The sequence below is a fragment of the Zootoca vivipara genome, chromosome 3 (genome assembly GCF_963506605.1).
Source record: "Zootoca vivipara chromosome 3, rZooViv1.1, whole genome shotgun sequence".
Classification (NCBI taxonomy): Eukaryota; Metazoa; Chordata; class Lepidosauria; order Squamata; family Lacertidae; genus Zootoca; species Zootoca vivipara.
The window spans coordinates 65,270,546-65,342,009 of NC_083278.1; the positions used below are offsets into that span (position 1 = coordinate 65,270,546).

Sequence of the window (71,464 nt, forward strand, 5' to 3'; positions counted from 1 at the left end):
ACTTCTTGGGGGCTTGCAAGTGGCAGATTGAAGTGCTTTCATGGTATGTATACATTGCTTGCTGCTTTATAATGAACCCTTCAATCTTCTCACTCCCCTGTGTATTTTGTATCACTTCTGAATCTCATTTTAAAAGAATCACCTTGAATTTGGCAAGACAAAGTCTGAGCGGTTTTGTCTTTGCCCTGCCACTCTCCCCCTGGAAAACCCAGTTAAATTGGAAGAAATAGAAATCCCCGGAAAACCCAATTGCCATTTGTTCTAATTCAGTGCCAAACCACAGGTTTCCCTAGGGGAAAGCGGTGAGGAAAACAGAAGCGTGAATGCGCCCCTGTAAGTGCATTTGGCTGATGTTTGCACTTAAAACGTTCCTTGAAATTGAGAACCCCCAATAAGGCAGGTTTGCTGATTGCAAGGATGCCTTCATGTGCTTGCAAGCCTTCTTTAGGCCTTCCAGCTCAATGGGTGAAGGTTTGGGACTAGTTGCCATACCCAGGGGCGGAGCTAGCTGCCCTATCACCCAGTGTGGTGCTGGGGAGGCGCTAACCGCCCCATTGGGGTGGGGCTAGTCGCCTGCATGGCGAGTGTCCTAGCCGCCTGCCGCATGCACAGCGAGCGTGAGGGGCCCTTGCTTGCCGCCCGCGCAGTGAGCTTCCCTAGCTGCCTGCCACCCGCACGGCGAGCATCGGGAGGGGCACCTCTAGCCACCCGTGGCAGCATCGTTCCTAGTGGTCCACCGCCCGCGCAGCGAGCATCCGGGGGCACCACCCGCACAGCAAGTAGGAGGGGGTGTGGCGCGACAATGTCACCCGCCCTCAAAGCTTACATCCGGTGCACACTGCACCCCCCGTACCCGCCTTCCTCCGCCAGTGGCCATACTTGCTGCCTGCCTGCTGCCCTCAGTTTAAGTCTCCATGCATTCTGTAGAACACTTGAATATAGTCAGAGCCCAGACTGGGGTGTGCTATGGGCAGTAAAGGCAGGTGAAGCTATATTGATCTTCCCACATCATCCTGCTTCACCACGGCAAGAGCTAATTATGCCTAATTTTAAAATAAATAAATGACTCCTACATTGTCATCATATATGTTGCAAGGAACCTGTATATATTGTTGTATGTGAGTTATTATGATTCTGTTGCGGGCCTTGGATACATACCGATTTCAGTTATAAACCTTTCTCCTCAGCAGAAGGAAATAATATCTAGGTCAGAGATCTCATTATTTTCTTCAGCTGAGACCCTGCGACTGTTTTGTGTGGCGATGTTATGTTTTATTTTTGTATTTTAACTTGTGGCACCATTTGCCGAAGGGCAAAATATAAATCATTTAAATAAATAAATAGGGAGCATGAAGCAGTGGAAAAGCAAGAGTATAATGGCTGAGAACAGGCACGGATTTCCAATAATAATAATAATAATAATAATAATAATAATAATAATAACAACCTGCCCTGACTCTAAGGAAATGTTAATTGAAAACAAACTGGGTTATTTTTAAATAATAATTAAAAAAACAGCATATGGTGGACTGGCATTGTATGCAGCAGAGTAATATTTCCAAGATGTATGTCTAGTTTGATTTCCCGTTACTTACTTATTAGGCAGGTCACTCCTGGGACGAGCAGGTTTATTTACAAGAACACATTGTAAAGTTTACCAAAATCCCATGGTTCTAGTAAGACTGAACCGGAATGTTGATTTTATTTTTGTTTTATGCAATTAATAAGCAGCAATGGCGCAAGTTCAAGAACTGCAGCTGCTATGGCTCAGCTTCTTCATGGCAAGACTACCAACAGCACCAGGACTAGCTGTTCATAATAGGAGAAAGGCCAGAGGCTGGTCTGAGGGGGCACTCAGTAAAGCAGTGTCCCCTATTAATGGTCCTGGTGGGTTTACCTGGCTGCTTCAACAGTGGCTGTAACAGCGGTGGGTGTCTGGATTCAATTTCTCACTGTGCCCAAAAGAATTTCACACTGGCATCAAATTTTAGCCTCACACAGGGTGCCATATTATGAAAGATTACCAAAGTCTGCCCCTCCCAAGAGCGACATTAGATCCTGTACTGGATCCAGTTGCTTGGCACTACTTGGCCAGGCTAGGAAATAACAGGAGGCAGGGTTGGTATCAGCAGGGCTTACATTGGCCCTGTATAAGCTAAGAAGAAATCTCCTGTCCTTTCCTTCCAACATAACTGGATCTCTGCTATCAGAAGTGCCTCTGCAATGCAGTGGTGGTAGCTTTTCCCCAGTGTCAATTCCTATCGTTATCACCTCAGTGCCTAATACTATATCACACATTAAGTCACATCTGCACTATACATTTATGGTACCACACCTCAGGGGCGTCCCCAGGATCAAAACTGGGGGGGGGGGGGCAAGAGAGAGACAAAATGCCTTTGTCTTGAGAACCCATGACTATTAATCATTTTGGGTTTGCAGGATCAAATATGAATCTGGATCCAGCTTTATGCGGTTGCTTTCCATCTCCCCCTTTTTAAAACCTCGAGGAACAAAGCAGAGAGATAAAGACATTCAGGTCTGACCTTTAATGCTGTGAGCCTTGGCATATGGTTCATTTAAAGTAAGAGTGGTGGTATCTAAAAAGTCAGCCCTGGGTAGACCAGGCCGTCTGCCAGTGGCTTTTAGGCAAATCAATTATCAAAAAGAGAAAAATACGCAGCAGAGTGCTTTACTTCCACTCGTAGTGCTCCGCTTTTATCTTCTATGTTTTCAGCTTATGGTTGAGTGGAGAGGAGGCATTTTCCACACTCATGCAATGGCCTTGAGATCTAATTAACTTGCTGGCAATAATAACCAGCAGTCTGTTCTCCCCCACCCCACCCCGCTGCTGCCTGACAACATGATTCAGTTGCATCAATTTGCTCCCAACAATTTTCAAGGCCATGAATCTCAGTTGATATCGACTGCAGCCAGATTGAACTCTCCGCTGAGTTTGTTATGTTCAACAGATAGTGATTGGAAAAACAAGCATACCCCCTTCATGGCTCACCTTGGGATGGGCCACCTACTTCCACCTTGCCATAACACACGTGTTTGTGTGTGTGTGTGTGTGTGTGTGTGTGTGTGTGTGTGTGTGTGTCCCTGGGTTTTGTACAGCTGGAACTCACTGGCACTCAGTTCCAGCACCTCTCAAGTGGGCACCACTGCCATTCTAAGAGAACAAGGGATGTGTTCATGGTGAGTTCTGGCACCTCTTTTCCTTGAAAAATAGCACTGTCAGTGTATCACAGTCATCTCCCATCTTTATAGAATAATGACCAGAGATAATGGAAGTTGGCATCCATCAACATCTGGAGGGCTACAGGCTCCCCATACCTGATTTAAGAGCATTGTTTGTTTGTTTGTTTGTTTGTTTGTTTGTTTGTTCTACATTTGTATCCCACCTTTCCTCCAAGAAGCTCAAGGTTGCATACATAGTTCTCCTCCTCATCTTATCCTCACAACAACCCTAAGAGATAGATTAGGCAGAGAGGTGGTGACTGGCTCAAGGTGTTTGAACCCTTGTTTCTCAGGTCTTATTCCAACACTCTTTAACCACAGCACCACTGGACATTTTAAGAGTTGAAAGCATATGGGCACGAGAGCTTTGGCAGAGGAATGTGAAAACAGCACACGAGAAACAGAAAAGATTATATAAAGTGGAATAGCAGGTTGTCATGGACCGGCTTTCTGCATGTGTAAGATGGCAAGTTGCTAGATAAATTATGCCAGCAGGTGAGAGCTCATTACAGGCAGGTAGGCTCTGCAGCATGGCATATGGCTGATCAATTTCATAGCATCCATCACTTTAGTAGAACAAATGCTACTTACATGGCTTCAGCATAATGGTCCATGAGAATGCACTCCACAAGAAATGAAGACATTTCAGTGAATTGCGGTTTATTGGTTCTCTCCCAAATTTAAATGAGAACCATGACATACCGTGGGAACCCCTTACCCTGGCATTCCTGGAGAGGGGGCAGGAAGGGCACAGCTGAAGTCAACTTAAATTAGTCATCTTGACCCTTGTCATGCACAATAGACTACCCAAATGGATTACCAGATGCTTCCAGCTCCTGAATTTATTTTATTTTTATGCCATTTTATATCCTGTCTTTCTGGTGCCTATGCTGACAGCAATTAAAACCAACCATAAACTATTGTGCAGTTACAAAAAGGCAATATAATAAAAACAAGGGCAGTGCAGCCTAATAAAACAAAAAAAGCATCAGATAAAAAACCTATATAACCCATAAAATAAGTGTCTGGGTACAGAGAACGTATTAACCTCACAGCAAAACACCATAAGAGAGATGGGCACCTTAGCATCATATGGTGTAGAGGGACAGACACAGAGAAGGCCCTTTCTTCAGCGTTTATCAGTCAAATCATAGATGGAACGTACAGAAGGGTCCTTCAGATATTAGGGTATAGCTAGAAGACTCCTGGAAAAGACCCTGATGCTGGGAAAGATTGAGGGCATAAGGAGAAGGGGACGACAGAGGACAAGATGGTTGGACAGTGTTCTCGAAGCTACCAACATGAGTTTGACCAAACTGCGGGAGGCAGTGCAAGACAGGAGTGCCTGGCGTGCTCTGGTCAATGTGGTGACGAAGAGTCGGACACGACTAAACGACTAAACAGCAGCAGCAGCAGCAGCAGCAGCAGCATGATATCCTGATCCTTGTTGTAATAGGAAAAACCCTTGAATTAACACCCATTGTATTGAGTAGAAAAATACACTAAGGGGTTAGTAGGCCAGGGAGCGGGGCCGGGCGGCTTTCCTGTGTTGCAGCTTTGTAACATGCAATGGTTGATAGTCTTGAGTCAAGGAACCTGTTAAAACCTTACAGCTGTGCCTGACCCACTACCACCTTAGAATAAGACAAGAACCCACTCTGCATCAGGCTATGGGCCCAGGCACACCAGGAATCTCCAGGACAGGGTACCCCAAACTAAGGCCTGGGGGCCGGATGCGGCCCAATTGCCTTCTAAATCCGGCCCGCGGACGGTCCGGGAATCAGCATGTTTTTACATGAGTAGAATGTGTCCTTTTATTTAAAATGCATCTCTGGGTTATTTGTGGGGCATAGGAATTCATTCATATATTTTTTCAAAATATAGTCCAGCTCCCCACAAGGTCTGAGGGACAGTGGACCGCCCCCCTGCTGAAAAAGTTTGCTGACCCCTGCTCCAGGAGATCCCAGAATGACCTTGTAAGGACTTGTAGCTGCCTGAAAAGAGGGGAGATTATGACGAAATTTCCAGATAGCCCTGCTGACTGAGAGGAGATATGATGACAATCTTAAAATATCTCAAGAGTTGTCACATGGAAGAGGGAACAAGCTTGTTTTCTCCTGCTCCGGAGGGTAGGCCTCAAACCAATGGCTTCAAGTTACAAGAAAGGAGATTCTGACAAAACATCAGGGGAAAAGTTTCTGGCAATAAGAGCTGTTCAGCAGTGGAACTGTCTCCCTTGGGAGGTTGTGGGCTCTCCTTCCTTGGAGGCTTGTAAGCAGAGGTTGGATGGCCATCTGTCATCGATGCTTTAGCTGAGATTCCTGCATTACAGGGGGTTGGACTAGATGACCCTTGGGATCCCTTCCAACTCTACAATTCTATGGTTCTATGACTGCAATTAAGCTAAACCAGAATTCCCAAAGTCTTTCTCAAAAGAGAACAGAGTGAAGAATGAGGAGAAGGAGAAAGCATGACCAGCAGCTCACAAATCAAGTTTTCAGTAGGCAAGATGAATAATGTGAATTTTCAATTGTGGAAATTTAAAGTTGAAATACTGTTTTTCCAAAGATCCCTACAAATGGGACAAGAAAGATAGACAAGCAAAGGCAACAGTAAGCTTGCTAATGGAAGCTAGTCAAGTATTCCACATAAGAAATAAGGCCACAGGTTAGTATATCTGGGAAAGAGGCTGAGTGGCTTTCTTCATTTCCCCTTTGCCTTCCTTCTTTGCTTCTGTCTGTAACATCTAATGGCTAATCCTCTTGAGTAAAGCAACCTTTTTAAACCTTACAGCTGTGCTGCCTTCCTTGGACTAAGATGCTTTGCAGCACACCTTAGCTTTAAAGTAAATAGGACTATACTATTCTCTTGGGAAATAGGTCCAAAGCAGAAATGTAGGATGAAATAAATCAGGCTGCTCATACTGTTCTTGGATCACACCTGCTGTACTTTCACCAAACAATTATTAATAAAATATACAGAACGTACCACCACGATAAATGAGAAAAGTGTGTTCTAACTTCTAAACTTGTTCTTGCTGCTAGATAGACAGGCAAAGTCTACTTCTGGCAGCATTAGCTGAGTTTGGAATTGGCCTCTCTCTCTGGCCTCCTAGCAGATGAACAGCATGACCCATGCACAGGACTCGGAGAAGCATTTATGGATTGTCACTTGTGAAATTGTTGCAGTCTGATCTGCTTCATGGTGTTGGCAGGGGTGAAAGGAAGGTCAACCTTGATTGCCCACTCAAGTTGGCACAAAGGCAGGCAGGAACACGGGGTGGGGTAGGGGAGCTTGGGGTGAAACAAAAGGACAAACTTGCACATTTTCTGTCAACTAACCCGTAACTTCCCAACTTCCCGTATCAAGAATCTTGACCATTACCAGATGCAGATTTAGGGCAGCACTACCAGTTCACCACACTGGGAGCCAAGCCTAAGGGGTGCCACATGGTGTCGCAACTATGAAGTAGTGCATGTGCCAAGCAGAAGGCTGAAATTTGAAAGACCCAAGCCCACTCCTGACAGTTAGGCACACAAAAAAAATGACAAGGACCTTCAGACTATATATGCCACTCAAGATGGGGCGGGGGTGGGGGGAAGCAGCATAAATTTGGCTAGGATTGTATAAAGACATTGCCAGCTTTGAGTATCAATACATCAAAGCAGGGACCCAGGTGGCGCTGTGGGTTAAACCACAGAGTCTATGGCTTGCTGATCAGAAGGTCGGCGGTTCGAATCCCTGCAACGGGGTGAGCTCCCGCTCCTCGGTCCCAGCTCCTGCCCACCTAGCAGTTCGAAATCACATCAAAGTGCAAGTAGATAAATAGGGACCGCTCCGGCGGGAAGGTAAACGGCGTTTCCGTACGCTGCTCTGGTTCGCCAGAAGCAGCTTTGTCATGCTGGCCACATGACCTGGAAGCTGTCTGTGGACAAACGCCGGCTCCCTCGGCCTATAGAGCGAGATGAGCACTGCAACCCCAGAGTCAGACACGACTTGACCTGATGGTCAGGGGGCCCTTTACCTTTACCTTACATCACAGCAACCCGCTCTTAATCCATGTCTTGTGAAGGGCAACTTAGATTTCTCAGGTGAAGGAACTAGCACGAAAAGAGCAATTTTTTAGAAGTTCTGAAGGTGCAGAGCTTTGAGCTTACCTTGTCAATGCAAGGCGGTTGAGGGTGGTGTGTGTTTTGTTCTTGCCACTGGCACTCTGCAACCTCTTGGCTGGGCTGGCAGCTGGCCATGCTTCCTGGTGGGTAAGGGCCCCACAGGAGGTCATGATGGGCTTTAAGTGAAGTGTGGGCACCCAGGAAGGCCAGTGGTGAGATGATTTGTAGAGTGAAAGGAAGGGCACCTAGAAATACCCCATAGCCACTTCAGAAGTAAGATTAATGCAACCCCATATCTCCTCTTTTTCCTGTCCCCTTTAACAATTATTCACCTGCAATTTCTTTTCTCATTAATTGTTGGAGAATGGTAGGAAAAAATGCAGCAACCATAACACCATAACACAACTAATCTCTGGCTAGTCATTTTTCACAAATCTAGCATCTGGTCTACCAAAAAAAACAACAACACAAAAAACATCACAACCCTGACAGCATTAACCTTAATTTACCCAGTTTGTCCATCCACCTCTATGTGCTCTGCAAAGAATGTCTTCCTTTCTCACATTTCATTGGATGACCCATATTCTAGTGGCTTGGTCTCCCGAAGCCTTTCTGCCATTGTACAGGTCTCTAAGATCTGACCATCTTAACCAACGGCAGTAAAGGACCCCTGGCTTACCCTACTCCTCTGTGACTGTAATGCAATTCATCTAGTCACTGCCAGATGTTTAATCACCACAAACTCTCCTACTGCATTGCTATGTATCTATTTATAGATTTGTCATGGATACAGACACACACATACATACAGCTACACACATCAACATAACAAATGCAGGTTTGCATTAATAACATGGCAGCTGAAGGCAGATTCACACATGACATTTCTGAATTTGAAAACTCTCCCCGCTCCACACACACACACACACACACACACACACACACACAAACACAGAGTCAACATACCTCAGCATGACACACTACAACATTACTATGTGGATGTGATTTCACAAGAGCCTGGTTGCTTAATAAAAAAATGGCAGTGTAGACTCCAATCAGCTTTACCATGATACAAATATTCCATTTATTTACATCTACAGCATACATTTCTCAACTGCCAGTAATAGTTAGTGCTTGAGGATTGCTTCAGATGGACCATTTCTTGGTAATCCATCCTTAGAGCACCCAAAATGAGGTGAGCATTTTAAATATAATCTGAGCTCCAGATGCATGTTGAGTATCTTCTTCCATAGAAGAGACATCTGAAAGAAATGATGATCCCTTTATTGTCCTAAGGATTTGCTCACATAACATGATGGATTTTCACATGGAATAAAACAGGGAGGGGAGGATTCAGACTGAGGTATCTTATTTCAAGAATTCCCAAGAAAACAGCGCAGCCAACTATGTGCTGACTGACACAATGTAGCTCATTATAATCAGAGTTACATCTAAATCAGTGTAACTAATTATGAAAATTATCTGCATGGATTTTCCCCCTGATTAAACCCACACAGTGTTTCTCCTTCTCTGAACATATTTTGCCACATGCCTTCACTTCAAATCTGCTGTGGTAATGTCACAGTCTGATTTTTTAAATGCAAAACTGAACTCCCAAACAGGACTCCTGAGCATATGCACAGTGTGATTTTCCACTACCAACAAAAATAATCACAATCAGTAGTCATTCATTGTAAGAAATCAGAAACTATGTGTGATATCCAGTGTTAATCAATCATAGAGTAGACCCACTGAAAGCAGACTTTATTTCAGTGGGTCTCGTTTGGGTATGAATTAGTTGGATATCACTCTACCTATGACATCAAGATACTCTTGAGTCACTGTGATACTACATCCCAATTATACACATCCTGAAAGGGTGTCTGGGTTTTTGAGGTGAGGTGTGGGTGGGTGGAGGGGAGAGAATGATAGAAGAAAACGCCAAAGAGAACACAGTCATTCTAATGCTATCAGGTCTCTGTCTATCCCTCCTTTCAAGCTGCTGTCTTTGTTTTAATACAATTGAAGCTGTGAAACATGATGTTGTGCATGTTTATTCAAAAGTCTTCACACATTCAATGAGGCTTTTCCCCAAGTTAGGTGATGTCAGCCGTGAGGAATTCTCTCCCTCCCCTGATGGCACCAAGAAGCAGGGAGGAAACAAGAAAGTTCTTACTTATGATTTATTTCAGTATCACGGTGAAAAACAAGTAATCCTGTCATTCCTCATTGATGGTGTTGCTCGCACTGAGCTCCTCCCCCTTCCCTCTTAGCAACAACACCTTCCTCTATGGCTTCCATCCATGGTCAACGGCCTCTGTTTTGCACTTGTAATGAACACCACATTTTGGGAGAAGGGGGGTCAGTTATGCTGTCCAGTGACGTGTCAGCTAGCTGCTCTGCCTCCCCTACTCCTTCTCCTAACACCTCATAACACTGCTGTTCACCTGTCTCTGAGCTATTATCTTCCTCAAAGCTCTGCTGTAATTCGAGACTGCCTCCCTCTTCTCTGAGAGTTACAGGAGATGGGGGGGGGGTGACCTCCACCATTCCTCCTCCTCTTCAGTCCAGTTCCTGACAGGTGAATAGCTAATAATTTATATCCTACTTTTCTATTACCTGGATAATTTTAAAAGAGGTTTAGACAAATTCATGGAAGATAAGGCAATCAATGGGTACTGTTAGTTGTACTGGAATCTCTACAAGGCAACATGATTCAAAGTGCAGAACCCTGAATCACGTAGTGGCAACTTAGTCATCCAGATATTTTGAAAAATGCTGTAGTCATTTTTGAAAGCAAAAGCAATGTCTCTAAGCTTTCCATAACACCAGGGTGGGCTAATGGAGAGAACAGGAGAGCAAATACAGAGTGGGGAGAGGACATAGAGGAATAAGTCTGTTGTCTTGTAATCAGAGGGATTGGCCAGTGTTCTACAATTCCAGTAGTTATTGTGGGGAGCAGCACTGCAAGGTTAAATTTTATGTCTCTAAGCTGAAGGAAGATGTCAGAATGGGGAAAGGTGAAGAAGCATTCATGCACAACTGATTGATCTCACTTTTAAAGAGCAGGAATGATTACTCAGAAAGTGAATGTTCTTTCCACTTACCAAAATCAACTTTAAAAGTGTCTTGCACCAAAGCCCCTGAACAATTGCCTGCAATGTAGTGGGCTTCTTACTCAGGGGCACAACTATCATGTCTACAGGTTTCAGTTCACTTGCTCACAAACTCATAGAGATTAATTCCTTTTTTTTGGCTCACCCTGAAACTATAATGGCCAGACTTGCAGGAAAACTGCCACAGGAGTCCTTCTGAAATTTGGCAGCATTCATGCCCTAAGAGGGATGGCCTTGCCTACAAATTTCACCCAGTTCTGCAAAAGAGAGAGAGAGAGAGAGAGAGAGAGAGAGAGAGAGATGGTTCCCTTCTGCAGGGGAAGAGTAGTGATTACATTTTAGAGTTGTTCAGCACAAAAGTCCCTAGAATTATTTACTTGTAATTTGCACAAATCTGGAGGGGCTATCATGCTTGCAAATTTTATCCACTTCTGTCAAATGAAAAAAAGTTATAAGCATTTTAAAACTTCCCAATATTGGATGTGGGTGGGGGAAACAAAGTGGATTTGAACCATCAAGTCCATTGGTCTGATCAGGCAAGGAGCTTTTAATGTTCTTATATACAATAATAATTTAAAGCAGATGTGGGGGGATACAGCAATATAAAAGAAGAATTCAAACAAAGGGGAAATACTAAGAAAATAAGAATTTAAAACAGCATTCCCCAGATGAGTGCAGCCAGAATAGCAGTCTTTGTCTTAGAAACTCATTCAGTGCACAGTGTTTATTAAACATACTGTACTGCTTTGTATTTCCATTTTTAAAAGTGTTTTCCCCCTCTTCCTTACCACTTGTAGGGTGCAATGAGTACTAAAGAGAGACTGAAGATTCTTCTTCCTGTTCTTGACCATTTTAAACAATGTACCGGTAGTACCTGAGCACTCAGCACCACCTCTGGACAATAACAGAAAATGCAAGGGAGAACCAAGCTGAAAACATGCTTTAAATGCAAAGCACATAGGAGAGATTAATCTACCAAACAGATTCATAAGCAACAGAACAAAGGCACCACATCCTTTGTAGAATATGACAGAGCTGATAGGTGACAAGGAGAAGAGCAGGCTTCTATCTAATGTGAAAATCTAATCAACAACCTAAAGTGCTTTCTCTCACAGTGTAGAATAACTGCATGTTACACATTGCAAAGTGGGCTTCTTCTTTGTTTCCAACATCAAAGAAATATTAAGAACTAGATCAATGTTTTTGTCCTTTTGTAAGGCATTAATTTTGGTCAGGACTTCTTCACACTCCCAAGACTCAGAAGTTGTGTTCTCTGAATGGTTACCCATTATGACATCTACCTAGAGTGGTTCAGAGGTTGCATTCAAACACCATTTCTGCAAGGTTTCCTAACTTCATATCTGCATTACATTTGAGCTTTCACACAACGTAAAAACCAATTCCAGAAAGCTAGTGGGATCTAGTGGAAACTTAGTACTCATTTCTGTGTTAATTGCTTCCAGCGCAAAACATCAATTTGCAGCCCCATTAACCCAGAAAATCACTGGAGTAAAGTGACAAAATGTGGAGTGGTATACCAGCCTACAGTTCTTTCTTGCCATTTTCATGGGTGAATCATGGAGGAACAGAGAAGCACACATATCCAGCAAGGTGTGGTGTTTGTTGTGTCACACCATGCCCATGGGTGTGAATGCAATGTAGTGCAACATGCTGGTTTATCTGTCAAAAAGCCACAGTTCCACAACACAGTAGTTACTGCAGTGTGAAAAGAACGTTAGAAAATGTGACAGAAGCCCTACCATCATAATCAAGATTTTGAAACCTGGAGATAAAACAATTCAGGGGAAAAAGCCTACAGTAAAATTAATGCAGTGAGCTCACCTTCAGCCCTCACAAAGTTTACAAAAGAGATACAAAAGTGGTCTCTACTTAATCATAGGCCTGTTTTAAAGGGAAGGTGGAGACCAAGTGTGAAAATCTGAGTGTCCTATTGCCCGTTATAGAAACAGATACACATGAATGGACGATGGAAGTAACTTGGGATAAAACAGCCTATTGACTTTAACAATGCCAAAGCTAATGCCTCCTTTGTGCCTTGTATGCAAAAACGTGCATGCCTCCAGCAAAAGTAATGGAACATTAATTGGCAATGCATCAGCAAAAAAAAACACACTAAAAAATATTGTGTCTTGGACATTATTTGAATCTGGTTACATCCTCTTGGGTAATCGGCAACTGTTTATTGTAAAAATCCTAATGTAGGCACTAAGCATGCAGCTGGTATCTCATCTGGCAGATCCCATAAAGCTTTCTTATAAAGATGAACTTGAATTAAAAGCTCATAATGCTTCTACGCATCCAGATAAGTGACAAATAATGTAATCCTGCAGTCCGCTATGCCTGGTTAAGCCTACTGAGTTCATTGGGACTAAGTGAGTAACTGAGTCCAGGACTGCAGCCAAAACCTTTATCTAAGGCGAAACTGACACAGCTTCTGTAAGCCAGTAATGCCTTTTAAAGTAGAGTTTGCCAAATGCAAAATACCAAGAAAACAGCTGTCCCAGAGTTGCAGTCTCTGGAAAAAGAAGAGAAGCTACTATGTCCAACCAGGAACCATAATATTTTGAAATAAAGAACAGTCCTACAAAAATAGAGGCTGTGATGGGTCCATAAATTCCTTTTGGAATGTGTGGGTATTCGGGTGATGACTTTTTTACAACCTCATTTCCCTGTATCATAATTTGATGAGCTTTCATTAAAGATTAGATAAAATCTTACTTTCAAAGAGATTTGATAAAGAGAACCTAACACACAAAATGATTTTAAAAATTTTATTTATCAGTTTTTTGACCATTTTTGAAGTCACTGTAAGCAGATATAAAATTGAACCCAAGCTTTAGAGTCACATATATACAACATTATATAGGGTCATCAAACACAGAAGGAAGCTTTTTTTAGCTGCAGTAACAGTATAGACGCCGCTAGAGGACGATGTTTTGCTACCTCTCCTGTAGGTTCTTTTTCCAGCATGCCCAGCAGGGTCTGCTGGCTGAGTTTTGAGGTCCCAAAAAGGGGCTTTTACCTTGCGCAGGTGTGACATTTGTATACCCTATGTTGCTAAGAATTGTGGAATGTGGTGTTGTGTCCAAATTTGATACGAAATATATATAGAATTGTTAATACAATTTTATGAAATGGTAAAACGGCATACAAAAAAAATAAAAACGGTTTGTGCATAGCCTTTTTAAATATTTCAATGGAATATACCTCATTTTAGTCATTAATAGGCAAAAGTTCATCCATTTGTGCTACAGGAAATCATTTTTGAGGGGAAAATGAAAAAGTCTTCACCCTAGTGGGTATCATTCACACATGCATACAATAACATATTCTTGCACAACATAAATTTAGCAGGCAGTTGAAGATACTCTGGAGCAATGAGAGGCAGTTCTGCAGTAGGCCATGGCCAGAATTGTCAATGACAGGGAATGATACTCTGTGTGGATAAGACTGGGAGGTTTCCAATTCATGCTTCTTTTCCCATTGCATCCCAGGAATAATTAGAAAAGTGATAAGTCGAACGCTGATCCTGCTGTAACCCAGAAGAGACAGACTTCTTGAACATGGAAGGCACAGTGTGGGTCATTTCTGAGCCAGTCTCTCCCAACCTGTTGCCCTCCAGATGCTGTTGGAACTCCCATAATTCCCTGACCATTGGCCAAGATGGAAAGAGGTGATGGGAGAGTCTAAACACCTAAAGGACATCCAGCTGGTCTAAATGCACAGCTTAGACCGCCACATGGAGTTATTTCTGGACCGTGCTACTTCAGACTTATCAGGTGGAGAAGCCCCATTTGTTAATGCCCTCTACAAACATCCCTGCCATGGAGAAAACAAGAATATTAGAAATAGGATTTTTGAAAGGAGCTCTCAACCCTGCTTCTGTTTCATGCAAAGGGGGTCCAAGAAGGCCTAAACCACACAGCAGAATTGTTCCTTAAAATGAGCACGCCTTTTTTGTACCAGAATGAAGCAGCTCCAAGTGTTTAGCAACAGAAGAGCTAAAATGTCTGTAGTGTTGCTAAAGTATAACTCTTAAAAGTTATCTCCTTAAAATAGAATTCTAATGACTTCATTTGACCTCTTTCATTTCCCAAGCTGTTTAATTAAAGTGGTTCGGGTGGTAAGCCCTCCAGGTACAGAAATGAAGATTTTGAAACAATGATTGCCGCAGCCTGTTTTGAACCCCTGTGAAAGAGAAGCCTGCGAATAGAAATAAATAAATAAATCACACAACAGCGTCACCGGGTATCCAGAGGGGGCGCGGGAGGAGAAAACTGCATTCATTCAAAGAACATGTCACCCACAGCCTAAAAATAATTGTGTGGAACAGGCTCCAGGAAGCCTGCAGGAGGTGTGGCACTGGAGAGGAGATAAACCCTAAATAGAAAGACAGGGGTAACAGTCTAGGAGAGATTTTCTTTTCTTCAGAAAGGAAAATTAAGGGTGATAAAAAGCTTCCATTTTTTCCTGCAAATTGCTGCAAAAATGTGGAGAACTGAATTTAAGGCTGGAAAAATGAGAAACCGGGAGAAACGAAGTTGGCAGATCCTTTGATTCCTAGGTGGGTGAGAACTTACCAGACCCAAGTTCTTTCTTGGAGATCAATGGGTTTCCACAGCTCTGGAAAAAATGAAATGTTTAGTTTGCCCCTTACATGCTGTACATAGGAACAAGCATAGGTGCATAGTTTTATACTGAGTCAGGCAATTGGTCCACATAGCTCAGTATTGTTTTCACTGATGGACAGTGGCTCTCCAGGGTTTCAAAGAGGTTTCTCTCCCATATCTGCCTGGAGATGCTGGGCATTGACCCTGGGACCTTCTGCATGCAAAGCAGATGTTGTGTCATGAGTTACTGCCGTTCCTCAAAGAGTTGTCCTTTCCTCCAGTTGCAACACCAAGTGTTAAACAGCTCTCTTTTTGAGACTCTGAGGTTCCTCCCTGGGCAAGAAGGTATCAAACTCCCTTCTGTTGCAGTATTCAACTTTTCCACTTTGACACTGAAGGGAACCCTTTCCTCTCCCCCACCTCAATTTGCTATTCCAGTTTGGCTTGCAACAAAAAGTTGAATTCTAGCTGTCTGGCCACACTGAAAGAGACACAGCATGTTCCCTTAAGTGCTGCAGATCCGTCCACTGGGTAGAGAGTTAAGTCAAGAAATAGTGGTATAATTTTAGTGAATCTGGTTAAGTTTTAATTATGTTCCACAGGGGGAGATGTGTTATCCGTTTAGTGATGGATGTTGCTCAATGAAGTGGGGTAGAGGGAGAAAGACTGTGGCAGCTGCAACCATTCCAGAAGGTAGCCACTAACATTGCCAACCTCTATAAAGTGTGAATACCTGTCACCAGAGTTTCAAGGTAGAAGTCCATATTGGCTACCAGTGTGACATAATGAGGATGTGTCAGCTTGTGTTGAAAAGCACAGAAGAACTATTTGCTAGAGGTCTGCATGGTTCTAAATCTCATAAGGAGCCTTCAGAAGTAGAGGAGTCTCCCTGCTTCAGACTTTTACCCTCCAACTCTTGGGGAGGGAATGGAAATAATGATGCGGGCAGGGGTATAGAGCTTAGCTTGTTAAATCACACTTGGGTATTGCTTTTACATGCAACATCATTTTGCCCTCTCTCAGGTCTCAGCTGGAAGAACATCACCTTCACCAAGCTTTGACAGGTATCTCTTCCTTCAAACCTGAGAGAGAACCCCAGCTACCAAGAAATCATCTCCTGTCAATAGCTCCCATTGATGAAACATCAACCAATTACCCTTGGACTATTAATGAGTCATCAGCCTGAAAGAAGAAACCAATTTAGGCACAATCCACTGCAAAAAAATTCTGCTCTTTGGAATGAATGGGAATATCTTTATATACGTGTGTGTGGTAGATTGTGCCCTTTCACACCAATTAAAAACTGTGTCATTTTTTGGTAACTTTGATCTGGCTTATGTGGGAATATTGTGTTACTAAATGTGGGAACTGTCAAGAGGGAAAGTAATAAAGAAAGTTGGAAATTTTGTTATGTTCTTCTTAGTTTCTATATAGAGATTTCAGTCCACACTTTAGCCAGAAAAATAACACATGCAAGAAAATGTGACATATTATGAATTTCTTCCTCTGTTATGCAAGTCAGTCACAAATAGGAGGAGGGTCAGGCACTATATTTTCAATTATGATTTGGTGGTGGTGTTGACTGAAAGTTTCCATTTGGGTCATGTACTCACATTATAGAGGATTTTTGTTCCATGTTGAAGAAAGTTGATGTAGGCATGGATGGCTAAACTACCACCCTCCAAAGGTTGCTGCTGGACTATAGACCATTGGCCATGCTGGTTAAGGCCCCTTGGAGGTGAAGGACAGCAGCATCTGGAGGACCAGAGGTTAGCCAGCCCGACATGCAAGTATGTCCTCTCATTCTACATTTCAGGGATCACGCCAAGGTGGTCACCTACACATCACTCAAGAAGAGCAAATGCATCCTTACAAGAGAGGACAAAACAGTGCACAGATCTGCATGCAATTAGCATGTGCTTATTTGCAGTTATAGATGCACATTCAGAAATTATTACAATAATTTAAACTGAAATAAAGACAACTCACCCTCCGGGGAAATGTCCAAGTGCCCTGCTGGCCTACTTAGGGTTCTGTCCAGTTGTTAACAGTTGATGGGTGACTTCAGTGCCCATCTCTTCCTTCTTATAGTTCTTTATGTTTAATTTGGAACTGGACTGGACCAGGAGGGGCTGGTAAGGATCGGTTGCACCACACCCCTGACCTCCCAACAGCGGAGTCACTATCATATACTAAGGGGTGTGAGGCAGCAGGGAGATTCAACTGTATGGGTGCTTTGGCAGAGGCAAAGAAGAAGAAGAAGAAGAAGAAGAAGAAGAAGAAGAAGAAGAAGAAGAAGAAGAAGAAGAAGAATAGTTTGTATTTGATATCCCGCTTTATCACTACCCGAAGGAGTCTCAAAGCAGCTAACATTCTCCTTTCCCTTCCTCTCCCACAACAAACACTCTGTGAGGTGAGTGGGGCTGAGAGACTTCAAAGAAGTGTAACTAGCCCAAGGTCACCCAGCAGCTGCATGTGGAGGAGCGGAGATGTGAACCCGGTTCACCAGATTATGAGTCTACCGCTCTTAACCACTACACCACACTGGCTCTCCTGCTGATGCGCCCACACAGCACCAGCTTCCCTGCTCCCTCACCTTCTCCCTCCCAGTAAGTGGCAGTGACTCCACTGCCAGGAGGTCAAGTGTACAGCTCCTCACTTACTACCTTCAAATAAAAGAAAATTTAAAACAGAGGACTAACTGTTGTCTGTAAAGGAGACATGCCTTTCCTTAGGATATAAGAATAAACAAAAGAGAGGCAACATTAATTAAGGATGCTGTCTGTTGTGACAGGTATTTGCAGTGGACATAACAGAGGCAAGAATAAGTCTTATCTGTTGTCCAGCATATGGACAAGAAGTTCTTTGTAATATATAACTAAAAGAAGTAGACGTGTTTGTTGCTGTCCATGTTGGCATTCACAGTAAGACAGCATCAGTAAATGGCTAAGCAATTCTTTTTATTCATCTAGCTCCTCAACCATCTCAGCCTATGGAAACAGATTATTGGTTAGATTACCAGTAGTACTGTCAGGACTGGTGGTCTCATCCTGAGGGGTTTAGAACAGATAAATGGATCTTGGCTTGTGCATGGAACTGGCTTTATCTATTAGGGAAGGAAAAGCACTCTGTAAGTCAAAAACTCATTTAGTAAATATGATTGGCTGTGTTTATCAGGAATTACGGACAGGTTGATAAGGACTGGGACTTCAGTGTGTACTCTGGGCCTCACCTTGAGTGCTTTATTTCAGGCATCCCCAAACTGCGGCCCTCCAGATGTTTTGGCCTACAACTCCCATGATCCCTAGCTAACAGGACCAGTGGTTGGGGAAGATGGGAATTGTAGTCCAAAACATCTGGAGGGCCGAAGTTTGGGGATGCCTGCTTTATTTTCTGAGTTTCTTATAAAGGACTGCGTACTACTAAAACCAGGGCCTTCTCAACACTGGCCCCAACCTGGTGGAACGCTCTGTCTCCTGAGACCAAGGCCCTGTGGGACCTGATTTCTTTCCACAGGGCCTGTAGGACAGAGTTGTTCCGCCTGGCATTTGGCCTGGAGCCAACCTGATTCCCTCCCCCATTTTCCCTTTCTTTTTCCCTTTTGTATGAGGCTGCATTTTTAATTTTTTAATTTTTAATTTAATTTTGATGTATTTAGTCTCGTCGTTGAGTTGTATTTTAACCAGTTGTTTTATATTTGGTGTTAGCCGCTCTGAGCCCGGCTTTGGCTGGGGAGGGTGGGGTATAAATAAAATTTATTGTTGTTGTTGTTGTTGTTGTTGTTGTTGTTGTTGTTAAAAGATTCTATCTTCAGTCTTAAAGTCACTCAAACATTTCTTATCCACTGAGAAAAGCAACATTGGTTATGTCCTCTATGTGGCCTTGATATAGCATAGAAAGTATTCACATCTTGTTTTGAACTGCCACTTCTTCCCCCCTCAGTGTCACTTCCCATTCACTTTGCTGAAACCTCTGCCCTTGTTAAAAATTACCACTTCCCCCCTCTCACTTCTCCTCCATCCCTGGTCTACTCAAACGTCTGCTGTTGTTAAAAACTGCCACTGTGGTGAAGCACCACAAATACGCCAATGGGGACTGCGTAATGATAGCCCTTTTTTCTGATCAGAAAAGTAAATTAGGCTTTGATCCTATACACTCTTACCTTGAGAGTAATAACCATTCAGTTCAGAGGAGCTGGTATTTACTTCTGAGTAGACATGCATAGGATTGTGCTGTTATCTAATTCCTAAGCCTTTTAATATTTCTATTCACATAATTTTTGCCCAGAAATTTCAAATCACTACAGGAAAAACATCCCCTGCTCTCAGGTTTACAAACTAAAACTACATGACACAAATGGAAAGTGGTTTAGAAGGAATGAGGAAATAAGCAAACTTGGGTTCAGGTCCTTCGTTACAAGTTCTAGTTATTGTGCACCTACTATACTAGTGACTTGAGATGGTATCTTGTTAGACTTCTTGAGCTTTTGTTCTGGCTCCCAAAGTCTACATTCTGGCCACAAGGCTTCTCCTTGGACCACGGATCTATCTTCAAATATCTGCCCTGCACTGCTGAGGCTTTATAAAGTCTTTATTGTTATTTCAGAACATACTTTTACTGAGTTTAAATTAAACTATTTTATTTCTCCTATATATATATTGTATATCTGTATACCTGAAGGAGCGTCTCCACCCCCATCGTTCTGCCTGGACACTGAGGTCCAGCACCGAGGGCCTTCTGGCGGGTCTCTCGTTGCGAGAAGCAAAACTACAGGGAACCAGGCAGAGGGCCTTCTCGGTAGTGGCACCCACCCTGTGGAACACCCTCCCATCAGACGTCAGAGAGATAAACAACTACCTGACATTTAGAAAATACCTAAAGGCAGCCCTGTTTAGGGAAGTTTTTAATCTATGATATTTTAATGTATTTTAATGTGTGTTGCAAGCTGCCCAGAGTGGCGGGGGGGGGAGAGACCCGGCCAGATGGGCGGGGTATAAATAATATATTGTTGTTGTTGTTGTTGTTGTTGTTTAGTCGTTTAGTCGTGTCCGACTCTTCGTGACCCCATGGACCATACCACGCCAGGCACTCCTGTCTTGCACTGCCTCCCGCAGTTTGGTCAAACTCATGTTCGTAGCTTCGAGAACACTGTCCAACCATCTTGTCCTCTGTCGTCCCCTTCTCCTAGTGCCCTCAATCTTTCCCAACATCAGGGTCTTTTCCAAGGATTCTTCTCTTCTCATGAGGTGGCCAAAGTATTGGAGCCTCAGCTTCACAATCTGTCCTTCCAGGGAGCACTCAGGGCTGATTTCCTTAAGAATGGATAGGTTTGATCTTCTAGCAGTCCATGGGACTCTCAAGAGTCTCCTCCAGCACCATTATTATTATTATTATTATTATTATTATTATTATTATTATTGGATACAATTTGGATTTGAACCACCTGAAACATGTGGCGAGTCACAGAATAGTTTGAGCTGTTTCCTTTGGTCAAGTTTTGATTGCTTCAAATAATTTTTATTTATTTATTTAAAGCAAACTTTATGAATTAGTATTTCTTTGATACACAAATTAAGCTAAGAATGGAATGGTAAAAGCAGTGGTTTAAAATATCTTGTTTGTTTTCTAGGAAGTAGTAAAGATATAAAGACTAGCACTGGCTGACTGTTGCCTACACCTCTATAATCTAGTCGTATGTTTGAAAATAAAAAAAAGATATTTAAAATATGCAAAATGTGTGCAGCACTCTCTGCTTCAAAGGAAGTAACCACAAAGGTGCTCTCTATGGAGCACTCAAGGAAGTGGTGAGGCATTAAACACCGTACAAATATAGTGTAACAGGTCCATTGGATAAAACATATCCAAGTAAATATGGATGCACCTAAGAACAAGTGAAAGTCAATGGAATATCAATGCTGGTATTGATATAAATGGCTGATGCAAAGTGCTGTAAGCAGGCTGCCATGCATCTTCACACCTAAAATTGCCCTATGCTTTTGGTTGTTAATATTACTATTTTTTTCATTATCTGCTCATCTATTGATTACAATCCTCTGTGCAGCTGCACACTTTTAAAACCAAGTGTTTTTGGCTGATGGATACAGTGTCCTGAACAAATACAAATACATAGTTACTATGATCTGTCAGAAGGCACGAGTCAATTATTTGCAATAATATTGAGACTGCATGCTGTACTCAATTTCTGCACCAATATTACCGTATATCATTGCATACCAAGCTTGCAACAGAGTGCATCACGTATCAACGATCACTTGCAGACAAGGTACACCTTTCCCCTTCTTCTTTTTTGCTACAGGATGCCTAAAATATACAGTGTCGAAGCATTTTTTATTTTTTTTAAAAAAAAATAGCGACTAGTGGTTTCAATATCAACAGGATTAGTTCCACAAATCAGAGCAGTGGCTGGGGAAGGAGGGCTATCTGATTGAAAGCATGTTTTTGTTCTGAAAAAAGACTCCCAATATCTAAGCATTCTAAAATTAATTTAATTTTTAATATGCTCTTGAAACCTCTGCTAATGAATCATGATTGCTATGTGAGTGAATCAAATTATTATAAGTGATGATTCACTCCAGGTGTTCAAAAGTGACACAACCCCACCTCCCATTTCTCCTCATTTATTGTGTCATTTGATTTGGAAACGAGGGTGTTAAGGAGCCTTGTGGCACATCTTTTAACAAACCATAACGTTTCTGAAAAAGATGGAGATACCCAAATCACTTGCTTCTTCCTTTACTTTGGCAGCATCAGCTCATCATTCCGTGTCATCTTGGTACCAACAAGCTGTTGCTAGGATGTGGCTGTTTCCATGGCAACAAGCAAACCACTTAGCCGAGCTAACAAACAGAACTCTCTCTTTTGCTCTCAACTCCCTCCCGCACCTTACCATGCTTGCTCAAGGCATATAGGTGTATTCACTATTATTAGGGCCAAACAAAGCTGAGAACACAGCATGGCGGATTGCATCCTTTCTTGTGTAGAACACAGCTGCAAATTCGATTATTCCAGTGAAAGTTTTTGATTAGTTGGTGGGGGGGGAGACTTAATTTACCTCTTGGGAGTAATGTGTAGCTGTCTGATATGGAGCCTGACTTCCAATGGATAACCCAAAGTTATCTCAAGAGTCAGAAGGAACATCCAGTTTCTCTTAAATGAATGTGGATTGCAGGATGACCTAGGTGCTCTCTTGTTCTTTCTAGATGACTTAAGGATGCCTGATAGCTTCCTGTAGCACACTCTGCAAGCATGAAGAGACTGTGTGTGATTGCCACCTGTTGGGTCTGAAACTGTGCCTACAGTGTTGTGAGCTGCGCTGGGCAAATAATATGACTTGATGGAGTGGTTGCCCATATTGCTCCAAATACCTACTGTATTTCCAGCTTCAGAGGTTCTGTGCACACATTAAGATTATGCTGTTTTAATGGAAAATACTACCAACTTTTCCTACATTCTTCAAGGTGTCTATATTTTAGATGAGTCATCTGATGGCATGTCTTCAATGTAAACAAGTAGCTTGGGAACCTTTGTTGCCATTCATTGCCACTCTGTTTCCGTAGAAGAGAGGTGCTAAGTAGAACATAGGAAGTGCTGTTATTGTCAGTTTGCATTTCTTTCCTATTCTGCTTAGTTCAAGAGGGTTCTGGAAGCTTGTCTGTAAGAAAGAAGGTTTCTGATGTTTGGGTTATTCCTTCTGGGAAGCTGAGTGCAGCTGGTTTAAACTGGTTCTGTTATCCTTTCTGTTGAGGTCATTCTGACTATAATAGCCAGGCCAGGAGGAGCCTGGGTTTCACACTTTCTCTTTCTATCTCTTTGTTCTGGTGTGGTGTTCTATATGCAGTGCTCAGGTTTGGTCTCAGGGGCATCTTAGCCATAGAGGCTACTGGCACAAGGTGCCACGGCGGCAAGTTCTGGAGGGCGCTGGAGGGCGCCTCCGCCATGCTGCACTGCGCCCAGAGCCTCCTCCCTGCCGGAGGAGCCGCCTCAATCCCCCGCCGGCAGCACTGCCCTTGCCCGCCTCTTCTCGGGCTGCGGGCGCCATTGCGGGGAAGCTGGCCACGAGCCTACCATCGGAGCGGCAGCAAAGGCTCCCTGGATGGCAGCGCTGCACAGCTGCTTCTGCCGAGCAGGCGGAGATGGAGGCAGAGCACAGTTGGCAGCATCCCTGCCCATCCGGCCGCCCCCTCTAGCTGCCCACCGTGCTTGGCCCTGCCCAGTGGAGCATGAGTCCGTCTTCGCCGTTGTCGGTCCTGCCCACGGCAGGCAAGAAGCAGAAGGCGCGCCATGGCGGCAAGGTGAGCTGCAGAGGGGCCCGAGGGAGAGGTGCTGCCCGCCTGGAGGGAAACATGGGGGTGGGGGCGCCTGAGGGATCCCTGTACCACGGCGCCAGATAACCTTAAGACATCCCTGTTTGGTCTTATTATAAATTCTTGTTAGTTTAAGTTAAGTCTGCTGCAACTGGATTTCTTATGGACTGTGCCAATCCTGAATGTATTGGATTTGTGACCATTATGCTTATTTGCCTCCAGTAGCAGTAAAGCTCTGCTGGATGAAGTACAATTGCCTCTGGTCTATTTTTTAGGAACTCTGCAATATGTTTAAGTTTTGCTCCACACACAACAGTTATGCCAGGTCAGGCCATTTGTCCCTCTAGAGTGGTGTCCACTCTGACTGGCTGCAGATCTCAAACAGAGTTCTTTCCCATCACTTGCTGCCTCATCCATGCATCTCTAGAGACTTAAATCCGGGACCTTCTTGTCATGGACTGGCTAGACGCAGAGGAGTGGTGGGAGGCACCAGCTAGGGAACCCCCAAGGAAACCCCCAGGGGAAGATGGCTCAGAGCCAGGGGATTGGTGGTGGGACAATGATGCGAGGTCAGGGGGAGAAGAGGGAGCAGACGTAGAGGAGGAGGTGTCAGAAGCTGAGGCAGGAAGAGGCTGGGGCAGAGAGGAGTCCAGGCTCAGAGGCTGAAGAGGAGGCTGGAGAGGAGAGAGCCAAGAGACAGCAATGAGGCAGGCTATTTAAGATTCCAGGGAGTCTCTCCCTCCTGCTGCAACCAGCTCCCTTCTACCCCCCACCCCGCAGAGGAGAGATTGGTCACGCACAAAAGCAGTCTAAGACTGCTTGGGGAAAAACCACGGAGAGGAAGGGACTTAGGCAGCTGTGGAAGTGGGGGGGCGGGACCTTCAGTCCTCACAACTGCCTCATTGAGGCAAGACCCCCGGAGTAGAGTTGCTGTAATTACTAGGCCTGCATTGTTTTGAATAAAGATTGAATTTCACTGACACCGTGCTTTTTATTGCTGACCTACGCCTGACTCCGGCTCCTGCATGGAAAGCACTTGCTCTCCTACCAGTGGTGGCTGGTGCCCATTCGCACTGGTGGGGCAGAAGGCAGAGTCCAACAATAGGGGGATCCAGAGCAAATGGTTGGTGGAACCAACTAATTCTAATTTGACCTTCTTCCTCCCTACTGAGTTTTACCAGGCCAATACTGAGACTAAGGAGGAAGGACAGGCACGGCAACCCTGCCCTAGACTGGTTGTAAGTATGACAGCAGAGGAAGCTAAGGAGGTTCAATGAAGACTGGGTTTAGTGGAGCAGTGCCCCAATGGTCCAGCTTCCACTACTGAACTATACTTCTGCCCCATAATTGTGTGTAACTTTCCCCGATAATAACTTGTCCATCTTAAACTGGTTGTTTTCCCTCATGAAAGGCTGAGTCGCAGAATGGAAAGAGCAAAAAGCCAAGCAAGTTTCTTTTGTTGCGCAAAGTATTTCAAGAGTTAATGCTCTGAGTCTTCCACTGTAATTTCTGGCAATTCCCTTAACAGCCAGGCAGAAATTCAACAGGAGCATGGATGGGTGCAGCAATGAAGAAATCTTCACCTGCAAAGTTTCTGCCTGACACGCCGACAAAAGGGTGGCAATTTTTTAGCCCCATCCAAATATTATAATGTAAATCATAGAATGCTTCCATATGTCACAAGATGCTGCTTCACTTAGCTAATAAACAGAAAATGCTATAGATAATGGACCAGAAGAAAAGAGGGGGATTTGTTCCTGTGCCTTTCGCAGCAGCAGCACCTGCCAAAAACAGCAGCTGAAACATTTTGTAGCATGGATATAAGCCCACTGTTCTTTGAAGAACAAGGTTTGTTAAAGGCATCGGAGTAGGAGGCAGTTTAAAACAACAACCTGGCAATAGGAAATAGCTCATTAAACAAGTTTCTACCTATTTAGATCTCTCATTGCTATTTTGGTGCAGGGGTAATTTGACTCTAGTGTCAATCTTGCCAATTTTTTCTGAACTAGCAGTAAAAAGAACTTGTACGGTCCTTTGGGCCTATGTGAATCATGGGTGGATGATGAACATCAGCATGATTAAGAGTACCAATTCTCCACAAACCCATTCACATGGAAACTATTTAGCGACAGGCAGAGAGCATGGAGTGATCAAGTCCCAATGTGCATGAAATGCTTCAGTGGCTAAAGAAAAACAGGATGAGCAGAAATGCTAATACGTAGGTATAGGGAGGGGGGGAAATGGTTCATTTCACATTTAAATTCACAGTTTCCAAAACTATACACAAACTGAAAGACAGCAATCCTTCAGAAACTGCACTTCTCCAAATTTTGCTATGCAGTTCCCCAGCCAAGTGATGTATAGAAAAATGCATATATTAGTGAGTATAACATACAAAAATGCATTGTATTAGGTTAAATTGTTTTTAAAAAATGTGTGCATTACACAAAATTACATACAAACCTGTATATAATTGTTGTTGTTTTTATTTTGACTATGTATTTTGTGGTTTTATATTTTGATTTTATTCTATGAACTGCCCTGAGATCTCTGGGTACAGGGTGATCAAGATTATATATATGGAGAAATAATTTGTGTTAAAATGCTAATTAGTTTTCAGGCGGACTTTAAAAAAAAACATCATCGTCATCATAAACTGGTGTGGGGTCTAGAGGATTAAACTGCAGCTTAAGAAACAGAGAAACAAAAAATGGCAGATCCGGTCATCCCTAGGAAAAGGGATTATGAATCATAGAATCATAGAGTTGGAAGAGACCACAAGGGCCATCCAGTCCAACCCCCTGCCAAGCAGGAAACACCATCAAAGCATTCCTGACAGATGGCTGACAAGCCTCTGCTTAAAGACCTCCAAAGAAGGAGACTCCACCACACTCCTTGGCAGCGAGTTCCACTGTCGAACAGCTCTTACTGTCAGGAAGTTCTTCCTAATGTTTAGGTGGAATCTTCTTTCTTGTAGCTTGAATCCATTGCTCTGTGTCCACTTCTCTGGAGCAGCAGAAAACAACCTTTCTCCCTCTTCTATATGACATCCTTTAATATATTAAAGGATTGAATGGTAAGGAGAGGATGGTGGTTCCCTTTTGGTATACCGCAATTGTTTCTTCTGAAAGACAAAACCTGTTTTTTTGTGCCTTGCTTTCCTAAAAGAAGACCATGAGAAAAGCCCTGCTGGTTCAGACCAGGGGGGCATCTAGTCCAGCATCCTGTTCTCACACTGGTCAACCAGATGCCTGTGGGAAACTTGCAAGCAGGATTTGAGCTCAAGAGCATTCTCCCCTCCTGTGGTTTTCACCAACTGGAATGATGATGAAAGAAGAGCTGTGGGGTGGTTGTGTTTCCCTGGGCTAATGATATGCACAACATATTTTTAGGAGCTGTGTCTAAATATTTCCAGCATGCTGTGCACAATATGGTTGTTTGTACCTTCCTCCAATATGTGATAACATTTGTTTAATGATTTCTCAGGCACCGACCCAAGCTTGACGGTATCTGCTGTTAAGTTCTAATGAAACCGGGGGAGGGGTTGCTTATTAAAACTGGAGCAATGTATTCAGCAGCTCCCCCTCCAACTTTCCTTTGAAACCCAACTGCAACATGTTGCTTTGGGAGGAAATAGCATTCATTGCAAGAGAACTTCATTCCTTCTTTATATGCATGCTTATTGTTTCATCTTTAAGTTTCCCTCTTTGATGCTTTTTCTTCTTCTAGTCTTAGGATCACTTGCACTGCTAAGATTTTAAAGCTCAGGGATACACCTGCAAACCAGTTCTGTGTCAGGAGAAAGCATAATACACATTGTCAATAATGAGGAAGAAATGCACAGGCACTCTAAGAATATAGGATAAGTTTATCATTCCTTTTTATTTAAGGAATTATTAACAGATGCCCCACAAATGAATTCAAAGTGGCGTACAATAGAAATATAAAAGAACAATAAATAGAGTAAAGAAAGGTATCTACATTACAATTTTGCAAAAGATCTGATAAGCATTTAATTATACAAGTTCTTTATAGTATACAATATAAAATAGGCGAGGGAAAGCCCTCTCTGAAAGAGGAACTTCCAACAGCAAAAAACTAAAAGCAAAAAGACCGAGTTTGATTGGAAGCTGATCCCACAGAGCTGGAGATGCCACACTAACAGCTGATGCCTGGGCCATCCCCCCATTACAGGAAGACCACTGCTGGGCAGAAACATATCGGCAAGGAGGTCAGATAAACTGGCCTCAAGTTGTACACAGCTTTAAATGCTAAAAGCAAAACCTTGAATTGAATGCAGAAGCATATGGCAGCTCTGCAATCTTAGCTGAGGTGGTATATGCTGTTGGGAGGATATCCCAGTCAACAGCCAAATGCAGTGGTCTTTCCAGCTATAGCTTCCAGAATATGTGCAAAGGAAGCCTTACCTACACATGTTGCAGTAATCCAGCCTTGAGCTTACGAATGCATGGACAACAGTAGTCAAGCTGTCCCAGGAATGACCACTGAGGCTAACTGTGCCTCTAGTGACAAAGGTGGATCTAGGAGCACCCCCAGACTTGGGGTTGCCCAGCAGACAAAAAGCTTCTAAACTCTGCTCCTTGCCTGTGGGGGGCAAGGTCTGCTCAGTGACCGAGCTCTGGGATTTTCTTGCAAGTTCTCATGGGGCAATTTGAGTTCCTGTAAGACCTTAGGCTTCCAGAGGTGGTGTGCCATGAGGGATTTGTCTGGCAAGCAAGGCTGAGAGTTTAAAAGTTCTTTTCACACTGGGTCCTCTTGGGCTACACATCTCAGAAAGAGCTTTCAAGGTCTCCACCTTGCTTGCTGGGCAAGACCAACTGGCTCGGGGAATGCTAGGGAGATGTTCTTTCTCCATTACACTTTTCATGGATATGTAGAATCCTTGGAACTGAACCTCCATGTAAGATGTGAGATTACTGTATGTCTCTTTCTAATGAGAAGTCTGTCCCCAAGTTCAGATGCTAACTGTTGGTGAGCAACCTCATGGAGCCTGCTGTCCTTTCTTATTGTCCTTTATCTTCAAACCAGACTTGGACTCTACAATTCTTCAACTAGTGGATGCCTTTGAGTAAGAGATTCTCATCTTTAAAAGAACAGATGTTTCTTGACCCAATCCAACATGATAAGAAGCCTGATCTTGCCGATGCCTTGATCCTCGACCCTTGGACCCTCGCCCTGCCAACGCCTTGCTCCTTGACTCCCAGACCTTTGTCTCCTCGCCTCTGCCTTGCTCCTTGACCCTGCGACTGCCTGCTGTTGGACCCTCAGCCCTGCACCTGTTCCTGCTTCCACACCACCATCTTGCCTCTGGTCCTGACGTCCTGAGTCGGGACTGCTACCTCCCGCCAATCAGACTGTGACAGTTTGCTGTGGCAAAACCTCGTCCCGGCCAGGGTGCAAGATGGACGGAGCCCAGCCTATGGACCTCACCGCTGTGCTGCAGAGCCTCCACACACAGGTGCCAGAGGCGCTTCTTTGATTGGACTCGCCATGCCGAAACGAAAGAAGAAAAGAAGTGAAAATGTTCAGAATGCTCCTTGTTCTGCAACAGTAGAACAGGCCAGCTGTTGTCCTGCCACTCATGCACAAACATCTGTTGTGGAAACAGCAACACAAAGAAAACAATATCCTCCTAACATTAAGAAGAACCGCTCCACAGTTTGCCCACACACTACAGAAGCACCAGGAGACATAAGACCAGGGGGTGCAACTGCATCCAAACTAAATGATCAAACCTCCATATCCAGTGGTGGTGAAGAGGAAGATAAGGCTGGCAGCACTAACAGAATTGAAAGCATATCGTGGAGTCTAGCAGACAAAAAAATCAACCTTCCAAAAATCAAGAAAAGCTAGCAGGAAAGGGCAGTATGACAAATGTGTATCGAAGGCTCGAGTAAAGCATCACGAAGCTCTCTCCAAAAAAACAGATGTTGAACCTTTACATCAAAACTCCTACCAACATGTTAAGCTGAATTGTCGAAAGATAATAGTAGGATCCCTGGAAAGAACAGTGGTGGAGCCTATAATTCTTTCTCTCGATTATATCAAGATAAACCTGGAAAAGGACGCTAGGAGTATTCATTTAATGACAACTGAAATTACCAAGTGGACATATGGATTTGTACGCAACAACCTTGTATCTTTTCTGCGAACTACAGCTGCTGCTTATCAAAAATTGGACTACAAGTACCAGGGACCTTTCACCATTCTGCAGCAGGTCAACCCGATTGCCTACAAGTTGGAGTTTCCCCCCTCTCTGAAGATCTACCCCATGTTCCACGTATCCCTGCTGAAACCTTGCCACACGGACCACTTTCTGGGCTGCATTACCCCACCACCACCACCGGTCCAGGTCGACGGCCATGGAGAGTTTGAGGTTGCCCAGGTCCTGGACTCAAGGTGGATCCGTGGGAAGCTCCAATATCTAATTGACTGGGTGGGCTACGGGCTGGAGGAGCGATCTTGGGAACCAGCTGAATTCGTGCATGTGCCCGCCAAGGTTCGGCCTTCCATCGGAAGTTCCCAGATAAGCCTGGGCCATGACCGGGGGTGGAACCCTGTTTCCCTATGGGGGGGGGGAGTACTGTCAGGAGTATGGGCAGGAGTCAGGCTCTGGGGCCTGTAGTGCTTTGCAGGACTGGGGCCTGCCTCAGCTTGTGCTGGAGAAGCAAGGAGTGGCCACTCAGGTGAGACCACTTGATATCTCACTGCACCTGGTGGCAGGAGCTGGGAGGGATAAAAACTCAGCATTTCCCTTCAGCTCTTTGCCACAGCAACGCTATCCCTGCCTTGTTGCACCTGGCCTTTTGCTCCTTGGACCCTTGCCTTGCCGACGCCTTGCTCCTTGGACCCTCGCCTTGCCGACGCCTTGATCCTCGACCCTTGGACCCTCGCCCTGCCGACGCCTTGCTCCTTGACTCCCAGACCTTTGTCTTCGCCCTCTGCTTATAAACCTCCAAGGATAGAGAATCCACCACCTTTGGAGGGAGTCTGCTTCACTGTCAAACACCTCTTACTGTCAGAGAGTTCTTCCTGATATTTAGTTGGAATCTCCTTTCCTGTAACTTGAATCCATTGGTTCGGGTCCTAGCCCCCTCCTCCTAGCCCTCCCCCTCACACCCTGGTCGTTCTGCTCTGATTGGAGGACAGAACTGTACCTACAACATGTCATCTCCAGGTTCCCCTAAACTGCCCCACTGCCAGTCCACTTGATCTCTCAGTGTGGAAATGTTGTTTAGTCCTTCACCTTAGGCATCAGATTGCCTCTGGCTTTTTTCTGATGAAAAAAAATATAGACCAGGTACCAATTGTTGATTTCCTTGATGGTCTAGTCCAGGCATCCCCAAACTGCGGCCCTCCAGATGTTTTGGCCTACAACTCCCATGATCCCTAGCTAACAGGGCCAGTGGTCAGGGATGATGGGAATTGTAGTCCAAAACATCTGGAGGGCCGAAGTCTGGGGATGCCTGGTCTAGGGTGTATCTTTCTTCATATCTGAATTGGTTTTTATGTTTTGCTTTGTTTTGCTTTTCAAAGCAAAAGCAGTTGCTCACATTTTCAGTTTTATTCTCAGTACAACATTGTAACCCACTATCACAAGTTGCCCAAAGGTCACAAAATGGGTGTCTGGCTTTGGCATCTGCACATAAAAGGGTTATAAAAATAACCATGGCATGTTTTGCATACCAAAATACAGCATTTTTGTCACCCAAATGATACTACTTTGCAGCGATGCCTGGTATTTAGGCAGCTATGCAGTCTTTTTATGAAAGCATGAAGTTACAAGGAGTCTGTGTTTGTCTTTTGCTCTGTAGTAAATCGATGCTACTTCACATGCCATTGACTTTGATGCAAGAGGTACGTTATATGCTGAAAATTACAATCCTGAATCCACTTACCTTGGAATAAGCATAACTGAATGAATTTACTTTTAAGTAGACATACATAGGATTGCACTATAAATCTCTCCCAATAAAGCCAGTTAGTTGGACATTATCATGCTGAACTTTGGGCAGAATCATGCCCAGTGTGTGAAAATAGAGGCATAGGCATTAAGCAAGGAGAATGAAAGAAATCAAATGGGAGCAAGATAATCTTGACAGATCAGTACGGTATTATGCTCTTAGCTAAGGCACATAAATTTAGTTCCCTTCAGAGACGAGCAGCAGATCCAAATGAGTTCAGAATTCCAGCTTAGCAAAACGTGCTTAGACTTCAGTTCCACAAATGCAGCAGGATGCATCATGTTAGTTATAAAAGGTAAAAGGTAAAGGACCCCTGGATGGTTAAGTCCAGTCAAAGGTGACTATAGGGTTGTGGCACTCATCTCACTTTCAGGCCGAGGGAGCCAGCATTTGTCCACAGACAGCTTTCCGGGTCATGTGGCCAGCAGGACTAAACCACTTCTGGTGCAACGGGACACTCACAGAAGTATCTAAACCAGGGTTTACTTTTAAAAAGAAAGAAAGAAAAGAAAAAAGCAACCACTGATTTAGAACTGATACGCTTTTCTGAAAATTAGATGATATTTTGTGTTTGAGATCAGCTTCTATTTTTTCCTTGGGGTGAGGATGCCTGTGATAGCAGTTTGCAGCCCTACATAGTTATGTCATGAAGTGGTTGACTGATAGGAGACAGCCCTCCTGATTGGCAGTTTGTCTGTTGTTGTGCTCTCTCTCTCTCTCTCTGAATACCTTCCCAAAATTTTCACCAAAGGAAATCTGTCTTCACACCAAACATTGATATCTGTCTACATAACTTCAGCTTTCTCCCAAAACAAATTAGTCATCGCTTGGGCAGAAATGACATTTCAGGTTTCCCCGAGGGTGGCTGCAAAGGATGTGATTACAGGTAAATCTGTCACCAGCTCTGAGACCTAAAGTGCCTTAGGAAAAGACAAGATTCTGAACAAGGGCACACACAGTGATAGGTGCCTTCAGCCTGCCTTCCCTTCCCTTGTGATCCTAAGCACATTTACATGGAATGCAACTCCTTTCATAGAATCATAGAATTGTAGAGGGACCATGAGGATCATTTAGTCCAGCCTCCTGCAAGGCAGGATCCCACAACCCTGAGATTAAGAGAGTTGGACTGGATGACCCTTGTGGTCCCTTCCAACTCTGCAATTCTGTGAAAAAGGCTTCTATGCTCTACCAACTGAGCAATCCCTCCAGTAATGCTTGGGACAATCATGCTAATATTCAGTACTCATGCATTCTTCTGGACTCTGCCTGCTTAACTTTTTTTTTAAAGTACCCAAACTGGGGGGAGTCCAAAATCTTTTTGAAGTGAGGTATAGTTGCCTGCAAAAGTACATCAACCTTTCTTCCTTCTACCTGTCTCCAGCACATACAATTTCTGCAGAGGAGCTTTGAAAAGAACACTTTCCTCTTTGGAGTATTCATTGCTGTGAAAGGAAAATCAGCTGAAAGCAACTATTTCAAGGTGAAGTCCAATAAGAACTTTGTTCTTGCACCAAACAACCTTATGCAGGGGATATCTGTCTCTGCTATTGGAAAGGTCTTTCTCTCAGTTCCCAATCCCTCCTTGTAGATACCATTCCAAACTTTTGCAAAGAGCTGCTGTTTTCTGTTGGCTTTGTTCTTGCAGCCTTTGTGATAGCAAATAATTGCATAAGGTCAGGCACAAGTCCTGCCACTCTCTATGTTTCGTTTTCAGTCCATGTCTTGCATTGCAGTCAGTAAACACACAAACCCCTGCATTGCAAAATATGACTCAGCAATATCAAAAGCAACACGTTGGCCAAAAACAATTACAATGTGAAACTTTATGGAATAATTCAAAACATAAAGATTAACAAACTATAGTCTCTGAAAGTCTCTGAAAGTACTGAATGAATCATGGTGCCAGACTTTACCCGGCGGAGAACAAGCTGTGAAGCTTTGTAATTGGCAAGGTCCAATTCTGATGCCCAACTCTGAACTCTGCTGAACAGTGTTTCCGGATAGCAACTACTGTTTCATTGAATTCTTCATCAGCCAATTAGTTCAACAAACACTCGTAAGTAGAAAGATATGTAATTTCTTCATAAACCAATCTTTTTTTCCGAATAGATGCAATATACATGAGAATGAAAAATACTCTGGAACTGTGCTCATGCGATTATGTAGTCACTGTTGCCTTGCAGTCAAGCAGAACAGTGAAATTAGCACAGCAAAAATGAAAATGATGGCAAAAGGTAGCACCTATGCTTTGACTAGAACAAACTGTGCAAGTTAAAATCAACATACCAGTTTTCTTTCTCTGCACAGTTTTTTTTTGTTGTTGCTGTTAATTTGGGGGAGCACATTCATACAGACCACTGACTCCTCACACCGGAACCATTATTCTTTTTTCTAACACAGATACACACAGGCAGATTTTATTTCACCAGGCATAGCTCCACAAAATGTTTTCGAACTTCACTTTGCAATCCTAAGGACTAGAAACTTTGTGTGTGTTGAATTTTTAAAAAGTGAAATCATGAGGATACTGAATTCAATATATTATATGAATTTCTACACTTGTGTGGTCCATTCAAAGATGTGCAATACAACAAATTCTGAAAGAGCCCTTAGATGACCAGAACATAGTTGCTAAGGTGCAGCAGAAGGGCAAGCACAAGATGGACCAAGCAAACAGGATGAACTAGAGACTAGTGAAAAAATAGAGCAAGTTTCCACTTCTCCACCTAATCTACCTCACACAGTTGTTTGGATGACAACAAGGGGCACTATCCAAGCATGGTGCCTATGTACTAACTCAACAAATGAAGTTTTGTTGCTCATCATTAAGGTTGTGCAAAGATTATCTGATAGGGGCTCATATTGCTGATGAACTTTTACAGATTGCACTTCAAATGGCACAAGGTTCTAAAGGAAAGGGTTTTTTTTACTAGCAACAATACTTTACAGCTTGAATTCTGGGTACTTGTGATATTTGTGAAATGGAAGAGTTTATTTGCTCAGGCAACAAATGAGCAACTATTGCATCTTGGGGGGGGGAGGAAATCAGCTTCTTATTCCAAAAATATGTTGGCATAATTCTATCTCTCTCTCTCTCTCTCTCTTTCTTTTAAAAAAGGGACTGGCATAAATCTGTCTCAATAAACAATGGAGTGCACCTCCAGGGATGAAGTCAAATGCTGGTGAATTACAGCACATTTTGTGGCTGCAGAAACTGGTAACTTGTAATTGCTGATTCCTGTATTGTTTTTTACTGCATTAGCAGCACTGAAGTGACCTCTCCAGGGCACAAGCATGGGCAGTGTGTTTGGAGGTCTTGGGCTGCCTAGATGACAAGATCTCCTTCTCGACTTCACTGATGTGGTCCAAAGGGAAGCAGAGCAATATGTTTGGCACCAGCTTGGCTGCAGGAGTTGCCAGAAGGCACCATCTAACCCAGGGGTCAGCAAACCTTTTCAGCAGGGGGCTGGTCTATTGTCCTTCAGACCTTGTGGGAGGGCAAACTATATTTTGGAAAAAAATTATGAATGAATTCCTATGTCCCACAAATAACCCAGAGGTGCATTGTAAATAAAAGGACGCTTCTACTCATGTAAAAACACCAGTCAGGCACCACAAATAACCCAGAGATGCATTTTAAATAAAAGAACACATTCTACTCATGTAAAAACACGCTGATTCCCGGACCGTCCACGGGCCGGATTTAGAAGGCGATTGGGCCGCATCTGGCCCCCAGGCCTTAGTTCGGGGGACCCCTGATCTAACCATCTTAGGGAGTCCAGTTCAAATTTGTGTGGTTTACTCCTTAGCCATTTCTTCTAACAAAGATGTTTCATAAGGAAGCAAATAGAGATTATTGCTCAGGGTTCATTCCCAAACCCTTTCTCATGAATAAGTATAGCAGCAAGGCAGTAGAAGTTTAGGATTAGAGTTTTTCTTTTCCTAGATGGGACTTGTCAACCTGTGAATGTATCCCAATGGAGTTTTTAAAGTCCAAAACAGATTGTCAGTCAGCCTAAAAACTCTTGAGTTTTGTAACTGGAGCAAATTCAAACAAAAAACCCAAAACCTACATTTAACAAAGTCAAAGCACAGCTGAAGTTAAGAAACTTGTGAATTACCCCATTGGGAGTGTCATTTTTTAAAATTACTATATTTCATTTGACATTTTTGCATGACTGATCTGCACTTCGTGGAGTTTCATTTTCACAGTTTGCCAGATCAGCCCCAAATGGATAGCTCCATTAAATAAGCAAGCCATAGTCCCAGGTCTTGCTGGAACATAATTGTAATTCTATGAGAGGAGAAATGCAGGAACTGCTTCAACGAACACTTTCTACTACTCAGCATGTGTAATCAAACAAGGTAATATATACAGCTCAAAGCATGATGTTGACTGTTTTTTGACCTCAGTCATATACACAGAGTGTGCGGCCATGAAAATCCAAGGTTACAATAATGTTGTTTCCAAACAATGTGTACTACTGAAAGGATCCTTTCATTTGACCCATGTTTTCTCAGTGACAACAGTCATTGTTAGGGAACATAAGGAATGTTTACAACAAGTGCCTATAGCTTCTTTACTTATCAATTTGTTTATTGACTAATTGGATGAATTTGCAGGCACAGGAGAGCCCCTTCTGAGGGGATGAAGCTTGTTCAAATATGTGGTCTCAGTGGCTGCTAGCTACAATCACTATATTATGCCTCTGCTGTCGGAACCAGTATGCCTTTGAGTACCAGATGATGGGAATCGTAAGTGGGGAGAGTGAAGTTGCACTCAGGTCCTGCTGATGGACTTCCCATAAGAGACTGGGCAGCAGCAGCTTTCTCAAAACCTCTGGATCCAAGGAGTGCCTCTTTAAAAGGGGCCTCACCACACCTCTTTCAATGTGGTGGGCATAACTCCCTCCCATTTTGAGGCATTGACCACTCACTGGACTGTCCAGCCCACCCTCTCCTACTGGATTTTACCAGCCATGAATTATGATGGACAAGAGCAAGCATTCTGTCCAGGAACTCGGGCTGCAACAAGGAAATGGATCCAAGAAACAGTTCTTACTTGTTCTTTTAAAAGAAGTTGGTGCATTGGAGACCTTCACCTGCTTACTTTTCTTAATTGTTGTTGTATTCCAAAAACTGGAATAATTAGATCCTGCTGTTAGCACTTTTCTACTAAACTTCTGGCAGCTTTTAGCATAACAAATAATAATCTAATGACGGAACATTTTAAACAATAAAAAATGTGGTGAAGCAACAGAAAGGCAACAGCCTCCCAACCACTTCTACTCCAACATTTCCCCTTCTAAAAATATATGCTTGATATAATTCATGGAAGGCCCTCTCTCTGGTACTGGAAGTTCACACCTGACCGGATTTTTAATTTTCTTTTTCGTTGCAGTGAGCAGCAGTAGAACTGTGCCCGTTGCAGAAAGGCTGTCCTGTGATTACTATGCGAGGGAGACTTCTGGCAAGGGTAAAAAAGCGGTTGAGTCACGCTGTCAATGGTCTTCCGGATAAGAGCCCTCTTCGCGTTCCTTTATTTAAAACAAACAAAGCACCAATCTGCTGGCAACCATTGGGCACTGCAGCCTATTGCCATCTCATTGTTCTAGGAAAGCTGCGTGAACGGAAAGAACAAACTTTCCAAGTTCGTTACATAATCCAAGGTAGTCGCTGCCCGTGACTCGGACTGCATACCAATAGTAGCTAAACCCCCTTCCCCTCCACCTAGAAAGCACCGTGAATTCAGCCCTCTGGCCGCTCCCTGTGCTGGAACCCAACTCTCACGAACAATTACCGGTAACCCTCTTCCTACGATTATTCATAGCTGCCAAGTTTTCCCTTTTCTCACGAGGAAGCCTATTCAGCATAAGGGGATTTCCCTTTAAAAAAGGGATAACTTGGCAGCTATGCGATTATTAAACCTGGCGGCTGCTCTGGTTAGCTAAAGAAGGGAGAGACCGGGGGAGGTGGGGGTGAGGAGAGAGCCACAGCTTGCTCACGAAGCGAGACAGCCTGATCTCAAGTGCTCCTGCCTCTCTGCAGGTTGGGTTAAAAAGAGCCCCTCCCCGCCTCCTCGTCCCATCAGCTGGAGGCACCTCCTCCCCATGCTTAGCCATCCCCCTGGCACAGGTGAGCGCGCGTGTGCCAGAGCCAGCTGTGGAAGCGCACGTGTGTGCGGGAGCGCGCGCACATCTGGAGGGAGGGAGCGCAAGCTTTTGGATTGCTTCCTGCCGGCTCCTTCGTCCCGGGCTCCTTGGTGCCTCCTCTGCGCTCCCCGGCCCTGGGTTTCCTTTTGCTCTGTGCGCTCCTGTTGAAGGAAGCGGCGGCAGCTCAGGGCAGAAGGCAAGGCTGCGCTTCTTTCGTCTCCCGCTTCGCCACTGGCTTAGCTGGGAGGTGTAACCCACGGGTCCGTCTCCCTTCCTCCTTCTCTCTCCTGCGTCTGGGGCAGCTTTCGACGGCGGCAGGGGTCCCGCCCTCCTTCACTGTAAAGGGGAATTTTCCCTGGGGCTGTCCGGTCAGCACCACGGACAGCTCCCTGGCCGGTCGCTCCAGCGCCCGCAGACCCTTGGAGCTTCGCTGTGCTCGGGCGGCCGCTGGCCGGGAGAAGCCCTCTCCGGGACCATGGGGGGCGAACCCTGGAACCAGAGCGAGCCCAACAGCACCCAGCTGTCCTGCGGCGGCCCCAACAGCAGCCTGGAGGCAAGCGGAGGCAGCCTGTGCTCTGCCCACGGGGTCAGCCCTTCCATGGTCACGGCCATCGTCATCATGGTTCTCTACTCCGTCGTGTGCGTGGTGGGACTCTTCGGCAACTTCTTGGTCATGTATGTCATCATCCGGTAAGAGGAAGCTGTTCTCGCGGGGAGGCGGTGGCGGGGTGCTGCCTGGGATCCAGAGAAAGGGCCATTCGTGCAAACAGACAAGGAGGGGAGCTGGGGGCAACTTTTGGGGTGATGGCTCTCCCCACCACCCCATCATGGAGACTGGAAAGGAAGGTGGTTCCCTGGCCATTTTCAGGGTGCTCCTCCAAGAAGGTGCAGCCAGGAGAAGTGCAGTTCTTTTTCCTTGGTGAGGAAAGACCCGGAGAACATAAGTGTGTTCTTGAGAACCCTAAAGCTGGCTGGGGTTGATGGGAAGTGTAGTCTTGGAGGGGGCACCAGGTTGGGGAAGGCAGACCTAAAGGTTTGGCTGGGAGGTGCTCTTTGGAAGATGTTCCAAAACCAGGGATTCTTTTTCATGTGGGACCCATCTTCTGCAGAAACCCCTATGCACAGTTCATGAAAGGAGATATTTGGTGGACCAAACTGCAGTAAACCAATTGGTGCCCAAGGTGCTGTGGCACTTCTCGTCCTCACCAACCCCTGGCTATACTTACCACGGCCACCATGTTGATGCCTCTTCCCTCAGGTGGAACTGTATTCGTGGGACTTTAGGGGGGGGGAAATCATGTTGAGAAGAGATGCAGTCATTGCCTGTTGTTTTGATGCCTAAGGACTGATATGCATGACAGTTCTGAAGACTCTGTGCTGGCAGCAAGAAGTGTGTAATAGGAAAAAGAAAGTTGCAACAGGGAGCATGTCTGATTGTGCAAATAAATTGGTTTGGAGTTGGAGTGGTGGTCAGGAGATAAGGAGACTTTCTTTTTTAAAAGAAGAAATTCTTCTTGAGTGAGTGAAGAGTTTGATATATGTGTTAGATAGGAAACAACTTTCGGTCATAGCTCTTCCTATATCCATGAAGAAAGAAAAGAACAAAACAACCCCTTCACAAGCAACTCAAAAGCAATGCCTTCTATGCTCACATTTGCTGTCTTAGAAATACATGTCTGTACTCTTTTGCCTGCCTCCCAGGTAATAAATCACTTATATATAAACAGATGAATACCAACAATCCTTTCAGAAAAAACTAACAAAATTTGGTGGTCATATCCCCCCCTCTCCATTTGCCCTACTGACTTTCATACCAAAATACAGTATTCCCTCTTTATTTCAGTTATGGAAATATCTGAACCCCCCCCCCCCTTAAGGAATGCATTTTCTGGGCAAGTAAGCTCCTCTTCCAAAGAAACATTGCGTAATATTCTTCCACAGAAATACCTCTGTCAGATGCAAGTTTACTGCAAAGAGATTTGTTGCCCATTTTAAGGAATGGGTTTTCTTGTTGCCTTTGTGAAATTAGATTTCTTTAATGAATGCCAGGTAGAACAGCAATCAAATTTGCTCCTAGCACCCAGTTTAGGAGAAACGAGATTACAATCAATATCTAAAAGAACACAGCACCATCTATTGAAACGATTGATAACAACAGGTGGAAATGGCTGCTTCTGAGAGCGACATTGGAATTGGGGGTGGGGGTGGGACGTGGGACCAGAGTTTATTTATCTGAAAAATTCCACCTGGGATGGACAAAAGCCTAAAGAAGCAAAATCTTCATTTGCAAGTAATAAAGGTGTTCAGTCATATTTTAAGATTTAGTAGCACCTGTAACAAAATCTTGCCCTGTGCCCCTCTCAAAAGTTCCCTTAACTTACTTCCATAGCTGCCAAGTTTTCCCTTTTCTCGCGAGGAAGCCTATTCAGCATAAAAGAAAATCCCTTAAAAAAAGGGATAACTTGGCAGCTATGCTTACTTCCCTGGGAAACTATATAAGCAATAAGCAGCTGAAACCAACCTCTTTTTTCCAACTGACACTCAAAATTCATTGGCAACTGCATCCCCCAACCCTTGGGTCTGCGTGTATGTGTGTGTTGACATTCTATTTCAACAAACCTCAAAGTTCTCCAAAGCTTATTGATACCACCCTCTTTTTCTCTCAATGGCCCAGTTTTGGCTACCTAACCACCAGCACCACCCTGGCTTCGGGTTCTATAGTGCCCTTAGGCAAGACATGCCCTGTGCTCTCCCCCACCCTCAGGGCATCTACCTCCTCACCACCATTATCACCAGCTGCTCCTACTGCTCTCCCCATCCTCTTCATCATTGTGATGACCCACTTGCTTGCCGGGCAGAGAGCCAATGTGCAAGCATGCAGTGGCATCACCATTGGTTGAACCAGAGAGGTGAGTGATCAAACAGGAAGAGGAACAGGTCCAGCTCCTGTCAGGGAACTCTTTGCTGGGTCACCCTCAGCAGCTGTCCAGCCATGCCAACACTTGACACCAGCCCTGCATTCACCACCTAGGTCTGCTCTTAGCGGGAAGGAGTGCTGCAGGTTGTTACTTATACAGTGCTATGAACTCCTTGCAGGCTGACCTGTATTGCCTCTTTTAAAAATTATTTCATCATTTGGTTAAGAACTGAGCTAATTCAGGTTGCACAAGTGGAATTGTGACTGAGAAGCAACACCACCTTTGACAATGATTATCTACTGTTTATTTCAGCAACATCTGCTGTTTACTTCAGCAGCAGCAATAAGAAATCTGCTCACACACTCTCTTTGCAATGCTATTTCCATCTGCCTGGGAGTAAGCCCTACTTGACTCAGTTGGCTTACTTCTTTGTAGATGCATTTAGAATGTCATTGCTCTTTTGTTTATCTCCTGCTCTTCCTTTATGGGACTCAGGACAGTATGTATGGGTCTCCCACTGAACCTCCAGGAGTTGAGTCAACAGTCCCACACTGCTATAAGACTAATCATTCAAATGCATTTCCTTCCTTCTCATCATTGCATAATGACTTAATTGCTTTTTCAATCGTGGTTAGAGTGCCTGGTTAGTGCCAGGGAGATCCAATTCAAATCTCCACTCAGCCATTGAGCTAAATAGTTGGCCTTGTTATGACAATAAAATAGAAGAAACATTGTGAGCTACCGAAAGGTCTTTGGAGGCAGGGTAGAATAGAAATTGTGTGTGTGTGTGTGTGTGTGTGTGTGTGTGTGTGTGTGTGTGTAAAATGTAAACTGGGCATGTGTGTTCCTCTCCAATGTTCAACAAAACCGCTTGACCGATTACGGCTGGAAGAGCAAGCCTGTACCATTTTCAAAGGCAAATGTCACACCTGGGCCACATAAAACCCCTAAAACCCCGTGTTCAAAAACACACAACTCACCCTAAAGTGCATGCTGGGAAATAGAATCAGGAGACCTTGCGGCAGCTACACTGGTACTGTAGGTAGGGAAGCTCAGCTTGGCTTTGCAGACTAGGCCAAGTAGAGGTTTGCAGACTAGGCCGAATAGAGGTGGGGGCTCCCCTGGATGGGGGATGGGGGAGGAGGGGGCAGGAAAGGTCATGGGTCGGGACAGGGTGGGGCCAATCACAGGGATGAGCCATGGGAGGTGGGGGAGGAGTCTGAAGGGGGACTCTGAGGGCCCATTTAACAGACTAAGCCACAGCAACACGTGGCAGGGCCAGCTAGTGTGTACGTTTGTGTGTGTGTGTGTGTGCGTGTGTGCGTGTGTGTGTATGCATGTGTGTGTGTGTGTGTGTGTGTATATACATGTGTATATATATATATATATGTGTGTGTGTGTGTGTGTGTGTGTGTATACATACATATATATATATATATATATATATATATATATATATATATATATATATATATATAGGTGGGGTGGTGGTGGTGGTGTTTGAGCTGATGAATGGTTTCCCACTCCATACCCCACAATGCCCAAGAGCAACATTTTCATAGACGGCAGTAGATTTTAACTCTAGGAGGCTCCTTGAGAAGCACATCAGCAGCTACCTCACATAATGAACATACAAAAAACCAAAAGTAACAGGCATCCTTTTTAGATCTATAGGAAAGAGTAGATGAATTTTGGTGTGGGAAATTTGCATTTCAATCTATACTTGGCTATGAAGTTCTCTAAGGGTCAAATTACATGTGATACTCAGTCATAAGTAACATCCCCCCCCCTTTTTTTTGGTAAATCTTTTTTTTTTAACAGAACATTTAAAAAGTACAGCAGGCATAGTGTGACAATGCATAATCCAGACATGGTTCCTTTTTTAAAAAAAATGAAATAAAGCAAAGTATCTGCTGGGAGAAACAATCTTGAGTGGATGACTGTATAACTCCTACTTTTTAAGCGTTTGTTCATTGTTTCCCACCCCAGTAGCTTTCGCACCTGTGGGAACAAGTATATTGGGACCTGCAGGTCTCCTTTTCTGGAGAGAAAACCAACATGAGGTTGGGGAAAGTGGCATAAGGAGAGGTAAGAGTAGGCACCCCCAAACTCGGCCCTCCAGCTGCTTTGGGACTACTATTCCCATTATCCCTGACCACTGGTCCTGTTAGCTAGGGATGATGTGAGTTGTGGTCCCAAAAAAGCTGGAGGGCCGAGTTTGGGGGTGCCTGGGTAAGAGTGAAGCAGAATGGATAATCTCCCTTCTGTCGGTGCTCTGATAAAAATACATCTCCCACAACTGTTTTTTACTTTTTAAGAAAAGAAAATGTGGATCAAGTGAAGGAACATTAGACATCCAAGTATCATGTGTACTTTAAGTATGAATGACCATGGGGAACTCACTTTCTCTTGGTATTGTGTGAGTGCCTGGAGGCGGTTGGAGGATGGATGGCGGCTAACAGACTGAGGTTGAATCCTGACAAGACAGAAGTACTGTTTGTGGGGGACAGGAGGCGGGCAGGTGTGGAGGACTCCCTGGTCCTGAATGGAGTAACTGTGCCCCTGAAGGACCAGGTGCACAGCCTGGGAGTCATTCTGGACTCACAGCTGTCCATGGAGGCACACGTCAATTCTGTGTCCAGGGCAGCTGTCTATCAGCTCCATCTGGTACGCAGGCTCAGACCCTACCTGCCTGCGGACTGTCTCGCCAGAGTGGTGCATGCTCTGGTTATCTCCCGCTTGGACTACTGCAATGCGCTCTACATGGGGCTACCTTTGAAGGTGACCCGGAAACTACAACTAATCCAGAATGCGGCAGCTAGACTGGTGACTGGGAGCGGCCACCGAGACCACATAACACCGGTCTTGAAAGATCTACATTGGCTCCCAGTACGTTTCCGAGCACAGTTCAAAGTGTTGGTGCTGACCTTTAAAGCCCTAAATGGCCTCAGTCTAGGTATACCTGAAGGAGCGTCTCCACCCCCATCGTTCTGCCCGGACACTGAGGTCCAGCTCCGAGGGCCTTCTGGCAGTTCCCTCATTGCGAGAAGCCAAGTTGCAGGGAACCAGGCAGAGGGCCTTCTTGGTGGTGGCGGCTGTCCTGTGGAACGCCCTTCCATCAGATGTCAAAGAGAAAAACAGCTACCAGATTTTTAGAAGACATCTGAAGGCAGCCCTGTTTAGGGAGGCTTTTAATGTTTAATTGTTTTATTTCATTTTTCTGTTGTAAGCCGCCCAGAGTGGCTGGGGAAACCCAGCTAGATGGGCGGGGTATAAATAATAAATTATTATTATTCTTATTGTTGTTGTTGTTGTGAATAGTTCAATCTATAGAATAATAATGGCATTCTAGAGGTAAAGACTGTGAATCAGAAGAAACACTTCTTACTGCCATTGACTGGATTTGAGCAAGCCTTGTGTCTGCATAAACATCGATAGTTACAATCCCCAAAGTATTTTTCATTTCCTGAAATTTTGATTATGAGTCATGTTTGATTACACTCTGAGAAATAGCATCCCTGCTGCTGCAATGCAAAGAATTAAGTCATTATTGCAACAGGTAGAAATTGGGTGTCCCGATTTATGTCTGCAGCTATACAGAGACCACCCTGCCTGACAATTGCACAGTGTGAGGACCCTGCCTAAATGCATTATATGCAGAATGCTTCTTTTCTGGTAGATTATTTAGGTTCAATACAGGCAATTATTTTAGGTTAATACAATGACTGAAAGGATTTGTTTAATCCAAGACTGCTCAAAACATCTGAGAAAGAAGAGCATACAAGTCCAGTCAGCCTCCCTAAATCATGGGCTGGAATTTACTCAGGGCATTGTTAAATGGTGGTATTTACTAATGTGCTAATGGCCACCAATTTAGATGACTTTAAAGGGGGATTAGATGAATTCATGAAGGACAAGGCTATACGTACAGTCAAAATGGCTAAACCACCTCCAGGTTCATATTCAGCACACCACTCAGTCCTACTTACTGTGAAACAACAGTGGAGAAAGGTTTTGATCTTATCTTCTACTCATGAGCTTCATATCTGATGGGCTACTGTGAACAGATACAATAGGCCTTTGGTTGGATCCTGAGAGACACTTCTTCTGTTCTTGGTCAGGAGTGGGGAACCTTCTTCAGATAAAGGGCCACATTGCCTTCTAGGCAACCGCCTTTGTACAGCAGGCTAATTTCTATACACACTTACACATCCCCTTTCATCCAAGCGCATGAGAGGCATTAGCAGAGTTCAAGGCCTCATGGCAGCCAGGCAAAAAGCACTCTTGGAGATTGCAAAACAGGGCTGAGGAGTGGCCTGGACAGATGGGGATGGCTGGGGAGGGGGTGGCCTGGAGAGGGTCCTTAGTAAAGAGGCTTGGAGGGCCATATCCGGCCTCTAGGCCAGGAATGTCAAACCTGCAGCTCTCCAGATGTTTTGGACTACAATTCCCATCTTCCCCAACCACTGGTCCTGCTAGCTAGGGATCATGGGAGTTGTAGGCCAAAACATCTGGAGGGCCGCAGGTTTGACATGCCTGCTCTAGGCGAACCTGAGCAAAGCCTGCTTGCTCCAGTTCTGCTCCCCTAGCCATGCCCCCTTGGCTGCCACGGACTGGCCAGTTTGAATAGCAGGCCTGGTGGGAAACCATGAGCCTCTGCAGCGGCCGAGGGGACATGATAACAGCCAGGAAAATGTCACGGTGCAGTGGGGCAAAGTGGAGGTGCTGCGGTGGGCCACAACCGCCACTCACAGTGAAGTCTGGTCAGCGGCCATTTTGGCCAGGCACCTGAAACTCAGTAGGGACGGTGCTTATCTAACTTATTGTGGGAGGGAGTTCCATAGAGCTGGGCCCACAACGTTGATTTCCCTTTCAATGATCTTGACTTGGGGTACACAGGGTTAAGAGGTCATTAAGGTTTTCTGGGCCTAAGTTATTCAGGGCTTAGTACACTAACCTTGAACCTGGCCTGGTTGATCCGCACACTTCCAGGAGAGCAGGTGGCTTTCTTTGTATAACCTTTGCAAAAGTATTTGCATACTTTGATTATATGACCTGATAACAGAGTTTGAGGGCCAGCACTTCTTTTACCCTAACAGATGGAGGGATAAAGAGAAGCATTGTTTGCTCTTTCCATTTACCTTCTTGGCATTTAAATACTAGATGAACTTGGGCCTGTTCCCTAGAGACATTCTTTGTTTGAGACTGCACAGTTATTGTGATCTGTAAACAAAGTCGTAGGATATCAAGAGGCCTGGAAATAGTTCTGCCAGGAATATTCATCTGGATACAATATGTTGCTTTTGCGAATCCATTTAAATGATCTCAAGCACAAAGCAAATGATTTGCATGCTCTCCTGTCATCATGTCTACTAGTGTTGGTGCCAAAAAATTGTCCTTTGGTTTCTCAGAAGCTTTCTTCCTCTGAAAAGGAGGCTTCAGTTTTAATGCCCCATATTCAAGGCACATTAGAAACACTTTAGAAATTTGAGGGAGGTGCATTTTTTTAGCTTACTTTAGCACTGTGAGGTGGCCGGGAATGGCATTTCCCCCCCATTGTAATAAACATTTATCTAGGCTTCAGAGGGAAGCTGTCATTAATGCCAAGTGCCATAAGCCTGTTTGCTGTGGGGGACGGGGTCAAGGAAGAGAGGCCATGAGCTAGATCTAAACAGAAGTAGAATCAAAGTGTTTGAACAGCTGCATTGGGGGCTACGCAGTCTGTTTCCAATGAGTATTTTTAGGATGGAGCTTTCAGTCAAAATGATACCAGCCTTTTACACATATGAAGTGGACCAGGCAGGGCAGCGTACTGAGAATCACTGGAATGTTGCATTAGTTGCTATGGATGTAATCAGTTATATTGTCTTTGGTAAAGTTTGATAAAATCACCATTTAAAACATGTATAGATAAAAAAAAATCTTTGAGTGATTTTCTTTCAGATGAAATGTTGTTTTTTAGTCGTCTGCTGCTAAGGTAGAAAATTAATTGTGTCAGTTTATTTAAAATATTTGTATAGCACTTTCACACAGCTCAAAGAAAATGTAAGAAAGCATTTTTAGAACAATAATTAAACACAAAACACTCAAAATAAGATACAAATCAAAACTCAATGATTGTGAGCTGAAATCTGGGCAACCTACCAATTGCTTCAGCAGCCCCAAAACCTCCCTGATTTTGCTGTCTCTCCAAGATGGCTCTGAGGGAAGAATGGATTCTGACCTCATCGGGGAGGTAATTCTAAGCTATTGTGGCAAAGAGGTCCAGGGGTAGGCAACCTAAGGCCCGTGGGCCAGATGCGGCCCAGTCGCCTTCTCAATCCAGCCCGCGGACGGTCTGGGAATCAGCTTGTTTTTACATGAGTAGAATGTGTGCTTTTATTTAAAATGCACCTCTGGGTTATTTGTGGGGCATAGGAATTTGTTCATTTTTTCCCTTCAAAATATAGTCCGGCCCCCCACAAGGTCTGAGGGAAAGTGGACCGGCCCCCTGCTGAAAAAGTTTGCTGACCCCTATGCAGGGATCTTTTAACTCATACAGTGAGGCTCTATAGGGAAGGCTTGAAATGCAGTCCATAATCAGTCAATGCAGGGGCTCATTCAGGAAATTAAAACTCTCTGGTTGGTCACTTCCAGCCCAGGCCAAGAAGTGCTTTCAAGGTAGCCAATTTAGCTTGGTGCAGAATTGGCTAAATATGTTGTCACCACTTAATACTTTTCAGGAGGCAAGCCAAAACAACTTACAAGGTGTCTTCAAGGACAGTCCCATGTAAAGCACATTTTGAAGCAGTCAGTCTCATGGCTCACCCACAATTCCATTTGCCATGCCTAGAAAGCATGGGTCCAAGTGGTTTTCCCCTTCCCAAGGGAAAGCCCACTCTTCAGCAATAGATCAGAACAAAAGATAAGAACAGAGTGGCTGGGGAATAATTATTATTATTATTATTATTATTATTATTATTATTATTATTATTATTGCAATCAGCTCCGATTGCCATCCTTCCTATTCCATTCTATACTCACACCTCAATGGGGCTTCCTTCTAAATAGCATGAATAGAATTGTGCTGTCAGTTTTGGAAGTTGGAAGGGGTGAAGCAACACTTTTAGCAGCTAAGGGTGAGCCTTCAATGCCTGTCTAGATCTTTGCCCCTCAAAATGAGTAGAAGAAGCAAAAAAGATGATACAAGAAAAGAAAATATAAACTAGCGTGCATCATTTATACAGATCTTGTTGCAGATTGATTTTTAAGCATGAAAAACAAACACAGACCTTCCTGTAGCCAGTAAAGCAAACCATCTCCTGGCTCATCCTGACTGTCTACATTGACTAGTGACATCTCCCAAAGGTTTCTGTTGCAGCAGGACTTCTCAATGCATCCTGGCTTCTAAGCCCTACTAAGTGTAATTCTGCCCTTAATGGCCAAAAGCCTTAGCACAGCCACTTGCTGGTGTTGCTTATGTACTTGAATGTTAACTTTGCTTAAGAGAAATTTCATTTGGAAAAAGATATTAGCAGCCATCTGGGGAAGGCAAATAAAAGAGAATTGAGAGCATCTTATGAGTTTATATTGGAAGGAAAATAATAGATCTTCTGCCAAGTATCTCGAGTTGTACTGCTAGGATTGCAATAAAGAAATACAAATAAAATGCTTGGTATCGCCTCTTTTTTCATTTAGCTTTGGCTCTTGTCATAAATATGTACTGTAATAAAAACCATGAAACAAAATTATGAGAAAGTGTCAAAGCGAAAATAACTTTAATCATAGAAAAACTCTGGAGGTGGGTATTACATATTCCATCTTCCTTATCACTCAGTTACAATAAAGGAGCAATGTAAACACTGCTCTCGCAAACAGGAAATCATCTTTCTTAAATGGAGAAATATGCTATTCTTTATAGGTGTGGAAAAATGAGACAACTTCGTCATAAAGATAGAACAAAATGCAACATGGCCTAACCTAAGAATATAAAATGTAATATGGAGAAAATAAAATAATAATAATAATAATTTATTATTTATACCCCGCCCATCTGGCTGGGTTTCCCCAGCCACTCTGGGCGGCTTCCAACAGAAAAATAAAATAAAATAATCTATTAAAGATTAAAAGCCTCCCTAAACAGGGCTGCCTTCAGATGTCTTCTAAAAAACTGGTAGCTGTTTTTCTCTTTGACATCTGATGGGAGGGCGTTCCACAGGGCGGGCGCCACCACCGAGAAGGCCCTCTGCGTGGATCCCTGCAACTTGGCTTCTCGCAACGAGGGAACCGCCAGAAGGCCCTCAGTGCTGGACCTCAGTGTCTGGGCAGAACGATGGGGGTGGAGACACTCCTTCAGGTATACTGGACCGAGGCCATGAAGAAGGAGGTTAATAAAAATGTAGCTGGACAGCACATATTTCTTAGCCAGATTTCTTAATAGCTGCATAGATGGTTGCCCAGGGCAGCAATTTATAATGGGTACCAGTACTGCAGCATCAGATAGAAGAGACCTTTCCAGAGAAACAGTGGTGTGCCTGCTTCTTTTACTCAGGAATATCATTAGCACAGTTTATGAATTCAGGTTGGTTTATGAATCGTGTGTACATATAAGTCAAGAGTAACAGGGTCTGGCCTGTTTGGCTTAGCAAATAACTAGTCACAGGGGTAGGATTGCAGCCTTTGAATATCAAGCAGGTAGCACAGTCAAGTGGGGCGACCTCTATTCTAGTGACTCAAAAGAATAAGCTCCAGGATATTCTGCTGCAGCAGGAGCACATATGCAAAAAGGCACCATAATTTTAGGGAGACAGAAAAAGGGGCTTCTTTAAAATGGAATTTAGATGGAATTAAGTCAGCATCAGAGCCCTAGCTTGAAAAAGAGGGTTATGCCCATGCTCACACACCCCTACTATCTTCACGCTGATCTCAGGTTTGAGAAGGCGAACGTCCTCAGTGAGGACCCCACCCCCTCCATTAAGGCTATTGATAAAGACTCTGGACAAGGTTTGTACTAACCATGTTATGAGTGCATTTTCTTTAATACTCATTTTATTTTTCAGTCTCTGCACATATAAAGAGGCCTGTGTGGATGCTAATGCTATGCAAAATCCACATGACTATTGGCAGGTGCAGGACAGGAAGCACATAAAGTGAATTTATGCAACAAGCCAGAGTACATCTCTGCTTAAGCCATGCCTTCCTGCTCTTGAACTCTCTTAGATATCTCAAAATGCAGGCATCAAGTGCCTTTCTTGCAAATCCCTTTGCCCTTTGAGTTGGGTTCAACGACACTTTGTGGTAGGCATTTATTTGTTGCTCTTTGTCAGCATACAGGGCAGTTAAACCCAAGTACCTCACTTGAATTCTGTTCCGTGGAACGGGCAGCCTTGTTCTATGGGACTGCTTTAGCTGTAGTGGCACAAACAGGAGTTTATGCCATTGATACTTAAGAGCATCCCAGCTATGACAAGTGAAGCAGAGCTTTGGGGCTGTGTACATAGAAGAGATCTACAATCACTTTGGTTCTCATTGGATAAGATGCTGTGAAATAACCACCTTGCTCACCACCTCAATTAAGTGCCCCACAAGAAGAACAGGACAGAGCAAAACTCCAGTGTGGGAGGGGCATCCTCACCCTTCCTAGAATAACTTTCCAATGGCATGATGGAGAGTTCCACTCTCCCCTCTGTACGAACATTGTTTTATAAATATTAATAAGTATTTATATACAGTTATATACGTTATCATATGTATCTGTTTATGTGCTTGTTCCTTTAGGAAACCCAGAATGTATAGGTACAAAATATGTGCATGAAATTATTTATCTAATTATGTGTATAATATGTGAGAAATGTTTATATTTCTACTAGTACAGGTGGGGGGAAATAGCACGCTTCTCATCAAGATCAAGGAGAAAAATGGGAATTAGGGATAAAATATCTACAGATAAGCTTGATACTGAGTCCACCCCCCCCCCCAAAAAAAATCTGTCTGTACCATATTGCTGGACCAAGGCACAAAAATACGATATTCTTAATCCCTAGTGCTCAAATCAGACACTAGTCTGGTTATAACTGCATTTGATCTTGTTATAGCTTTTTTTCCCCTCTCCTTTGTTGACTTTCTTAGATATACCAAAATGAAGACTGCCACCAACATCTATATTTTCAACCTTGCCTTGGCAGATGCCTTGGCAACAAGTACGCTGCCATTCCAAAGTGTGAATTACCTCCTGGGAACATGGCCGTTTGGTACCGCCATTTGTAAGATTGTTATCTCCATAGATTACTACAACATGTTCACAAGTATTTTCACTCTCTGCACGATGAGTGTGGATCGCTACATAGCAGTTTGCCACCCAGTCAAGGCTCTGGATTTCCGCACCCCCAGAAATGCCAAAATTGTCAACGTCTGTAACTGGATTGTTTCTTCAGCCATCGGCATCCCAGTTATGGTGATGGCAACCACCAAAGAGAGCAATGGTGAGTAAGGATTTCACACACCGTTTCCAGATGCTCAATTATTTCAGCAGTGGAAGGAAGTCAGGGAATGAAGGGGAGTGAGAAACTCAGGCAGAGATCAAATTTCTAGGTTACCTTCCAGTTGAAAGCCAGAAAATTTAATTTACAATGTAATTTACAATGAAAAGGGGACTTTTCTATACCTCACACTCAAAAGGCATCCATCCTCAAATGGTGATACTTCCCACCTTAGTGAGAAATCTGACATTTGGTTCACACATTGAGACACACTGATTATTGAAATGGGGGGGGTGGATCTTAAAAGGAGGGCATTAATTAATGTCAAGAAAGAGAAGAAAAATACCCTCCTGAACATTAAGGTACTTCCAGAACACCCAGAAGTAGGAAATTTGGTACACACATACATAACATGAGTCACAGTGATTACTGGGAATGCATCAAAATAGGATATTTTAATACCTAATGAGAAATAATGTTTACCTAAAAACAGAGGCCAGCACTCTGGCAAAGAACAAGCCAGGCCACAAGTACGATGGAAAATAGAGTTGTTGAAGGTTTGTAGGTTCTTCACACACTTCCATCAAACTGTGATTATGTGGGTAGAAAGAAGAATTTCTAGAAGCTGCTAGGAACATTATGGTTGCATAAAGGGAGCCTCATTTAGAAGTTGTGCATCTACATTTTATTTTTACGGCTACATCTATCTCTCTTTATGTAACCCATAGAAACTAAGCGGTTTAGGATACAATCCTGCACCCACTTTCCTGGGAGTAATCCCCTTAGAAGACAGTGGGAATTACATCTACATAAGTATATATAAAGTTTTGCTGTTAATCAGTAAACTAATCAGCTAAGAATGGGATTATGTTTTGTCTACTACAAAGTAAACCGGTCCATTCCAGTGGGACTTGCTCCCAAGTTAATGTATATAAGGATCACAACCTTGAGTTGTGGTTCATTTAATGCTGGAGACACAATTTAAGTAGTGGCACTGTGATTTAAAGGCAAACTTTCATATTTAGATTATTTTAGAATTATATAGCTACTTATAACAGGGAATGAAAAAGCAAGATATTTAACAAGATATTTAACACTGCTATTTTTCTAATAGCAGTGAACTTTTTGTTATTAAACAGTAAATTATATCAGACTTTCTTTTGCTCCTACCGGTAGCTGGAAGGAAGGAAGGAAGGAAGGAAGGAAGGAAGGAAGGAAGGAAGGAAGGAAGGAAGGAAGGAAGGAAGGAAGGAAGGAGACAGCTATGAATTCCACTAAGCTATCTAACAGTCAAAGTGATGCTTTTTTTGGGGGGGGAACTATTGCTGGTCAGCTTAAGGAAGCCTAGTTATGTGAATCTTATCTCCTATTTTCTCTTTTTAGAAGAATGCTTTTATATGGAAAATAGGCTAATTCAAGCCAACAAGATTCTATTCAGGGATCTTTTCCTTGCACAGAAGCCCTTTATCAAGGTCCCTGATTATGCAGAAGGTTCTGCTCATTTTCAAGCAAATATGAATAAAACTTCTGCAGACAACTCCCATGAGAAGTTCAGGGACTGAACAGGCAGACCATACATAGGGAAATTTGGAGTGGGACTTGTATGTGTGGCCCTGTCCTTATTGACCTTTTGAACATTGAATCTCCCCCCCCCCAAAAAAAAATTTCTATGTTGTAAACATCACACTAAAAGCGGGTGAGTTTTCTTACAGGCTCGCACCACAGTATAATATAGTTATGGCCTTGGATGAAGGGGGCGAGAAGAAGAACAGGATTAAATGGAAATAAATAATTCTCTCAAACCTCATTTATTTCTTTTTCTTTTCCTCCTAGGATCTGTTGATTGCACACTTATATTCTCTCACCCAGCATGGTATTGGGAGAACTTGCTGAAAATCTGTGTTTTCATCTTTGCCTTCATCATGCCTGTCCTAATTATCACGGTATGCTATGGGCTCATGATTTTACGCCTGAAGAGTGTCCGAATGCTCTCTGGCTCCAAGGAGAAGGACAGAAATCTTAGAAGGATCACCAGGATGGTCCTCGTGGTTGTGGCTGTCTTCATCGTCTGCTGGACCCCCATCCATATTTACGTTATCATTAAAGCCTTGGTCCATATCCCAGAAACTACTTTCCAGACTGTCTCCTGGCACTTCTGTATTGCTTTAGGGTACACAAACAGCTGCCTTAATCCCGTCCTTTATGCCTTTCTAGATGAGAACTTCAAAAGGTGTTTCAGAGAGTTCTGCATCCCAACAGCTTCAACCATAGAGCAACAAAACTCCACCCACATCCGACAAAACACTCGCGAGCATGCCTCCACCGGCAACACGGTGGATAGGACTAACCAGCAGGTATGACTAGCAGTGGAGATGTCATCTCTGGATTTGGGAATCCCTCCTAGAGATGACATGAATTCTGAAATTACAGTCTTTACTGATGTGTAGCTTCTGGAAGATGTGCCACTCTTTTTTATTTATCTTCCCTAGCTGGGGCGATACTCAAACATGGAATGATGAATCCAGACATCATCAGTCTCAATAGGGTTTGGGGAAACCAGAGAGCTCCCAGATGTACCTTGCATGGCCAGGCCCTTGTCTGTGTATCATTGTGAGATGCTTTCATAGTTTTTGAAGCAACAGAATGTTTGCTATTGCTTAGCATTCTAGAACTGTATATATTTTAAGAACTGCCTTGTACCCAGTCGGAATCAATGTAACTAAGGTCTATCAGCCCTACTAGTACCTGGCCTTACAGCCAGCCCACAGGGCCCTTGATAGCCCTCCTCCTTTAGACTTCTGATTGGCAAGCAAGAGACTTTCAGTCAATACTTTTTAGACAAGTCTGCATCACCATGATTCATACTACATGAGCAGACCCTGATGATCCATTTTCCTACCATGGCTTTTGTGAACAAGTAACCCACAGAATTCTTTGGTTGTGATCTCACCTTGAAATAGCTATCTATTTTGCAATGGGTCATAGGGAAATTCACGATGGGGAGGTGTTTTTGTGAGCAACCTCGGGTGGACTGAACTCACAACAAGCCCACCATCTTCTGTTGAATATTCACAATTTATTCAGTAGAGATATTCCCGGTGCTCGTTCCAGGTGTGTGTGTGTGTTGGGGAAGGGTGTTCTTGGGAAAGATGCCCTCTGTTGTGCTCCTTGGGCACAATCCACACAAATCTTCAGAGGGAAAGAAAAGGCACTTGAAGGATGCCCAACAGTACTTGCCCCAATATCCCAGCCCTGTGAGCTACCCAAAGTACAGGTTTGTTTCACCTTCAATTTGTAAAGAGTAACTGCCAGGGTTGATTCCCACCATAGCCATCAACCACTCACGTGATACACAGATCCCCTTGCTTTCAGAATTCTTCTAACAACCCTTTCTCCAAGTCTGGCCCTTTTGCATGTTGTTGTTGTTTAGTCGTTTAGTCGTGTCCGACTCTTCGTGACCCCATGGACCATAGCACGCCAGGCACTCCTGTCTTGTACTGCCTCCCGCAGTTTGGTCAAACTCATGTTCATAGCTTCGAGAACACTGTCCAACCATCTCGTCCTCTGTCGTCCCCTTCTCCTAGTGCCCTCAATCTTTCCCAACATCAGGGCCCTTTTGCATATTTCTTCTTTATCCTCCATGATGACTCTCTTCCTCATCTTACTAATTCCTCCCTTTTGTCCTCCACCACAGAACACATTTCTGGGGCTCCATGACAGATTTTCATTGTGCATGCATGATGGGCATTTGCAACGAAGAGAGAGAAATTGTTGCAGAAATAAGGGACAGCTGATCAGACAGTTAACAAGGTTGCTGTTGGTGAAGAGCGGCAGGAGAAGTGAATAGATGCTCCTTTTGCAAACTGGTTTAGGTCCCCAGATCTAAAGGTGTCAAATCTCCCCGGCCAAGGCCTGCTCAGAATTTACCTGAAGTGTAGTTGCCACCTCTAAGTAGCAAGCAAAGATATCAAGATCATTTACAAGTGTTACTTCATTATCTTGAGACGAGCATTGTGGCTGAACTGAAATTCAATGACTCGGAAGGTGGGGAAAGGGATCACACTACTAATATTGGTATGGAGATATGGTAAACTTGCGGAGGCCTCCTAAATGCCTTAATGTTTCAACAGGAACTTTGAGTACCCTTGTCTAACAGTAGTACTCTAAAATTGGCACATTAAAGGAATTTATGTGCCTGTTTCACTTAGGTGAAAAATCTAGGAATATTTATGAAGTCCTCCCACTTTGCCTGCGTGGTTTGTTGCTTTGAAATGGTGACCTGTAGGCACTTGGCAAAATTGTAAAATTCCATTCTTATCTATAGTATTCGTAACCACAGAGTTTAGGTGAGTATGTGTGGTTCTCCCCTCCCCTGCTGCAATTTAATCCTCACCACAACAAGTGAGGTAGGTTTGCCTGGATGGCTGAGCAAGGAATTAAACCGAGTCCTCCCGCTACTCTAATTCAGCTCTCCAGCTTTCCATTTCTCATTCGAAGTGGTTCTGAGATTCAGGTTCAAGGCCCCTATCCTACTGCGTCAGTCCAAAAATGCCACATATGTATGCACCCTTTCCAGTATTTATTTTAGCCAGAACATTTTGCCCAAAGCATTTTACTACCTGAGGCAAGTGGTGGGATGGCAACAACCCCCAATTCCATGTACAGAAACTGACTGGTCTGGCAGCCAGTTCTTATTTCAATACTGGCAATGGGATATTGTCCTTCACTGCACCTGAGGGCAACAGGCTAGTTTCAGGTGTTTGGGAAAACCACTGCAACTATCATTCTGAAATGTGTAGGCTGCACCCCATCAAAGGAGGTGATAATACCTGCAAATTCTATCCAATTCTGGAAGAAATTGAAAAAAAGATTTTCTTTTTGTTTTAAAATGTCAAATTTCAAAGGTACCCTGCAATTTGGCAGGTGTGATCCAATGGGGGGGGGGACAGGGCTGCTATTCCTGCAAATTTCATCTAGTTCTGTGAAAAGAAAAGAAAAGAAAAGAATCACTTTATCAGCTTTATTTTTAGCAGATGGAATTTGGTCCCAAATAATGAGTTCCAAATAATGGAAAGATACAGAACAGCTCTGAAACAGACCATACTGCTTCCCAAAGCTACAGATGCATGTTAAATCTTGTGGATGGCACACATGCCTATGGGACTGCAGCTCTTCAGTATGGTCCAAGATTTAAAAGGAACCCACTGTGTGTAGAGACATTCTGGGATTATTTCCTTTCAGCTTGCTATACCTCTTATTTATATGACTCATTTTCAAAACTGTTCCATGGCCCTCTAGCAGGTGAAGGAGGAAATGAGAACTACCTCATATTTCTGTTGAATTTGTTTGCTTTCCCAGCATTTCAACTTTAAAAATAAAACCTTAAAAGTGATGGGTTTGGGGTTTTTACTTAGTAGTAGCAATGTGAGTCTGCATTCATAAATGAAAAATGCTTAAATGCCACTGAAATCAACTGGATTTTAGGGGCCTGAGGGTAGGATTGTGGCTTAAGACATTGCTGTAGATAACATTACATTCAAAAATAGGGTCAGGTTTCAAACAATAGTTTTTCATCAATGGCTACAGAAAAGAGAACATCTACTAATGCAGTCTACAAAGGACCCATTGAAGCAGAGGAATATAATAATAATAATAACAGTTGTACTCTGTGTTTGATATGTCATGTAATGTAGTGAAGTGTTGTATTTTTATATTCTATATAGTCTGGGATGTGTAGGTCCAAATCTTCAATTGGTGTAGGTTAATGAAACTTTGTTCAACTCGGTGAAGATATCAAGATGAAGCTCTGCCCAGCATGCCCCAGTCCTCTGGCTAGAATATTTCATTATTAAGAATCTTCTGAAGTTCTCAACTACAAGTTTGGTGACATGAACCCACAAGGCAGACAGTTAACCAAAAGCTTGTCACAAAGGGAACTACCATCTCAGTTTCAAAGTCCAAATGGATCTACAGATGAACTTTCCCCACAAATCACTCTCATACTTTAGAGTAAGAAGTGTGTGGCATGTTGCTAGAGAAAGCAAAGATAGTGTTAGAAACAACTTAATGGAGTAGAAAATGTTGGCAACTGGAGAGAGGGGGCAGTTTGGGTGGGTGAGAAGGAGGAATGGTGGAGGAATTTCATTCAGTTCACATCAAAAAAACAATTCCACACTTTCTGAAACAATATGAGAAGTGAAACTTTAAAAAATGAAACTCTCAAATTGCTACAGAAATGTGGAGAACTGAATTTAGGATTGTAAATTAAGAACAAAAACTGACAGCTTCTTCCATCCCTAGCGAGAAGTTGTGGGGGATGCACTGTGTGTGTTGGAGGGGGGTGGGAATCCCAACATTTAAAAGGGATCCGCACTTTGAATTTAAGATGCAGATCCATTTTGATAACGTCGTAAACGCTGTGGTTCTGTTGGTGGTTATTAACTTGAAATCTGGAAAACAAATATGTTTCTGTGTGTGCACTTTCAGATACTTTCTCCTTTAATCTTGCAACTGCCCACCTCCTTTCTGAGATAATAGGTCAGTTCCAACCAGATGGGCTTTTAGAAAGGTTTTGAGGTAAGAGAGAGAAATGGCATCACCCAGCTGCTTTGTGAGACAGTTTCAAGCCTATGGGGCAGTAGAGTCTTTTGAGGAAGGTGCAACATGGGATGCTGCCTTTGAATGAGTCAGGCCACTTGTCTCCATCCAACTCAATATTGTCCATGCTGACTGTCACCACTTCCCAAGATATCAGAAAGGGCTCTCCCAGCCCTACCTAGAGATGTTAGGGCTTGAGCCTGGGACCTTCTGCATGCAAAGCTGATGCCTCACCACTGAGAAGCAGCCCTACCCCAGTCAAGAGATGTGTTCATGTCCACTGCTTCTATTTTCCATCCTGCAATTCTGTATTTGACACTCATATACTGTTGTGCAATTTTTAGCTCATCCAGCATCAAAAGGAGTCCTGAGAGGCAGGCTGATTACCATTTACACAGGAGTAACCAAGGCTGCAGGATGATGGCTTCTCCATGACTACCACGGGAGTGAATGGAGTTTGAAGCTAGGGTCTCCTACCAAGCCATCTATTGCCTCAGATTCGGTCACGTACTCTCAGAAAATACTTTAGTGATGTATCGGATACATTGCATCTATTGCAGAGATGAAGCATCCAGGTTTACACTGGAACCAGCCTGGGTTTCTCAGACTTTGTTGTTCCATGTTGTCATGTGAAAGGGTATTCCTACCACCTCAAAAGGACTCCACTCTGATTTGCCCCCTGAGAAAGGAATGGCCCGTGCTGAGCAAATCCGCCCAGCATCATTTGCAAGCAGCAGGGTAGAGAAATTAGCTCATTTTTTTTTCTCTCACTCTATTTCTTTCCTTTCAGCTGGAACTTCTGGAGGCTGAAACCACACCTCTGCCGTGACAGGGGCCCCTGCCGTGTAGCAACCCAAAACCAGTGCCACTGGGTGGCTGTGCTATAAGTGTGGTGGGGATATGGAGGAGACTGGTGCTCTCTCTTGCCCACCCTGCCCAAAGGCAAGTTGCCTGCATATAGTATCCATCAGAACAATTTGCCCCTGTGGCAAAATCCCATTGCACAAATAACTTCAAAAGAGAGTCTGACCAAATGGGAACTTTGCACTCATCATCTATGGTACTGAGAAATCGAGCCACACAGAACATGATTCTGAGATTAGACAACCTTACCTTAAACCAGACTCAAGCTACAGTGGCTCAAAGTCGGAGTAATCCCATCTGCCCCCCACTCCACTCCCTAAAAGGATCAGAGGTATGGGAAAAGGGAACCCAGTAGAGATTATCACACAGAAGTACCGTACTTTTCCGTTTATAAGACGAGGTTTTTTTACTCTAAAATAATGTTACAAAATCAAATCGGTGGGGCGTCTTATACACGGATAGTGCATATGCGGGATGGGCAATTGGAGCTTGTCAGCGGCGATTGGGTGGGTGATTAGTGGCTGCTGCAAAGGCTGCTTAGGATTGGCTGCGGTGGAGGCAATTGTGTGGCTGGCTGGTGGCTGCAACAAGGGTTGCTGTGGGTTGGCTGCTGCTGCAGCAACTGTACGTGCGATTGGCGTCTGCTGGCAGCAAGTGGGCTGACGCTTGTTTTCTCCTGTTTTAGCATCAGGCTCAACAACTTTGGGCAATCCTCCCCCCCAAAAAAGCTCAACAACTCTGGGCCATCTCACCCTGTTTTCTTAAATTGGAGTCCCCAAAAGTAGGGGGCATCTTATACACAGAAAAATACGGTATATATCCAATGCATTTGCATAGGACTTGAAATAGTTCATTTTTATCTATATGTGTTTAGTTGTGCAGATTCTCCCCCCCCCCCTCGAATACAATTATTTCCAACATATCATTCTCAGTGAGAAAAAAAAAAGATTTTCAAGCTAGCTGCAGTAACAAGACTGATCAAAGCTACCTCTGAGTGTTAGTGGAGGTTGTAACCCTCATCCATTGAAGGCCTCCATTTCACTAAGATTTCATCCAAAGAAGATTCTTCATCTATATTCTGTGCTGACTTGGAAAAACAATCTCCTTCTTTACACATTTACAAATATTTGAAGTGCAAAATTATGAAGTGAGGCAGCAGATGGATGGAGTGTGGAAAAGCTTTTGTGTTGTTGCTGAATGTATGTATAAAAACAGAAGACAACTGTAAATATTGTAAAATGCCATAGTCAATACTTGTAAATTCAGTAATAGGTTAGGAAATAAATTATATTCATATATTATTACATGTGAGTAAAATAATTGTGTGTGTAAATAACTACAGCTGTAAAGTAGTTGAGCATTTCTAATACACTTAAAATTGATTTACTACTTATGTAGCATGAAATTAAAGATTTTGTTTAAAATTAAAAGATGGGCAGTCATATTATATATAAGGTTTTCTGTTCCATTACCAATGCCATCATCTGTTCCTCTGCTTTATGATAGCTGCAAAAATAATTCACATCTTACAAAAGGGGGGGGGGCTAATCTCCAGAATAAACAACAGTAATAATTGTCTAGATAATTTGTAGTTCTATATCATTTTCTACTTGCTGTTTAGTGTGTGCTGTAATTAAATGGTCAAAAATTACCCAGGAAGCAAAAAGCACTTTGATAAATTTGTGTGCATTAAAAAAGAAAAATCATATCCATGGTTTCTTTTTAAAAATTTCTGCCACTGCATTTTCATTGCAGCTCTGATCAGTTGTGGAAGTGGTATCTGCTTAGTGTGTAAAAAAGGAAGTCTACTCTTCATATTGACTGAGATTATGTTCAGTTACTTTTAAAAGTAACCTTAGCTTTTTGTATCCATGTGTACATGATTATGTAAAAAACATGTATGAAAAAGTGCCTTATTTTTCTCTTGCATCTCAATTCTCTTTTGAAATCATGCTTTTGCTAGCTTCAGCCTTTGGTGAATCAGTTTTTTTGAAATGTATCATGCAGGTTGATGTTTTATTAACTGTTTCCCGATTTTGACGCAAAATAATGCATTGCACCAAATCATTCCCCCAACCACTGGCTCTTACTGGTGTTGAATGGAGTTTTACTCAGAGTAAACCCACTGAAATTTCAGTGGGTCCACTCAGACTTAAACTTAGCTGAACACCATCCCAACCTTTCATTTTTAGAAGTTACCCACCTAACTAACCATCAAAGCCACTAGGCTCAAATCAACCTTCAAAGGAAGAGAGAGAGAAAAGAGTGGTAAAATCTAAGGAAGAGTGGAGGGAGAAATAAATGAGGGTGTGTGTGTCTTCAACAAGAAGTAGGTCAATAACTTAGAGATTCCCATTTAATTTTTTTACTCTGGGATAATGCATTATTTAGATATACTGACCTAAAACCCACCCATCAAGGAAACAGTTAATTCTATAGTGTTTTCTGTCGCCTATACACATGAGTGTAGCTGGGGGGGCAGGGAGGGGCAGCTACCCCCACTCAATTAATAAAAATCAATAAAAATACACAGCAAACTGAGGTTCTGCCCCCCCCCAACAAAAGGCCTGCCTATGCATACAAATGTGTTAGCATGTACAACACAAGGCTTCATCCTTTACCACTCAGTATTGATTCATCTAGATTGTAGATAAAGAAGGAAAGGCTCTCAACTGCCTACAAATCTCTGCATTTTCTCTCTGTGGGGTGTCCTCACTGGGGCATATTGCTGTTGCAAGCAGCAGCATCAAAGAAAGCTGGAAAAGATTTTGCAAAAACAGCATGCTACCTAGTAATAAAGTAGATTGTTGAGGAGCATGCTAAGTGAGGAACTGTCTGGATGAATCCCAGAAAGCTAAATTAAAATAGAGACCAAGGTCCATGTTTATGAAGATCCTATTGAGAACATCTATTTAACAGAGGGGGCATGTGGCTGTAATAAGCGCACAGGGACACACAAATGCAAAAGTTATGGTTTGGCCATGGTGGATGTCAACTGCATGTTTACAGACACCATTCCTCCTCTTCAAGCATTCCAGGTGTTCACTGGGGGCAACAAAACTTTTGCCCTGCAAAGTGTGATTTGTGCCTAACACCAAAGAGCCATTCACAGGAATAGTAGATGGACTTGTTTTGGGACAGGTGTGCAAGCTCTGGACCAAGAGTCTGTAGGATCCTAGGCATTGGACCAAGCACCAATCCAAGGTCAGGAAAGAGCTTTCTCAATCAGGAAGAAAAGAATTTTGCTCAGGTTAAGATCTGGATGAGCCCCAAAACTGATGGTTAGGCCAGGTCAGAGCAAGCAAAAAAACAACCAATACAGTAATTTAAAAATGGCAGTCCTCTTAGCAGAAGAGCTTCAGAAGAACTTTCCCCATTTATGCCAAGAAGAAGTCCAAGGTCACATGTTCAGCAATGCATTGGACAAATTGTGATCTTCCATAAAATATCAAACAACATGAAGGTTTGTAGCTTAGTGGGAAAGTATTGCATGCAGAAGCTCCCAGATATTTCCAGGTAGACCTGTCCCTGCCTTAAACCACGGAGAGCTGCTGCCAGGCAGTATATTGTACTTGAGGGACCAATTGCCTGACTAAATATGTTCCTATATTCCTATGTTCCTATATTCCTAACAGCAAAGTATGCAAGCAAAGGGCAGCCATCAGCAAACAAGGAGGTTGCCTGGGCACCATCTGGTGGAAAGGCAGGATAATAGCAAACAAATACTGTACAGCAAACCAGTTGTGTATACAGCTGATGAGAACTAGGCTGCTGCTGATCTCTCTGAAAATTGTTTTACACATCATTCTTGGCCTCCTAATTAGAGCTACTGAAACACAGCTGATCTTAAGGCTCTTTGATTCATTATTGGAAGCATCTTACGGTACTTGTTATCAGATGAAAAACTGAACACAAGAGTAGCCCCAGCACTCAGCTTGTCTAAACAACTCGATTAACGTTACTGATCTACCCTCAGTGCTCCAATACTCCATGTCCATTATGAACCTCTTGAAGAAAACATAATTCAAGCAGAGCTCAGAGGTTACTGCATCAATAGCTCACCCATATCCTCTTGGTTACTTCAAACCATTATTTCTTTTATGCCAGGAGTAGAACAATGTCTCTGAGCATCACAACCTCTCTCCGTGGGTTAGTCAAGCACAAGAATTTGAAATATTTGTTTGTGCGCAATATCGGAGTTGTTTTCAGTACTGTACATTATTCAACGTATCTTGCTGAAAGTGATGATGGGGGGAACCTTGTATCAAAGCATAAACACTGCTGAACTGTGCTTTTCTGAGAAGGCATGAATATTCATTGTAAATGTGTTACTATAAACTGTGACCTGGCTTCTTTGCCCCCAATGCATTAATAAAGAAAAATCTGATTCAAATGCTGTTTTCATTTATGTGTGGTGTACAGCAGGTGAAGCTGGTGGAAACAAGCAGCAGAAGGGGAGGGCAGGTGGTCAGGAAATCAGCCGTCCCTGCATGGCTCTCCATGGAGACACAGCACTGCTTGGGTGGGCCCATCTCTCCACTGCCCCCACCCCAGGATCAGCTGTCAATCAAGTTCGGAGAGCCTCCCTTCCACTCTCTCTTGGGTCTGTCCATCGGAGTTGTACAATCAGTAGCACAAATATATTTACAGAAGACTCCTATGCATGTCTATTCAGAAGTAAATCCAACCGAGTTCAGTAGGGCTTCAGCCCTAGTCACCTGAAGCAACCCAACCATGAAGCAGGTTATGTAACCATCTTCAAGCAGTAAATTTGGGATATTATTTCCTGTGACAGTGAGAGAGTGACCTAAAGGGCCAAATCCATTGAAAAATTCTTCTCAGCAAGACTCACTGAAATGAATTGCACAACTATTTGTTGTAGTGGGGCTTCTGACTGGAACTTTCTAGGAGATTTGTTCAATAGACGGAAGGTCCCATATCGTTTTCTGCCTCCCATGTCAAAATGTTTTATTGACAATACAAGTCACTACAATACTTTTTAGATTCATCATTCAAAGATGTAAACATTATTGAGGAATATCTAAAGGTACTCCTGCACCTATTGGTTTTGAATTGTCCTTTTTAAATAAAAACAAACAAACAAAAACCCTGAAACAATGCTTATGAAAACATCTTTGTCACAAATCAGCTTTCATAGTCAGTTACCATTACAAAAACCACGCACACATAATCACCTATAATTAGGTTAGATTGCTCAGTAAATTCTGCATTTTAATTAGCAATCAAGGCTAGTTTGCAGTTGCAACAAGAACAGGAATAGGCCTTATTAAACAAAATTAGCTTCCATGCTGAGCTCAGCAATAGAAAAGAAAATCAGTAGATCTGAAACTTCTTTTTTAAAAAAAATTAGTGTTGATCTTATGGGAGTGATGGGACGCAGGTGGTCTAAACCACAGAGCATAGGGCTTGCCGATCAGAAAGTTGGCAGTTTGAATCCCCGCTCCCATTGTTCGGTCCTAGCTCCTGCCCACCTAGCAGTTCGAAAGCACGTCAAGTGCAAGTAGATGAATAGGTACCACTCCAGCAGGAAGGTAAATGGCATTTCCGTGTGCTGCTCTGGTTTGCCAGAAGAGGCTTAGTCATGCTGGCCACATGACCCCGAAGCTGTGTGCAGACAAATGCTGGCTCCCTCGGCCTATAGAGCGAGATGAGTGAGCAACCCCAGGGTCATCCACGACTGGATCTAATGGTCAGGGGTACCTTTACCTTTTACCTTATGGGAAAAATAACCAGGTACCTGGTTGCCTGAGACAATCAGCAGAGGAAAGGAAGAGAATGCCATAGGACAGTGAACAAAAGGGAGAGGCTTTCAGGCAAGGGCAGAGTTTGAACAGAAAGAGGGGTGGAGGCAGAAAGGGGTCACTACAACTTCCATGAGGATACAGATTCACTGTATGAATTACTGCCCTCTTCAAATTTAGTCTGCCCTGCTACGCACCAGAAACTGAGACAGGAAACCGGGGTGTGAGTGATTGGTCTTCAACTGGTGGGCTAGGGTCACTACTGCAAGGGTAAAATGACCTGTGGCCCTCCAGATGTTGCTGGACAGGGATAGCCTAATGTGCTGGTCCAAGGGTAAACCAAGAGGCAAGGTCCAGGTGCGGTCCAAAGTCTAGGGAATCCACGAGAGGTCAGTCCAATGAAGCTGGGGCAGGGTGCAGGGCAGGAGACTAGGCGAGGGCAGGAGCAGGAACACAGGCAGGTCTGGTTCTGGAGCACAAGCAGGATCTGGCAATCAGCAACGTTGCTCCCACAACCTGGGGCGGGGTCTGACCGCCTTTTATCTCTGACGAGGTAATGGCCGGTCCCGATCCCCCAATGACTCACCACCCTGCCTCACCTGAAGACGAGCACTCCTCCTGCAAGTACTCAAGTCTCTCCTCCTCTCAGCCCTGAGTCTCTGCAGCTCGGGAGATGCTGGAGGGTTACCGGACCCAGGAGCCGCCTCAGCCTCTCCTGACCCAGCCGGAAGTGGACCAGCTGTTGGCAATGAGGTATTCTCAGCACCTGGAGCCAGGACAGGCTCAGGCCCCTGACTCGGCCCAGCTGGTGTTTGTTGCAGGGGAACCTGAGCAAACTGAGGCTCTTCAGGATCAGGTCCCAGACTAGGTTCAGCCGATGTCCCAGGCAGAGGGTCCAGTACAGGCTGTGATTCCTCTGGCTCCGAGTCCAAGCCTGAGTCCCAGGCCATCACACCTAACTACTGTTGTCCTTGCTCTGGTAACCTCAAGGTTAGATTACTGCAATGCATTATACATAGGGCTGCCTCTGAAGGCGGTTCAGAAACTTCAGCTGGTGCAGAATTCAGCAGCCAGGCTGCTCACTGGAGCAAGACCGTTTGAGCATATCACACCGATCCTGGTCTGACTGCAATGGCTACCAATTAGTTTCTGGGCCCAATTCAAAATTCTGGTTTTGACCTATAAAGCCTTAAACTGCTCAGGGCCGCCTCTTTCTGTATGCACCTACCCAGACCTTGAGATCATCTTCCAAGGCCCTTCATGTGCATTCTCCTCGAGAGGTCCAGAAGGTGGCAACACGAGAACAGGCCTTCTCTGCAGTGGCTCCCTGTCTGTGGAATGCCCTCCTCAGGGAAGTCTGTCTGCCGCCTTCATTATACACCTTTAGGCACCAGGCATAAATGTTCATTTTTAACCAGGCCTTTGGTCGATCCGATTTACATCCGATGCAATTTCAAAATGTTTTTCTGGTGTGAGGGGGGGCATTATAGGGTTGATATTTTAATTTTTATTACCGTAGGTATTTTGTGGTTTTATATCTTGATTTTATTATGTGAACACCCCTGAGATCCCCAGGTATAGGACAGTATATAAACTCTAATAACTACTACTACTACTCCCCAAATCCCAGGCCATTAACCATGCTGGCCAACAAAATCTGAAGATTACAGATTCCCCATTCCTGGTGATCTAAGGTGCTGCAGGAGCAACATCAGTACCGCATACAGATATGTGGCTTAAAAAGAGAGAGATCTTAGTCCTCAAGCACATGTTTGGGCTAAAGGTGGGTCCCAGAACAGAAAAAGCTGGAGACTAATAGTGTCAAAATTTTGACTTGTTTTGGCCTGTAACTGTTCTTGCACCTGCTCCTCAAATGTGGGGAACCCCTTTCACCCTTGTGGGCAACCTTCCAGGGGCCACCTGCCATCCCACCAGCTCCATCCAACTCACCCAACTTGCAGTTCGTGGCTGTGAATGGGCAGGCTCCCTCAAATAAGTGCTATCACTTAGCAGGTGGTGTTGAATCTGTGTGCAGCTTCCCCATGTGGTGAAACACTGAATTGCACACTGGACAACTTTCTCTATAAAGCTCCCTCAGGCCCTGGACTGACTCCACCCACCCTGGTTGGCAGTGGAACAGACTCCCACATGAGATGGTGGACCTTCATTGGAGGTTTTAAAGCAGAGGTTGGGTGGCCATCTGTCGTGGATGCTTTGGTTGACATTCCTGAAATACAGGGGGTTGGACCCAGTGACCTTCAGGATCCCTTCCAAGAATCTATGATTCTTGAGTTCCCATACAACTGTTGAGTTCAATGGGATTTACTCCCACAGGATTAGCCATGGGAAAACCCCTGGGCAGAAAGGAGTAGAAAGGGTTTCCCAATTCAGCTGAGTCTTCCTTGAGCAATGATCTTCTTGAGCGGTGGCGTATTCCTGTATCTTTCATTATTGACTTGTCCTCTGATTCAGATTTGCTCTTTAAGCCTGGCTGTTGGCTTGTCCCACAGCTTCTGGTTCTGGGTTCACCTCGGATTTCTGTGTCCAGCTGACATTGCCAGGGCCATAGCACCTTGCATGCAGAAGCCCCCAGATTCAATCCTTAGCATCTCCATGTGGGGCTAAGAGAGTCCCCTGCCTAAAACCCTGGAGAGGCCCTGCTAGTCAGTGTGTAGACAATACTGAGCTAGATGGACCAATGGCCTGAGGCAGTTTCCTATGTTCCTAATGAAGTGACCTTCTATTGGAGAAATTGGGTTCTAAATTGGGGAGGGGGTAGAGAGAAGGAACACATTCATATCATACATTGAAAGCACTATGAAACCACTTTAAACAGCCATGGCTTCCCCCCAAATAATTCTGTTAAGGGTGCTGAGAGTTGTTAGGAGATCCTAGATTCCTCTTCCAGGGCTACAATTCTCAGAGTGCTTTAGCAATCTTTCTTCCCAGGGAACTCTGGGAAATGTAACTCTGGGAGTGGAATGGGGGGGTCCTCCCAACAATTCCCAGCACCCTTAACAAATGGCAGGTCCCAGAATTCTTTGGGAGAAGCCATGACTGTTTAAAGTGATATCTTAGCGCTTTAAATATGTGGTGTGAATAAAGGAGGAAGAATGAGAGGTCTCTTCCTCAGGGCAGTCTGTCAGAGAACCAGCCCATCATTCTCATGGGTGTTTTGCTAGTTTATGAATTAGTGCAAAACAAAAACAAACACCAGTCAGTTAGCCACAGCACTCATCTAGAAAAGAAATCCAACACCTTTACTTGGAACTTATTTTTAACAATGGTTGTTTGTATGTGAGAATTTATGCCTAGGGCATGGCAAGTCATAGCTAGAACTGAACCATGACTCTAAGGGGTAGGGGTAATTGCTCTGTATTGTGGTGGCTCTCTGCTTCTAAGCACATACCAGCACAGTTCAATAACGTTTTTAGTCCAAGTACTTACAAATAACTAGGAAACAGCTGCGTCTCTTTGCTTCAATGTGACATGGATAGGCGAAACCCATTACTTATGCAAATATAAGTAAATTATATTCTGCCCTCTGGTCAAGGCATCTTCATTTGATCAAATAAATGCATCCATCATACAAAACAGGAACAAAACTGAAAATATACGCTAACAAGTCCTTGCAGTACCATGAAAACCCAGCAGGTTGCGCTTGTGTGCCATTTTCAACAACAAGCAGATTCTTCCTTTAAGCAATTTGTGGAAGATGCAGAAAGAAACACAAACACAAACACACCAAACACTCTGCTTTTTCTAGTGATACAAGCAGTTTTCAGGTGCCGTATTCATTCTTGCTGTCATAGATATTAGAACACTTTGTTTTGCATCTTTGAAAGCATTTAGAATAAGTCACGTCACGGACAATAAATTAAACCCATTTCTTTACCATGTTCATTCAATTCTTAAGTTTGCAATCACAATGGGAGTCATCTTTTACTCAAGGTGCAATCTCTGGGCTGCAGTCCTATACACACTTACCAGGGAGTAAGCCAGGATCGCTCTGGAAGGAGTGCTTTTCAGGAAGTATTTAATTCAGCTTGGGTAGACTGACATCGCCTTCATTGGAGGTTTTTAAACAGAGGTTGGTGGACCATCTGCCAGAAATTCTTTAGCTGTGGAACGCTAAAGCTGAGGTTCAAAGAAGAACCAGAGAACTAAAAAAAACCACCTGGTGGGTAAAAAAAAGCTCAAGAGACCCACAACTTAGCCGACACTCATGATGCACAGAGTTTCTTTAAAGCCATGGGCCAATAAATCACGGCACATGCCCCCTACGCTTAGCAGATGGTATCACACTGCTAAAATATAAAGAAGCTGGAAAGAACTTTACCAACATCTCCTTAACCGCAACTCCCCCGTAGCTGCTGAGGTCCTCTCACAAATTCCGCAAAAACAAGTTAGAGATGAGCTTGCAGTATCTCCAAATCTGGGAGAGTTATGTACAGCTATTAACCAAATGGAAAACAACAAAGCCAGTGGACCTGGTGGGATACCTGCCGAAGTCTTCAAAGTGGGAGGAATTGAACTTGCACAACAACTTCACAAGCTCATCGAAAAAATCTGGGAAAGAGAAGAAATGCCAGCAGACTTTAGAGATGCCAAAATTATCAATCTATTTAAAAAAGGTGACAGAACTGATTGTGGAAACTATCAAGGCATCTCTCTATTAGCTGCGACCGGCAAAATTCTTGCAAGGATCTTAGCAAACTACCTCATAACAATATCCGAGGTGACCCTTCCTGAATCCCAAAATGGTTTTCAGCCTTCTAGGGGGACAGTGAACATGATTTTCACCACTTGACAGCTTCAAGAAAAATGCAGAGAGTTGGATATGGTGTTTATTGACCTGACTAAGGCTTTCGACACTGTAAATTGTAATGCCCTGTGGACTGTCCTTCTGAAAATTGGCTGCCCAGATAAATTTGTAAACATCATTCGGCTCCTCCATGATAATATGACAGCAACAATCACAGATAACAATGGCTCTCAAAGTGAACCAGTCACAGTGGGATCAGGTGTTAAACAGGGTTGTGTTATTGCCCCAACTCTATTCATTATTTTCATTGCCCTGATCCTACACTTTGTCAACAGGAAACTCCCCACCAGAGTAGAAATCATATATCAAACAGATGGAAAGCTCTTCAATCTGAGCAGGCTGAAAGCAAAGAGTAAGGTTACTGTAACTTCCGTCATAGAGCTTCAGTATGCTGATGACAATGTAGTGTGTGCACACTCAGAGGATAACCTCCAAACCATCCTAAATATCTTTGCAGAAACTTACGAAAAGCTTGGCCTATCACTTACGAAAAGCTTGGCCTATCAACATCCGAAAAAACCCAAAGTGCTGCACCAACAAGTACAAAATAACCCCTCTGCAGCGCCACAAATCCAACTCAATGGTGTAACGTTGGAAAATGACAATCACTTCTACATAGGCAGTTATCTTTCCACAAGGGCCAGCATTGATGCCCAAATCCAGCATTGCCTGAGCTCTGTGAGTGCGGCTTTCTCCTGATTGAAGTGCAGAGTGTTTGAGGACTGGGACATTCGCAGGGAAACCAAAATGCTTGTTTACAAAGCTATTGTAGTACCAACCTTACTATATGCCCTGTGAAATATGGACCACTTATAAACGCCATCTCCAACTCCTCAAAAGATTCCATCAACGGTGTCTCCAAAAACTTTTACACATCACTTGGGAAGACAGGAGAACTAATATCACTGTACTGGAAGAAGCAAAGACCACCAGTGTTGAAGCAATGATTCTTGAACATCAACTTTGTTGGACTGGTCATATTGTGCGGATGCCTGATGATCGTCTTCCAAAGCAACTACTCTATTCCAAACCTAAAAATGGAAAGTGTAATGCTGGTGGTCAACAAGAGTGTGTCTCAAGGCAAATCTAAAAAAAATATAGTATAAATACTGACAACCGGGAAACACTGGCTTGCAAGTGCTCCAGTTGGAGAACAGCCTTTACCAAAGGTGTCATGGGTTTTGAAGACACTCGAACTCAGGATGCAAGGGAGAAACGTGCTAGGAGGAAGGCACGCTTGGCAAATCCGCACCGTGATCAACTCCCACCCGGAAACCAATGTCCCCACTGTGGAAGGATGTGTAGATCCAGAATCGGCCCCCACAGTCACTCATGGACTCATTGTTAAAACTGTGTTTATGGAAGACAATCTTACTCGGCTACAAGTGATAGCCAAAAAGAAAGAGATTCAAGTTGGCACCGCTGGTTGCAATGTATACCAGACTGACACTCATACTTGGAATTGTCTTGTCTTTACCAGAAGAAAAAGAAAATAAAATAAAAAGTTTTTGATTCTCTGCTTATATGAAATCTCAAAGGCAAAAGCAGTTTCACCCTGCCTTCTCCCACTTGCAATAGAGTGGGGGACTTTGGGACAATGTCAGGAAGGTGTTATTATTAAAAAGCAAAACTTGCCACAATCCAAAAAGCAGCTCAGTCAAGAGAAACAAATTTAATTGGAGATGTATATTCCGTTACGAGTGGTTCACACAAGTCAGGAAATACTATTCTAACTTCCTTCCTTCCTGCTAGAAAATTCACCTCACATAAATTTAAAAACGCTTTCTATAATTACAATTTTATTTGTTTATTTGTAAACTAAGAGATTCCTCAGGTCGACTGCTTTTCTGGGACTCAGCTGGAATTGAGCCAAAAAAAACCTACCCATTTTTTGTGATTTCTGGGAGGGGAGGGTAATGCCAAAATTGTGCTTCCCCTTTTCATTTTTGGCAGTCCTTGTAAAAATATTCATTTATCCTGAATTCTTTGTTGCCGTATGCTGCCTTCAATGGCATCATCATGTTGCAAGATTTGATTCGCTGTGTTGACCTGTATCATTTTATTCACTGATGCGATCTCACCTGTAGCATCATGGCGTGATCCATTTCACTACAAGATCACTGACTACAAACACAATTGACAACCCCTCCTCCATGGTGGGCAGGAGATGGATGGACAAAAATGCTTATCATGCAGAAAAGGTTTGCAGGTGAACATCTGGTGCCAACAAAGGTCCATATAGTTAAAGCTATGGTTTTCCCAGTAGTGATGTATGGAAGTGAGAGCTGGACCATAAAGAAGGCTGATCGCCGAAGAATTGATGCTTTTGAATTATGGTGCTGGAGGAGACTCTTGAGAGTCCCATGGACTGCTAGAAGATCAAACCTATCCATTCTGAAGAAAATCAGCCCTGAGTGCTCACTGGAAGGACAGATCCTGAAGCTGAGGCTCCAATACTTTGGCCACCTCATGAGAAGAGAA

At 43.7% G+C, this 71,464-nt stretch overlaps 1 protein-coding gene across 1 annotated transcript; it reads left to right on the forward strand.

The window, feature by feature from the left end:
* The first annotated feature begins 45,838 nt into the window (after positions 1-45,838).
* On the forward strand, positions 45,839-58,909 carry OPRM1 (opioid receptor mu 1). The gene is made up of 4 exons (XM_035110658.2): positions 45,839-45,855; positions 50,586-50,938; positions 52,769-53,289; positions 58,323-58,909. The coding sequence occupies exons 2-4, from the start codon at positions 50,596-50,598 to the stop codon at positions 58,359-58,361; spliced, it is 903 nt and encodes a 300-aa protein (XP_034966549.1). The 5' UTR covers positions 45,839-45,855; positions 50,586-50,595; the 3' UTR covers positions 58,362-58,909.
* Positions 58,910-71,464: the final 12,555 nt, after the last annotated feature.

Bases quoted from the DNA above. Each gene is read 5' to 3' on its own strand.
- OPRM1 (XM_035110658.2), top strand. From the start codon at position 50,596: ATGAAGACTGCCACCAACATCTATATTTTCAACCTTGCCTTGGCAGAT. The intron at 50,939-52,768 runs GTGAGTAAGGAT...TTTTCCTCCTAG, and splicing joins AACCACCAAAGAGAGCAATG to GATCTGTTGATTGCACACTT. The intron at 53,290-58,322 runs GTATGACTAGCA...CTTTCCTTTCAG, and splicing joins TGGATAGGACTAACCAGCAG to CTGGAACTTCTGGAGGCTGA.